Source organism: Ranitomeya imitator, chromosome 2 (genome assembly GCF_032444005.1).
Source record: "Ranitomeya imitator isolate aRanImi1 chromosome 2, aRanImi1.pri, whole genome shotgun sequence".
Taxonomy (NCBI): Eukaryota; Metazoa; Chordata; class Amphibia; order Anura; family Dendrobatidae; genus Ranitomeya; species Ranitomeya imitator.
The window spans coordinates 273,393,401-273,465,489 of NC_091283.1; positions in this window are offsets into that span (position 1 = coordinate 273,393,401).

Sequence of the window (72,089 nt, forward strand, 5' to 3'; positions counted from 1 at the left end):
TCATACTCTGTATTTTTGGTTTATGTAAGTAAGTGCCAAGACCCCAAGATTATCGCCAAAACCTTCTGCATATAACAATTCCACTAAAATCTGATTTTTCATCACATGCCTTTCGTCTCCATTTTTAAGAGTTTTTATCTATCCTATACAGTATAGATTTTGTATCTTCTTTATAAATTTTATATTATTATCTAGATATCTATTTTTATGTTATCTTTTTAATGACTTCCCTCTAAGTAGATTTTTTTCAGTCTCATATAGTTGCGTGGTTGTCATTGCGCTCATATGGGTATTTGTCAAGGGACGATGGAACTTTTGGCTTGTTAGGGTGAAAGGCTGCAGTCGTTTCTACTGTGACATCCTCAAGTCATGATTACCTTTCACAGCTTTGCAAACTGAGAAGTCACTTCATCAGAAGCGTCAAAATCAGCGGCCGCTGGAGAGAGGGTGGCGAGGAAAGAAGACGAACAATAAGCATAAGGCTGCTTCAGTTTTGTCGTATCCATTCCCTACAACTCGTTTCACACTCTACATCCATGTGTCATCTCTGCTTCACGTTAACCCTTAGGTATGGTCAGATTATGGTGGGCAAATACGGGAAATTATGCAAGAAACAGCCATACGGTTGGAAACAGCAGATCCACAAAACTGAAATACAGATGCAGGTAATCTACATATGATGGACATAAATCTTGGATGATGTCAACCATTCACGGTCATTGGCAAAGTCTATGAGCCCCTAATGGCATCACATGGGACATGCTGATTTTCCATGAATAGTTAACGTTGACAAGAGAGAAGGAGAATTTTCATGTTGAAGAAACAACTCATCTTTGAGTCTTCTAGTCTTTATTCACCAAATTATAGTATGTCCTCCCAAAGATATGGAGTCTACCTACCAATATTGCATCTACCTGATAGTAGCATCAATATAACTTTTGCTCAACTATATGACATCCTCACAACCAGCGATATGACCTCTACCTAACAATATGACGTTCACCTAATGACATACAAGACAAATATATGACGTCTACCCAATGACGACTAACACACAACTTAATGAGATTCACCAAAGGCACCTTATGATATTCGATTCAACTACATAGCTTCCATCCAAAACTATTACATCTACCTAACTGCATCCAATAATATGCCATCCACCCAACTTTATGACTTTCTCTCAATAATACAACATTTACACAGATATATCAACATGACAATAGACCGTGCAGTCAACTATATGATGCCGTCTAACAATATGACATTTACCAAGCAATATGCCACCGACTTGATAAACCAAAGAATATGCCATTCAGCCAACATGCACAAAATTCTATGGTATTTGCATCTAACAATCTAATAATGCTCCCAAATATGTGATGTCCACCGTATACTAGTACATTCTCTAAACAATACATACCAATACCTACCAATATGCCATCCAAACAACAAAATGGTTTCTACCCAAAATATTAATTTGGTCCAAGTACACTTAGCAATATACCAGTCACCTAAAAGTATGATGGTAACCTAGGCCATCCACCTGATGAACCTATTAATAAATAATTCAACTATATGAGGTCCTTACGATGATACAACAATTTACCTAATTATATGACTTCCACCCTACAATGCATCTATTTTACAAGTTGCCCTTAACTGAGTATATGACACCCATCCAACAATGTGATGACTACCTAACAGTATGCTGTCCATCGGGTGAACCTAACAACATACCATTTACTTGCCTATATGGCCTACACACAATTTTTACCCAACAAGATGATGGCCCAACAATATGATGACCACTTTAACATTTGATGTCCACTTAGTAATATACCACCCACCAACTATATTCTGTCCATCAAAACATGTAATGCCTACAAAACCTAACACTGTGTCATCTACTGATCTATATAGCATCCACCCAACAATGTGATGAATATCCAACAATATTTCAATAACCCAACTATACAACATCCACAATATGATGTCTACCTAACAAAATGCCATTCACTGACAATATGACATCCACCCAATAATATTACGACTACTTAACAGTATGGCATCCATGCGATGAACCTATCAGCATACTGTTTACCCAACTATATGAAGTAGACAGAATACTATATGATTAAACCAATGTTATGACTGCCTACCTAAGAATATGATGTTCACCTAAAAATGTGCCATTCACTCAACTACATGATGGTTACCCAACACAATGTCCTCCACCCAACAATATGTCATCCTGCCAACTACAGTATATGAGGTCCACCCAACAAGATGATGACTACCTAACAATATGGCATCCACCACACAAACCTAACAACATGAAAACATGCCATTCACTCAATTATATGATGACCACCCAACAATATGCCATCCCAACAATATATCATCCTCCAAACTATCTGAGGTCCACATAATAATATGATAATTACCTAACAATATGCCATCAACCCAACTTCATGAGGGCTACCCAACAAGATGATGACTACCTAACAATGTGATGGCCACTCAACAATACGATGATGACAAAACAATATGATATGAACCCTAGTTTATGAGGGCCTTATGCCAATAACAATATGCCAGTTACCATTTTATGAAGTACACACAATAATACAACATTCATTCAATAACATATTGGTCACCTGATGTTATGATGTTCCTGTTAAAATATATCATTCACCCAACCACATGATCACCACAAAACAGTAAGTCATCCACTCAAAAAGTTGTCATGCACCAAATAATATGAGGTCTACCTAACAAGATGTTGACTAACAAATAATAATAAAATCAACTACACAAACCTAACAATATGAACAACACAACATTCACTCAATTACATGATGACCACAATATAGGAGGACTACCTAACAATATACCATCAACCCAACTACATAACATCCACCCAACGATATGATGATCCAACAATATACCATCAACCCTAGTATATGAAGTCTACCCAACAAGATGTTGAATATCTAACAATAACCTAACAATATGAACAACATGCCATTTACTCAATTACATGATGACCACCCTATAGAATGACTACCTAACAACATGACATCCACCTAATGATGATGACCAAAAAACACTATTATTCTAGGTCCACCCAACAAGATGATGACTACCTAACAATATGAAATCCACCCAATGATATGATGACCCAACAAACACTAAAATTTGAGGTCCACCCAACAAGATGATGAATACCTAACAATATGACATCCACCAAATGATATGATGACCCAACAAACCCTAATATTTGAGGTGAACCCAAAAAGATGATGACTAACAATACTGTCATCCATCAGACAAACCCAACAATGTGCCACCAACCCAAGTATATGATGTCCATCCAACTTTATTGCAGTACACCTACCCAATGATGCCCGACATTGAGCCCTGCCAATACACGACGTGATATTAGTCGAACGATGTGCCAACATACTATTCACCCAACTATATAATATACACTCTACAATATGACGTCCTATCCATATGACATGAACTTCCATCACCCAGGTAAGAATATATACTGCGTAAATTGATTTTTAGGTTTCAGATTTCTATATCCGATTACAAACAGTAATTCCAGTCTTGTCAATTTTGCAGATCGATTCTGCGGAACGTCTTGTCTGATCCCTACATGGGGCAGCTCCCTATGTAGTTTTCATCCTCTAAACTGAAAAGATATTTCATATATTTATTATTTTTACAGTGACAGACTTGGATATAATATTTTAGATTTTAATATATTTTCCACATTTCGAGGTGATTGGTTTCCCTGGGATTTTATTAACGAGACTCGGCGGATGTAATTTAAATAAAAATGCGAAATTTCCGTGCATTTTCCCTATCTTGCTTCGTAATGTTCCTCTGCCGAGACGCTTCTTCACAAAGTCTTTACCGCGAATCCTCAAATCAAAATTGAGACAAGGAAAAATGACATGCTTGTCCGATGCAAAACACTATACCAGAAACTCTTCGTTTCTGTACAGAATATTTTCCGACTGAGAAATTTTCCCTCGCTCTTTCTAAACAAGAACATCTATCCTCAGAATTGTGTATATCAAACAATCAATCAGTAGGATACCGGAAACCGCAGAGAATATGTAATTACATTGTCAGCACTGATTGTTAGGAAATCTTACTCGTCAGGAAAACATTTGATAAACATACCACACAAGACTCGAAGAACACGAGAACACAACGTTTTATTTTATAGGGATCTAAATGGAACATCAATATATGTGATCCAGGATATAAAAAAGGGAAAACACTTGCTGTATTGAGGACTTTTACATTTCAACCAAAGAGGATTATGTGACAGCACCCAATTTTATAAGAAACCAGGACATCACAACAGACTCGGCACACCAGAACAGATTCAAGGACCAATAGTTCTTGTCAAACCTTTGGAAATGTATTTTGTAATGCCAACAATAAGTGAATAAATGGATAATATCTGCTAAACAAACACTTTGAATTCATGAGGACACAGCCTATAAATATACCAGGAACCAGAAACATCACTGAGACACTTCATATTCATGAGAATCCAGCCTATAACTACACCAAGAACCAGTGACATCACTGAGACACTTCATTTTCATGAGAATACAGCCTATAACTACACCAGAAACCAGTGACATCACTGAGACACTTCATATTCATGAGAACACAGCCTATAACTAAACCAGGAACCAGTGACATCACTGATACACTTCATATTCATGAGAATACAGCCTATAACTACACCAGGAACCAGTGACATCACCGAGACACTTCGTATTCATGAGAATACAGCCTATAACTACACCAAGAAGCAGTGACATCACCGAGACATTTCCCATTCATGAGAATACAGCCTATAACTACACCAGGAACCAGTGACATCACTGAGGCACTTCATATTCATGAGAATACAGCCTATAACTACACCAGGAACCAGTGACATCACTGAGACACTTCATATTCATGAGAACACAGCCTATAACTAAACCAGGAACCAGTGACATCACTGATACACTTCATATTCATGAGAATACAGCCTATAACTACACCAGGAACCAGTGACATCACTGAGACACTTTATATACATGAGAATACCGCCTACAAATACATCAGGAATTAGTGACATCACTGAGACACTTCATATGCATGAGAATACAGCCTATAACTATACCAGAAACCAGTGACATCACTGAGACACTTCATATTCATGAGAATACAGCCTATAACTACACCAGGAACCAGTGACATCACTGAGACACTTCATATGCATGAGAATACAGCCTATAACTATACCAGAAACCAGTGACATCACTGAGACACTTCATATGCATGAGAATACAGCCTATAACTACACCAGGAACCAGTGACATCACTGAGATATGACATATTCATGAGAATACAGCCTATAACTACACCAGGTAGTTGCTGCTTTTTAGTAGGAAAGTTCTTTTTCTGTTTCCTTTTTCTTTCCTTTATTTCTCCAGGATATAATGACATGAAACAAATAGGCAACAATTAAATCACATTGATTTACATTCTAAAATTAGCCTTCCATCTCAGCGAGAGCTCACGCGCGCTCCACAGTAGATCATCACCATCCTGTACAGTGTTTGGTGGCTTTTCATCGCAACAATAAAGAATCCCCCAGTAATCAGTATTTTTACCACTGTCTTCCGGAATTCCCAGTGAGTTCTGTTTCCATAGAAACCTATTAACCCCACTTAGGTGTAATTACATATGCAGCGCCCGCTTGCTCACCTCTGCTGTGTAGGAGTGCAAAAATAAAAATGACTGAAACAAGAAAAGCTCCACAATGGGTTTGATATCAATTGACCCTTGTTTAACGTAAAAAATGCAAAAATCTCATTATTTTCTTCAATTCCTCACTCAGATCCATTGTCTCACGTGTTCACGTTCTGAAATACTCTGTGCTGCTGGGACAAAGCAATTCATTTCCTTAGGAACTCAGTTTGTGGCTCCAACTAGAATCCTAACCGAGTCAGATATTTGCTGGTTCCTCATCGTCTCTCACGAAGAAAATGTTCTTGAAAAGCAACTTAAAGTCTTAAAAGTGCCGAGATTCCGAGATTTCAGGTTTATTTCTTTTGCATTAACTTGAAATTCATTTCATGGTCTAAACTCAAAGCCGTAAATGGATCTCAGCCGGGATCAAAAAGGATCAGAGACTCCACGATGATAAAAGTCACTGCACAAGTCTGGGAACGTAAGTCAGCGAAAAAGGAAGAGTAGTAAGACAAAGGAGCCTGCAGGGGGCAGTATTGTATGAGTTATATTCCTGTACATAGGGGGCAGTATTATAGTAGTTATATTCTTGCATATAGGAGCAGTATTATAGTAGTTATATTCTTGTACATAGGGGGCAGTATTATAGTAGTTATATTCTTGTACATAGGAGCAGTATTACAGTAGTTATATTCTTGTACATAGGAGCAGTATTGTATGAGTTATATTCTTGTACATAGGGGGCAGTATTATAGTAGTTATATTCTTGTACATAGGGTGCAGTATTATAGTAGTTATATTCTTATACATAGGAGCAGTATTATAGTAGTTATATTCCTGTACATAGGGGGCAGTATTATAGTAGTTATATTCTTGTACATAAGAGCAGTATTATAGTAGTTATATTCTTGTACATAGGGGGCAGTATTATAGTAGTTATATTCTTGTACATAGGAGCAGTATTATAGTAGTTATATTCTTGTACATAGGAGCAGTATTATAGTAGTTACAGTGGGGCAAAAAAGTATTTAGTCAGTCAGCAATAGTGCAAGTTCCACCACTTAAAAAGATGAGAGGCGTCTGTAATTTACATCATAGGTAGACCTCAACTATGGGAGACAAACTGAGAGAAAAAAATCCAGAAAATCACATTGTCTGTTTTTTTATCATTTTTTTTGCATATTATGGTGGAAAATAAGTATTTGGTCAGAAACAAACAATCAAGATTTCTGTCTCTCACAGACCTGTAACTTCTTCTTTAAGAGTCTCCTCTTTCCTCCACTCATTACCTGTAGTAATGGCACCTGTTTAAACTTGTTATCAGTATAAAAAGACACCTGTGCACACCCTCAAACAGTCTGACTCCAAACTCCACTATGGTGAAGACCAAAGAGCTGTCAAAGGACACCAGAAACAAAATTGTAGCCCTGCACCAGGCTGGGAAGACTGAATCTGCAATAGCCAACCAGCTTGGAGTGAAGAAATCAACAGTGGGAGCAATAATTAGAAAATGGAAGACATACAAGACCACTGATAATCTCCCTCGATCTGGGGCTCCACGCAAAATCCCACCCCGTGGGGTCAGAATGATCACAAGAACGGTGAACAAAAATCCCAGAACCACGCGGGGGGACCTAGTGAATGAACTGCAGAGAGCTGGGACCAATGTAACAAGGCCTACCATAAGTAACACACTACGCCACCATGGACTCAGATCCTGCAGTGCCAGACGTGTCCCACTGCTTAAGCCAGTACATGTCCGGGCCAGTCTGAAGTTTGCTAGAGAGCATTTGGATGATCCAGAGGAGTTTTGGGAGAATGTCCTATGGTCTGATGAAACCAAACTGGAACTGTTTGGTAGAAACACAACTTGTCGTGTTTGGAGGAAAAAGAATACTGAGTTGCATCCATCAAACACCATACCTACTGTAAAGCATGGTGGTGGAAACATCATGCTTTGGGGCTGTTTCTCTGCAAAGGGGCCAGGACGACTGATCCGGGTACATGAAAGAATGAATGGGGCCATGTATCGTGAGATTTTGAGTGCAAACCTCCTTCCATCAGCAAGGGCATTGAAGATGAAACGTGGCTATGTCTTTCAACATGACAATGATCCAAAGCACACCGCCAGGGCAACGAAGGAGTGGCTTCGTAAGAAGCATTTCAAGGTCCTGGAGTGGCCTAGCCAGTCTCCAGATCTCAACCCTATAGAAAACCTTTGGAGGGAGTTGAAAGTCCATGTTGCCAAGCGAAAAGCCAAAAACATCACTGCTCTAGAGGAGATCTGCATGGAGGAATGGGCCAACATACCAACAACAGTGTGTGGCAACCTTGTGAAGACTTACAGAAAACGTTTGACCTCTGTCATTGCCAACAAAGGATATATTACAAAGTATCGAGATGAAATTTTGTTTCTGACCAAATATTTATTTTCCACCATAATATGCAAATAAAATGTTAAAAAAACAGACAATGTGATTTTCTGGATTTTTTTTTCTCAGTTTGTCTCCCATAGTTGAGGTCTACCTATGATGTAAATTACAGACGCCTCTCATCTTTTTAAGTGGTGGAACTTGCACTATTGCTGACTGACTAAATACTTTTTTGCCCCACTGTATATTCTTGTACGTAGGAGCAGTATTATAGTAGTTATATTCCTGTACATAGGGGGCAGTATTATAGTAGTTATATTCTTGTACATAGGAGCAGTATTATAGTAGTTATATTCTTGTACATAGGGGCAGTATTGTATGAGTTATATTCCTGTACATAGGGGGCAGTATTATAGTAGTTATATTCTTGTACATAGGGGCAGTATTATAGTAGTTATATTCTTGTACATAGGGGCAGTATTGTATGAGTTATATTCCTGTACATAGGGGGCAGTATTATAGTAGTTATATTCTTGTACATAGGAGCAGTATTATAGTAGTTATATTCTTGTACATAGGGGCAGTATTGTATGAGTTATATTCCTGTACATAGGGGGCAGTATTATAGTAGTTATATTCTTGTACATAGGGGCAGTATTATAGTAGTTATATTCTTGTACATAGGGGCAGTATTGTATGAGTTATAAGTTATATTCCTGTACATAGGGGGCAGTATTATAGTAGTTATATTCTTGTACATAGGGGCAGTATTATAGTAGTTATATTCTTGTACATAGGGGCAGTATTATAGTAGTTATATTCTTGTACATAGGGGGCAGTATTATAGTAGTTATATTCTTGTACATAGGGGCAGTATTTTAGTAGTTATATTCTGTACATAGGGGGCAGTATTATAGTAGTTATAATCTTGTACATAAAAACAGTATTATAGTAGTTATATTCTTGTACATAGGAGCAGTATTATAGTAGTTATATTCCTGTACATAGGGGGCAGTATTATAGTAGTTATATTCTTGTACATAGGGGGCAGTATTATAGTAGTTATATTCTTGTACATAGGAGCAGTATTATAGTAGTTATAATCTTGTACATAAAAACAGTATTATAGTAGTTATATTCTTGTACATAGGAGCAGTATTATAGTAGTTATATTCTTGTACATAGGAGCAGTATTATAGTAGTTATATTCCTGTACATAGGGGGCAGTATTATAGTAGTTATATTCTTGTACATAGGAGCAGTATTATAGTAGTTATATTCTTGTACATAGGGGCAGTATTGTATGAGTTATATTCCTGTACATAGGGGGCAGTATTATAGTAGTTATATTCTTGTACATAGGGGCAGTATTATAGTAGTTATATTCTTGTACATAGGGGCAGTATTGTATGAGTTATAATCCTGTACATAGGGGGCAGTATTATAGTAGTTATATTCTTGTACATAGGAGCAGTATTATAGTAGTTATATTCTTGTACATAGGGGCAGTATTGTATGAGTTATATTCCTGTACATAGGGGGCAGTATTATAGTAGTTATATTCTTGTACATAGGGGCAGTATTATAGTAGTTATATTCTTGTACATAGGGGCAGTATTGTTTGAGTTATATTCCTGTACATAGGGGGCAGTATTATAGTAGTTATATTCTTGTACATAGGGGCAGTATTATAGTAGTTATATTCTTGTACATAGGGGCAGTATTATAGTAGTTATATTCTTGTACATAGGGGGCAGTATTATAGTAGTTATATTCTTGTACATAGGGGCAGTATTTTAGTAGTTATATTCTGTACATAGGGGGCAGTATTATAGTAGTTATAATCTTGTACATAAAAACAGTATTATAGTAGTTATATTCTTGTACATAGGAGCAGTATTATAGTAGTTATATTCCTGTACATAGGGGGCAGTATTATAGTAGTTATATTCTTGTACATAGGGGGCAGTATTATAGTAGTTATATTCTTGTACATAGGAGCAGTATTATAGTAGTTATAATCTTGTACATAAAAACAGTATTATAGTAGTTATATTCTTGTACATAGGAGCAGTATTATAGTAGTTATATTCTTGTACATAGGAGCAGTATTATAGTAGTTATATTCCTGTACATAGGGGGCAGTATTATAGTAGTTATATTCTTGTACATAGGAGCAGTATTATAGTAGTTATATTCTTGTACATAGGGGCACTATTGTATGAGTTATATTCCTGTACATAGGGGGCAGTATTATAGTAATTATATTCTTGTACATAGTGGCAGTATTATAGTAGTTATATTCTTGTACATAGGGGCAGTATTATAGTAGTTATATTCTTGTACATAGGGGGCAGTATTATAGTAGTTATATTCTTGTACATAGGGGCAGTATTTTAGTAGTTATATTCTGTACATAGGGGGCAGTATTATAGTAGTTATATTCTTGTACATAGGGGCAGTATTATAGTAGTTATATTCTTGTACATAGGGGCAGTATTGTAGCAGTTATATTCTTGTACATAGGAGGCAGTATTATAGTAGTTATATTCTTGTACATAGGAGCAGTATTATAGTAGTTATATTCTTGTACATAGGGGCAGTATTATAGTAGTTATATTCTTGTACATAGGGGCAGTATTATAGTAGTTATATTCTTGTACATAGGAGCAGTATTATAGTAGTTATATTCTTGTAGATTGGGCAGTATTATAGTAGTTATATTCTTGTACATAGGGGCAGTATTATAGTAGTTATATTCTTGTACATAGGAGCAGTATTATAGTAGTTATATTCTTGTACATAGGGGCAGTATTATAGGAGTTATATTCCTGTACATGGGAGCAGTATTATAGTAGTTATATTCTTGTACATAGGGGCAGTATTATAGTAGTTATATTCTTGTACATAGGGGCAGTATTATAGTAGTTATATTCTTGTACATAGGAGCAGTATTATAGTAGTTATATTCTTGCATATATGGGGCAGTATTATAGTAGTTTTATTCTTCTGGATAGGGGCAGTATTTTGCTACTTATATTATTGTATGTCAGAGGCACAATGACAGTATTTTCCTTTCTTATCTTATTTCTGCTCCTTCCGCTTGTGGTAATGGAATATATTATGGAGATTATCCTATCCATCTGCATCCCATAAAGCAGGTATCATTAGCAGCAGCGTCATGCGGTATTCTGTTTCTGGGGATATTAAGCATTGTCCTGGCAGATTCTCTCTCAAATTGGTTGAAATCCCCCGTTGCTTCATATAAATATCTTCTTTTTGCTGTGAATGTAATGGTGGCGTCGCCCTCCAAGCAATGTGTAAATTAAACCCAGTGTGCACCAGATATTTACAGAAAGATATTATTCCATAAATCAGAGATTGTTCCCCTGCCCCCTAAATGAAGATTAAGAGCGGTCGCTGTCAGTCCCCAGCGCGCTTTGATGCCCGGTATTACTTTCAGATCACAATGAATCGTCTACAGAGAGTTTGACAGTGGAGAGAAGATCAGACGTTGATGTTACATTTCCTCTAGGACTTCGCGGGCACAAAGTTCTAACAAGACAGATTTACCTTACAATAAAACTACTGATATGAGCAGAGGAGCCGGTGCCGTCTTCACACGGGCAGGAGATGGGCAGCAGATCATGGCAGCCAATTTTCCCAGGAGAAGTATAGCTGATGGTGAAAGCCTTCCTAGTCTCCTTCAAACCACATATCCAAGCCCTTTCCACTTCCTGCCGACTTCAACTCAAAAATATTTCACGAATCTGTTCATTCCTCAACCAAGAATCTGCAAAAACCCTAGTCCATGCCCTCATCATCTCCCGCCTCGACTACTGAAACCTCCTGCTCTGTGGCCTCCCCTCTAACACTCTCGCATCCCTCCAAACTGCCATCCCGCTCAGGTCACCCCCACTTTCCACACCTATAGAAACATACAGGCCATTAACACCCAGAAACTTATGATGAACTTGCAGTCCTCATTGGCCCCTATTTCCTCCATCTCATGTCCTGATTCTGCATTGAAGCATTACAATGAAACCCTGCAAAGTGCTCTGGATGAAGCTGCTCCTCCTATACATAAAACAACTCGGCACAGACGGCAACAACCGTGGCACACGCTGCAAACACGTTTCCTGCAGCGGTGCTCCAGGTGCGCAGAACGTCTGTGGAGAAAATCTAATCTACCCGAAGATTTCATCCATTATAAGTTCATGCTAAAGACATACAATTCTGCCCTTCACCTCTCCAAACAAACCTACTTCAACACCCTCATCACCTCCCTGTCCAATAACCCTAAACGTCTCTTTGACACGTTCCAGTCCCTACTCAACCCAAGAGAGCAGGCCCCAACCACGGATCTCCGTGCTGACGATCTGGCCAATTACTTCAAAGAAAAAATTGACCACATTCGACAGGAAATCATCTCCCAATCTCTTCATACCATGCACTGTCCTCCCTCCCCCACTGCATCTAGTTCACTCTCTGACTTTGAAGCAGTTACAGAAGAAGAAGTAAGCAGGCTCCTTGCATCTTCGCGCCCGACCACTTGCACCAGTGACCCCATTCCGTCACATCTCCTCCAGTCCCTTTCCCCGGCTATCACCTCTCACCTAACAAAAATATTCAACCTTTCCCTCACTTCCGGTATTTTTCCCTCCTCATTTAAGCATGCCATCATACATCCATTACTTAAAAAACCATCCCTCGATCAAAACTGTGCCGCTAATTATAGACCTGTCTCTAATCTTCCCTTCATCTCTAAACTCCTCGAACGCCTGGTCCACTCCCGTCTTACCCGCTATCTCTCAGATAACTCTCTTCTCGACCCTCTTCAATCTGGCTTCCGCTCTTTACACTCTACTGAAACTGCCCTCATTAAAGTCTCTAATGACCTACTAACAGCTAAATCTAATGGTCACTACTCCATGCTAATTCTCTTGGATCTCTCTGCAGCATTTGACACTGTGGATCATCAGCTCCTCCTCACTATGCTCCGCTCCATCGGCCTCAAGGACACCGTTCTCTCCTGGTTCTCCTCCTATCTCTCTGACCGATCCTTCACTGTATGTTTTGCTGGTTCCTCCTCCTCTCACCTTCCCCTTACTGTTGGGGTTCCTCAAGGATCAGTCCTAGGCCCCCTACTCTTCTCGTTGTATACTGCCCCTATTGGACAAACAATCAGTAGATTTGGTTTCCAGTACCATCTCTATGCTGACGACACCCAATTATACACTTCTGCTCCCGATATCACACCGACCTTTTTAGAAAACACCAGTGATTGTCTTACCGCTGTCTCTAACATCATGTCCTCCCTCTATCTGAAACTAAACCTGTCAAAAACTGAACTCCTCGTGTTCTCTCCCTCTACTAACCTACCTTTGCCTGACATTGCCATCTCCGTGTGCGGTTCCACCATTACTCCAAAGCAACATGCACGCTGCCTTGGGGTCATCCTTGATTCTGACCTTTCATTCACCCCCTACATCCGATCACTGGCTCGCTCTTCTTACCTGCATCTCAAAAACATTTCTAGAATTCGCCCTTTTCTTAATTTCGACTCTGCAAAAACTCTGACTGTTTCACTTATTCATTCTCGTCTGGACTATTGTAACTCTCTACTAATCGGTCTCCCTCTTGCAAAACTCTCCCCGCTCCAATCTGTCCTGAATTCTGCAGCCAGGATCATATTCCTCACCAACCGTTACACCGATGCCTCTACCCTGTGCCAGTCATTACACTGGCTACCCATCCACTCCAGAATCCAGTACAAAACTACTACCCTCATCCACAAAGCACTCCATGGCTCAGCACCACCTTACATCTCCTCCCTGGTATCAGTCTACCACCCTACCCGTGCCCTCCGCTCCACTAATGACCTCAGGTTAGCATCCTCAATAATCAGAACCTCCCACTCCCGTCTCCAAGACTTTACACGTGCTGCGCCGATTCTGTGGAATGCACTACCTAGGTTAATACGATTAATCCCCAATCCCCACAGTTTTAAGCGTGCCCTAAAAACTCATTTGTTCAGACTGGCCTACCGCCTCAATGCATTAACCTAACGATCCCTGTGTGGCCTATTTATAATAAAAAAAAAAAAAAAAAAAAAAAAGTTCCTCGCATCATGTTCTCATACACTTTATGCAGTATTAGCCCTCTGTGTCTGTACTGCTACATACTTAGGCAGGTAACTGGTTCATGCAGCTTTACATGAACACCTGAGCCTTACACTATGGCCGGTCCGAATAACTAAAGCAATTGTTACCATCCACCTTTCGTGTCTCCCCTTTTCCTCATAGTTTGTAAGCTTGCGAGCAGGGCCCTCACTCCTCCTGGTATCTGTTTTGAACTGTATTTCTGTTATGCTGTAATGTTTATTGTCTGTACAAGTCCCCTCTATAATTTGTAAAGCGCTGCGGAATATGTTGGCGCTATATAAATAAAATTATTATTATTATTATTATTAATCTATTCTAAACTCTGCTGCCCGACTAATCCACCTGTCCTCCCGCTATTCCCCGGCCTCTCCCCTCTGTCAATCCCTTCACTGGCTCCCCATTGCCCAGAGACTCCAGTACAAACCCTAACCATGTCGTACAAATCCATCCACAACCTGTCTCCTCCATACATCTGTGACCTCGTCTCCCGGTACTTACCTACCAGCAACCTCCGATCCTCACAAGATCTCCTTCTCTACTCCCCTCTTATCTCCTCTTCTCACAATCGCATACAAGATTTCTTTTGCGCATCACCCCTACTCTGGAACCCTCTACCACAACACATCAGACTCTCACCTAGCATCGAAACCTTCAAAAAGAACCTGAAGACCCACCTCTTCTGACAAGCCTACAACCTGCAGTAACCACCGATCGACCAAACCGCTGCATGACCAGCTCTACCCTCACCTACTGTATCCTCACCCATCCCTTGTAGATTGTGAGCCTTCGCGGGCAGAGTCCTCACTCCTCCTGTACCAGTTATGACTTGTATTGTTTAAGATTATTGTACTTATTGTTTAAGTAATAGTATGTGATCTTTGAATCTAGCCAACTGATTAAAATAAGATGAACCCAACTCACCATAACAGACATCCTTAGGTGTTCGGAGCGCAGGAAACGCTGTGTCAAGGCGAGGAGGAATCACAAAACAGAAGAATAACCAGCTCAACGAACCCGTGAGCAAACTTCTTTCTTTATTCATTGAAAGTGCTCAGTAGAGGAAAAAACAGCATCAGTGGTGTAAGCTACGCGGATTGCGACATCGACGCATTCAGGTGACTATGCACCGTTAAAGGAAGAAGTTTGTTCACAAGTTTGTTGAGCTGGATTTTCTTCCAATTGATTAACTCGGCTATGCTATCTCTGGTGCCTGAATGCTGTCTCCATTCTGCTGTTCCAAGGTGCCGTCTGCTCTGCTACATCCAAATACTCGATTGCCAACCCAGTTCTGCTATGGCTGGTGCCTGTCTGTCATCTCAGCTCTAGTATGTCAAGGGGCCATATGCACACTCAGCTCTACTGCATCAGGGTGCTTGTCTGTCTACAATCTTTACTTTTCTAAAAGTGCTGTCTGCACACTCAGCTCCACTGTGTCAAAGTGCTGTTGGCAAACTCAGCTCCACTGTGCCAAAGTGCTGTTGGCACACTCAGCTCCACTGTGCCAAAGTGCTGTCCACACACTCAGCTCCACTATTCCAAAGTGCTGTCTGCACACTCAGCTCCACTGTGCAAAAGTGCTGTCCACACACTCAGCTTCACTGTGCAAAAGTGCTGTCTGCACACTGAGCTCCACTGTGCCAAAGTGCTGTCCGCACACTCAGCACCACTGTGCCAAAGTGCTGTCTGCACACTGAGCTCCACTGTGCCAAAGTGCTGTCCGCACACTCAGCTGTGCTGTCCGCACACTCAGCTCCACTGTGCCAAAGTGCTTTTGGCACACTCAGCTCCGCTATGCCAAAGTGCTGTCCACACACTCAGCTCCACTGTGCCAAAGCGCTGTCCACACACTTAGCTCCACTGTGCCAAGTGCTGTCTACACACTGAGCCCCACTGTGCCAAGTGCTGTCCACACACTGAGCTCCACTGTGCCAAGTGCTGTCCACACACTGAGCTCCACTGTGCCAAAGTACTGTCCACACACTCAGCTCCACTGTGCAAAGTGCTGTCCACACACTGAGCCCCACTGTGCCAAAGTGCTGTCCACACACTCAGCTCCACTGTGCCAAGTGCTGTCTACACACTGAGCCTCACTGTGCCAAGTGCTGTCCACACACTGAGCTCCACTGTGCCAAAGTGCTGTCCACACACTCTGCTCCACTGTGCCAAAGTGCTGTCCACACACTCAGCTCCACTGTGCTAAAGTGCTGTCCACACACTTAGTTCTGTTATGCCAGAGTTTCTTGCATCTGTACTGCTCCACTGTTCCATGTGCCACCCAGCATATCCAGTTCTGCTCACTTTTATGTCTATTCAACTGCTGCATCAACGTCTCTATTCTGTGCTGTTCACCCTCTTTCTGGCTTAGTGAATCCTTCTCACTAAGTGTGCCTGAACATTACTACTTCACACACTTACGTGAAAGAAGTTAGCTGAACAACTTGATGCCTTGACCCCTCCAATATTTTATTTATTGTGATACCATCCTCACATGTGACATATGGAAATTTTGGACCCAACAGACAGTAAATATGACCTTGGCCCCACCTCTAATTATGCCATTGTTGGGAGTTACACTTTGATCTTACACCTCAGATCAATAAAATATCATGACGTGGTTGGATTAATGAGAACTCCCATCATTCAGAAGCTCAGAGGGTCCAAATGCAAGAAGATGTCTTACCACATATCTGTGTTGGTGATATCAGAGGTAATAGGGCTGGATGTTATACACTGGGGCAGTGATGGGGCTGGATTTTATACACCGAGGTAATTTGGACTGGATGTTATTCACTGGAGGCGGTGATGGGGCTGGGTTTTATACACTGAGGGGAAGGGGACTGGATGTTATACACTGGGGGTGGTGATGGGGCTGGATTTTATACACTGAGGGGAAGGGGACTGGATATTATACACTGGAGGCGGTGATGGGGTGAATGATATACTCCAAGGGGAATAGGGCTGTATGTTATACACTGGGGGTGGTGATGGGGCTGGATGTTATACACTGGGGGCTGTGATGGGGCTGCATGTTATACACTGGAGGCAGTGATGGGGTGGATGTTATACACCGAGGGGAATGTGTCTGGATGTTATCCACCGGAGGTGGTGATGGGGCTGGATGTTATCCACCGGAGGTGGTGATGTGGCTGGATGTTATAAACTGGAGGTTATGATGGGGCGGATGTTATACATTGAGGGGAGCAGGGCTAGATGTTATACACTGGGGGCGATGATGTGGCTGGATGTTATACACTGGGGGCGGTGGTGGGGCAGATGTTATACACCAAGAGGAATGGAGCTGGATGTTACACACCGGGGACGGTGATGGGCCGGGTTGTTATACACTGGAGGTGGTGATGGGGCTGGATGTTATACACCGAGGGAAATAGGGCTGGATGTTATCCACCGGAGGTGGCGGTGGGGCGGATGTTATACACTGAGGGGAATGGGGCTGGATATTATAAACTAGGGGCGATGATGTGGCTGGATGTTATATACCGGGGGCTGTGATGGGTGTATGTTATACACTGGGGGCGGTGGAGGAGCAGATGTTACACACCGGGGACGGTGATGGGTCGGGATGTTATACACTGGAGGTGGTGATGGGGCTGGATGTTATACACCTAGGGAAATGGGGCTTGATGTTATACACTGGGGGGCAGTGCTGGGGCTTGATGTTATACACTGCTGGTGGTGTTGGGGCAGATGTTTTACCCCGGGACTTTTTATTAAAGCCAGTTTCTTTTTCAAAATGTGAGACCATGCTGACCTTATATCTGAGGAGAAGACTCCTAAGTCCCGAAGACTCTCCTCAGCCATCTTCTACATTTCGCATTCATCCTCTCGTAAAATATTTAATATGGAATCTGAATTTCCAGAAAGTTATTTCTTCAAAGACTCGTGAAGGTCACAACAAAGCATCAGGTGCTGTGCAAATGTTCTACTGAATATTTTATGTGCTGTAAAGTCAAAGAGCATCCAGCGATTGTAGCGTTTCCAGGTATCATGTGGCGGCTCGAACATGGCGGCTCGTACACGCACCATTTGTTTTGTTATTGAAGAGATTGTAATGGCTGGGTAAATCTGACGTGCATGGAAAACACCACTTCTTTCTAAGAGATGGATCCACTTGGTAGTAGCATTTTTAGGTTTTTACAATCATATTTACGACATCATTGAAAGGTTCTTACGGGAAGATAAATTCATGAAGGTCACGGAGCCCATTCTTTTAGATGCCTGTTTACACGAGAGCATGATCTGATGAAAAATTATTATTTTTAGGTCACATAAAAGATCGGAGTTCGCTGCCTCGATGTTTAAGAAAATTATCGCCGTTTGTAAATGGCCATTAAGAGAATCTGCAACCACTGGGGAAAAAGGAAGGGTCCACAATGATCCTGTTGTCCTTTTGGGAATATTTTAATTACAGTAAATAATGGAATTCGGAACCAGTCCCTCGCCCCCCCCAGTGTATATCGTCCTGCCTTTTGCCACCAGTGTGTGACATCCAGCACCATGGTATATAACATCCCGCACCTCACCTCTGAAGTATAACATCTGGCACCTCGCCCCATTGTATAACATCCGACACCTTGCCTCAATGTACAACATCCCGCACCTCGCCCCAGTGTACAACATCCAGCATCTTTCCTCAATGTACAACATCCCGCACCTCGCCCCATTGTACAACATCTGATACCTTGCCTCAATGTACAACATCCAGCACCTTGTCTCTGATGTATAACATCCAGCACTTCACCCCCAGTCTATAACATCCAGCCCCGTTACCCCCGGCGTATTACGTCCGTCCCCTGTATATAACATCCCGCACCTTGCCCAAGTGTACAACATCCAGCACCTCGCCTCAATGTACAACATCTGTCATCTTGCCTCTGATGTATAACATCTGGCCCCATTATCCCCGATCTATAACATCTGTCCCCGGTATATAACATCCAGCACCTCGCCCCCAGTGTATAACATCTGGCACTTCACCCCCAGTGTATTCCATTTGGCATCTCGCCCCCAGTGTATAACATGCGACCCTTCACCCCTGATGTATAACATCCAGCCCCTCGCCCTCAGTGTATAACATTCAGCCCCTCACCCCCAGTGTATAACATCTGGCCCCTCATCCCCAGTGTATAACATCCGGACCATCATCCCCGGTGTATAACATTCGGCCCCTCATCCCCAGTGTACAACATCCGGCCCTTCACCCCAAGTGTATAACATCCGGCATCTCGCCCCCAATGTACAACATCCAGCACCTCACCTCTGATGTATAACATCTGGCCCCGCTACTCCCGGTGTATAACATCCGGCCCCGTTACCCCCAGTATATAACATCTGGCACTTCGCCCCCCAGTGTATAACATTCGGCACCTCGCCCCCAGTTTATAACATCTGGCCCCTCGCCCCTAGGGTATATCATCCAGCACCTCATCCCCAGTGTATAACATCCAGCACCTCACCCCCAGTGTATAACAACTGGCACATCGCCCCCAGTGTATAACATCTGGCATCTCGTCCCCAGTGTATAACATTCGACACCTCGCCCCAGTTTATAACATCCGGCCCCTCGCCCCTAGTGTATAACATTCAGCCCCACTACTCCCTGGTGTATAACATCCAGCCCCACTACTCCCTGGTGTATAGCATCTGGACCCGTTATCCCAGGTGTATAACATCCGGCCTTGGTATATAACACTCAGCACCTCGCCTCTGATATATAACATCCAGCCCCGTTACCCCCCAGTATATAACATCCAGCCCCATTACCCCTGATGTATAATATCCGGACCCATTACCCCTGGTATATAACATCTGGTCTCATTACCCCTGATGTATAATATCCAGCCCCATTACCCCCAGTATATAACATCCAGCCCCATTACCCCTGATTGTATAATATCCGTCCCCATTAACCCCTGGTATATAACATCTGGCCTCGTTACCCCTGATGTATAATATCCGGTCCCATTACCCCCTGTATATAACATCCAGCCCCATTGCCCCGGTATATAACATCCAGTCCCGTTACCCCAGGTATATAGCATCCAGCACCTCCCCCATGGTATATATCCTTACATAATGAAGGGCGATCATTGGTGATTCTTTCTATATTCGCAGCGAGCACCGCGCTCACTCTCCCTGCCGAGGGTTCGGCATTTCCAGGAGCCGTATGTACATGTTTAGACACGGAGAAACTGATTTAATTAAACCTTTCATTAAGAGCTAAAACAACATCGCAAAAGGGAAGAGACCCAAAGGAAAGTTTAGTAATGATTCATTACAGAAACAGCTGTCGGCCTCTGAAGCCGGTCGTTTCCTCGCCGCGGCCGATCCCTTGGCTTTGTCTGATGGTGTGTTAAATTTTTATAGCTTTTGATCGTCTTTTGATCCAGTGCTGCGGGGCAAACCTTGTATTGTTGTTCTCCATCTTTGATGTCCTTTTTTATGAATAGTCTCAGATACAAGTGGCAACAATTCCTATTGATTGGTGACAGTTTTTTCACCAATTTTTAGATATTCGGCATTTAAGAAAGAGACTTGGACATTGAAAATCATCCTACAATGTGGAATAACCAGAGGTAGTGATACATAGGTCAGGGTTCAACAATTAAAACGATGTCTATATCATCCCGATCTGTAGCTTTATTGCATAGAAATCTCTACTTTTATCCATTTGACTGCAAGTGCACTGGGTATTGCAAGTGTACTTGAGGTCTGCGGCTCTTCTTCAGACCTTCCTGCTCCTGAGGACTTGATTGGCTTCAGAAACAGAGGATCTTATCTGTAACATTGTCTAGAGACAATGGCCACTTTCAAACAAGCCCCCAAGGGCAGTGCCGGAGAGGAAGAATTGAAGAGGAGCCTTGAACTGCAAGTGCAACACCAAGTGCACTTGCAGTCTAACATACATAGACATAAAAATACAGATTTCTCTGCAATGACGCTACAGATCAGCACATTATAGGTATACCTTTAATTGTTAAATAATGAACTATAAATCATGCCCCTTTTAGACTAAATAAGTTCTTCATACTTGCCAATTCTCATCTGGTGTAATAATTCTCGTGAGAACACGTGTCTTTACTTATCACACAGCTATGTATCATTCTACTTTCCATTATGTACGACATTTCTACATGGAACATCTCGATTCATCAAGACTACAAATTAATCGAACACTCCAGAATTCTTTGGAGATTATTGGCCATCACAAGCCTGTGTATTTCTATTCTAAGCCGTACTATTATGTAGGAAACGCCTACATTTCTACATGGAACATCTCGATTCATGAAGCCTATAAATTAATCGAACACTCCAGAATTCTTTGGAGATTATTGGCAATCTCAAGCTTGTGTATTTTTATTCTCCCCAGTCGTATCTGAATCCCGGAAGTTGGAGTTAGAGCTGCTTTTACACCCACCTAAGACTCTGAAGACAAGTTCTCCTTAACGAAAGGGAGATGCTGAGAAATCCAGAATGGCCCTAGCAAGCAAAAAAAAGGCGAAAAAAACAGTCTATAGTATTGACTAAATGGTCATATGGGCCACAAGAGGTGAGATAAAAGACACGTTGGGGCACCATTGATGGTGTGGTGCAAATTTGTGTTTTCCCACATTTATGTAACACCACATTGAGCCAGCCTCTGAACACTGGGTGTCTTGTAGTTTCTCACCTCACTATGGTGTGGTGCCTTCGAATCTGTAGGAATGGAGAAAGGTCTTCCTCTGCCACCAATAGTCACCTTGGAAAACCCCCAACCAAGTTCAGTACATACACAAGAGAAAAGAAAAAATTTACTTTTCTCCAGCCATCACATTTTCGACTCCTTGTTTCGATCTTGAGGTCACCCTCAGCCTTAACGGTGGCGAGAAGACTTCACAACAAACGTTCTACCTGCTCTTGGACTCTTAGAGAAGGAAAATTCCAGTTGGCTCATCGGTAACTTGGTGATAATATTTTTTTTCTTGGACATTATCACAGATTGGAGGTATTCGGGAGGCATCAAAAATTGTTCAGGGGGCATTATTATATTTTGGGAGCACTCAGGGGACATTACAAATCGGTAAACTACCTCTCGGAGGCATTATCATATTTTAGGAGTACTCGGGGGCATTATTATATTTTAAAGGGCACAAAGGGGCATTAATAATTATTGAGGAATCACTCAGGGGGCATTACACATTGGTAAAGGGGGATATTATTATATTTTGTGAGCACTCAGGGAGCATTATTACTTTTTAAGGAAAAGTCGGGACAATGTTACTTGATAAGTGTAAACGGAACCTTATTGTTAAGATGGCACTTAAGGGGCATTATTACTTTATTATGGGGGCTGTGAAGCGGCATACATTTTTACTATAAAAAGAGGCACTTATGACATTACTAGTGAATGGTTTGTGGTATAGGTTGGAAATAGATGGGAACAGCGCTGGAGATATGAGAAGTGAAATCTGTATTATTGTTGCTTACTTTGTAGACAAGTTGTGGCTGGTAGAAGTTGTCACAATGGTCTGGGCCAAAAGGAGAACATGAGAAAAGCAAATGGGGGGTTGTAAAGATTGGTAATAGAATTGAACAGCGCTGAAGATGTGAGAAGTGAAATGTGTCTCTGTTGCCTACTTTGTAGACAAACTGTAGCTGGTAGAAGTCACACTGATGGTCTGGGACAAAAGGAGAACATGAGAAAAGTGAGTGAGGGGTTGTATAGATAGGGAATAGACAAGTTGTGGCTGGTAGAAGTCATCACAATGGACTGGGATAGAAGGAGAACATGAGAAAAGTGAATGGGGATAGTTAAGACTGGGAATAGATGGAAACGGCGCTGGAGACGTGAAAAGAGAAATATGTCTTTGTTGCCTACTTTGTAGACAAGTTGTGGCTGGTAGAAGTCATCACGATGGTCTGAGCCAAAAGGAAAACATGGGAAGAATGAATTGGGGGTTGTATACAGTGACAAACCAAAAGTTTGGACACACCTTCTCATTTACAGATTTTTCTGTATTTTCATGACTATGAAAATTGTAAATTCACACTGAAGGCATCAAAACTATGAATTAACACATGTGGAATTATGTACTTAAAAAAAAAGTGTGAAACAGCTGAAAATATGTCTTATATTCTAGGTTCTTCAAAGTAGCCACCTTTTGCTTTGATGACTGCTTTGCACACTCTTAGGCTAGGTTCACATTGCGTTAGGGCAATCCGTTAAGCGCATAGCGCTAGCGGATTGCGCTAACGCAATGTTTCTAGAGGGTTGGCGTTCACCGTCCCCGCTAGCGCAGATCCCTGATCTGCGCTAGCGAGGAACGGGCCTCGGATGCACCTCGGACGCTGCTTGTCCGTCACAAAAGAATGGCACATCGCTAGTGCGTGCCGAAAATGGCATGCGCTAGCGATGCGCTTCAGCTAAAATCACATTGCTGTCAATGGGTGCACTAACGGACCCGTTGCACGGCGTTAATTGCGACATTTTTGCCATGCAACGCAGTCCGTTAGCGTTAACCCATTAACGCAATGTGAACCTAGCCTTTATGATACATAAGAAGAGACTGAAAGCGCACTCACCGGTTTTTGAACAATCAGAGCGGTTTATTCACATGAGATCATGCGGTGCAGGGAGGGTTTGTGAATACAAAGAGGATTACAGCTGTTTCGTGCTAGGTGAGCACTTCAACAGATCCAAACAATTAATTGGATCTGTTGAAGTGCTCACCTAGCACGAAACAGCTGTCATCCTCTTTGTATTCACAAACCCTCCCTGCACCGCATGATCTCATGTGAATAAACCGCTCTGATTGTTCAAAAACCGGTGAGTGCGCTTTCAGTCTCTTCTTATGTATCATATTGGATCTGTTTCTCTTAAGCAGCACCAAGGTAAAATCTTTTCAGCGGTTTTTTTGTTTAGTTTGTTTTCTGACAAAAGGCTTAAACAGTGCATTTTTTTGCCCCTGGAGCAGTAAGGGTCTAGCGTATAGCGGCTGTGCGATTGCATTTTTTTCTTTTTTCTTTTTACTCTGGACTTTGAACCTAGCCTTAGCATTCTCTTGATGAGCTTCAAGAGGTAGTCACCGGGAATGGTCTTCCAACAATCTTGAATGAGTTCCCAGAGATGCTTAGCTCTTTTGCCTTCACTCTGCGGTCCAGCTCGCCCCAAACCATCTCGATTGGGTTCAGGTCTGGTGACTGTGAAGGCCAGGTCATCTGGTGTAGCACCCCATCACTCTCCTTCTTGGTCAAATAGCCCTTACACAGCCTGGAGGTGTGTTTGGGGTCATTGTGGATCGCCCCCCAGACACAGGGCCACACATTACTCGGTACCGGTCCTTTCTGTCTCGGTTCTGGGGTTGTCACGGTGGCTGGACCCGGTCCGTGACCCTGCTAAGGGGTGTCCAATAACAGGTGATAGGAGTCTGTCAAGGTTTCGTGACGCCACCTGTGGTGTTCGGTCAGGATGACCGACGCGGCTTGGGGTCCGCTGGGGTGATGGAATGGCAGCTAGATGGTATACCTTCCCACAGGTGAAGTATGTCCCCAGGGCTTCCCAGTGATGTAGATGGCGATGGTGCAAGGTGCAGACAATAATGAGGACACAAGGTTGCAGTCTCTTTACCTCTTTACTGAAGACTTCAGGATCCGCAATCCAGAGCACAGTTAACAGGGCTGTCTGAGACCGGCCGGGCCGATGGCACATCCAGAGTTCCCTTTACAGGTGGAAATCGTTGCCTACCAATAGCGCCTGTGTGTTGTAGTGCTACCCTGCTGAGCATTCGGTATAGTCCTCACAACTGCTGTTCTAGTTCGTTCGTTCTTTATAGTTCTCTTTCTTTCTATTTCGTTCCAGATGTTACTAGTTTCTCGTCCCCTATGTCTGCGTAGGAAATTTAAGGTAGACAGCCAACCTATAATTAACTGTCCTGCGGAGTTTGAAGTAAGGCATAAAGTCAGTTACTTCCTCTGTGTTCCGGCCACCGGCTACGTGCCTCAGTAGGATGTTGCCGTTCTCGGGGCACGACTCCTACTGGCTCTCCTTTGTGCTTGATCTCATTTCTCACTGTTCCACAATATCCTTCGCTTCGTGTCTCTTTCTTAGGATACCGCCGCAAGGTAGTGCAGGCGCGGTTCCGTAACGTTCTGTTCTGTTCGCTAGGTACCTGCCAGGTTCCCATGCCTGACAGGCACCCCCCTGAATCTTCTCCCTGCAACACCCCCTGCCACGGGATGTTGCCTTAATCCAACCCAGTCAGCTTCTGACTAACTTCCTATCCAACCCCTAGTTTTACCAGTGTGAGCAGTGGCCCAATAAATAAAGCCTTTTTCTCCCCCTAGTGGCCGGAGTGGGAAGTGTAATGTGTGCTGGTGATACCTGGTCAGTAGAATTCCTTCAGTGCCAGCAGACGTACCATCACTCCCCTTAGCGGCAGAGTGTCATACTGCAACGACCAGATCTCTGGGGCGCTGCAATTGTCCTGTGGAAAAAATAAATGATGGTCCAGCTAAACGCAAACCGGATGGAATAGCATGCCGCTGCAAGATGCTGTGGTAGCCATGCTGGTTCAGTATGCCTTCAATTTTGAATAAATCCCCAACAGTGTCACCAGCAAAGCACCCCCACACCATCACACCTCCTCCTCCATGCTTCACGGTGGGAACCAGGCATGTAGAGTCCATCCGTTCACCTTTTCTGCATCGCACAAAGACACGGTGGTTGGAACCAAAGATCTCAAATTTGGACTCATCAGACCAAAGCACAGATTTCCACTGGTCTAATGTCCATTCCTTTTGTTCTTTAGCCCAAACAAGTCTCTTCTACTTGTTGCCTGTCTTTAGCAGTGGTTTCCTAGCAGCTATTTTACCATGAAGGCCTGCTGCACAAAGTCTCCTCTTAACAGTTGTTGTAGAGATGTTTCTGCTGCTAGAACTCTGTGTGGCATTGACCTGGTCTCTAATCTGAGCTGCTGTTAACCTGCGATTTCTGAGGCTGGTGACTCAGATAAACTTATCCTCAGAAGCAGAGGTGACTCTTGGTCTTCCTTTCCTGGAGCGGTCCTCATGTGAGCCAGTTTCTTTGTAGCACTTGATGGTTTTTGCCACTGCACTTGGGGACACATTCAAAGTTTTCCCAATTTTTCGGACTGACTGACCTTCATTTCTTAAAGTAATGATGGCCACTCGTTTTTCTTTACTTAGCTGCTTTTTTCTTGCCATAATACAAATTCTAACAGTCTATTCAGTAGGACTATCAGCTGTGTATCCACCAGACTTCTGCATAACACAACTGATTGTCCCAACCCCATTTATAAGGCAAGAAATCCCACTTATTAAACATGACAGGGCACACCTGTGAAGTGAAAACCATTCCCGTTGTTAGGTGTCGAGTTCCCGCCTCTGCACAGGGGGAATCTCGAGCCATCTCAGCTGCGGTCTCCCATTCTTCTCCAGCCGCAGTGGAGTCTGCTCAGCGGAGACGTCGTTCCCAGCGTCTTGCTCAGTCTCACTCTGTGCACAGGATTACTGCTGCTTTGCCTGCTTCTGCCATTGAAGCCAGTGCTGGGCAGCGGCAAGCAGACGCTTTTGGAATCTAAGTCCTGCTTTTTCCCTTCTTAGCATGCCCAGGGTGAGATCTCCCATTGGAGATCGAGGGTCACATGCTCAGATGCTGCAGCGGTTCCCATTGGTCCTTTATTGGAAGGTCCTGAACGTGCTGCAGCTATATAAGCTGCGCATGACCGCACGACCATGCGCTAGTGTACATTTGTAAATGTGTGTGTTGTGAGTGAAAGTCGTTCATTAAAATCCCCTCTCTATTGGATGACTGTTCACGGAAGGTGGGTGATTGCTATCTCGCCTCCGACTTAGCTACCAGCACGTTACACACCATACAGCATCTAATTGCTGTGACCGCCAGTGCGGCGCCGTGCACTTTCACAGCGCTTTCCTGACCCAAGCCTGGGTGGTTAGTGGCGTCCGCCAGTGCGGCACCGCATGCACTCTCGTGCATCTTTTATTAATACTTTGGTTACGCTGACACCCCATTAGCAGTGTCGAGCGCAAGTAGTCTAGTTGGACTCGGATCCCAAGTCTTGGGACTGAGCTTGGTGACTCCTTGCTTGCGCTCTTGTGTGCGGTACCACGGCCCTGTGACTTAACAGGGTTCGCTTCCTTCACACAGGGTGAAGTTAACCCGTGTGTGTTTTCACATTGTACCGCCATATAGTCCGTCATTACTTGGCAGCAGGTTCCATCTCTGCACGGTGGACCCCGGGCTGCGAACGCACCTTAATCTATCTTATTATTTGGTGCGTTCCGCTAGTCCTAACACCCGGTGACTACCTCTTGAAGCTCATCAAGAGAATGCCAAGAGTGTGCAAAGCAGTCATCAAAGCAAAAGGTGGCTACTTTGAAGAACCTAGAATATAAGACATATTTTCAGTTGTTTCACACTTTTTTGTTAAGTATATAATTCCACATGTGTTAATTCATAGTTTTTATGCCTTCAGTGTGAATTTATAATTTTCATAGTCATGAAAATACAGAAAAATCTTTAAATGAGAAGGTGTGTCCAAACTTTTGGACTGTACTGTAGATTGGGAATAGATTTGATCGGCGCTGGAGACGCGAGAAATGAAATGTTTTTGTTGCTTACTTTGTTAACAAGTTGAGGCTTGTAGAAGTCATCACGATGGTCTGGGCCAGATGGAGAACATGAGAAAAGTGAAAGGACATCACCGGTGAATCCCTATATACATATATCAGTACTGTAATCACTCATACGATCGAAAAAACTGATATCTACTTCTGTATGGCTTTATGGTCATTGTATGGCAGTATTAGTATTACAATCATGATTGTATCTGCAAATTCACCCAGTGCTTCCTCTACAGCAACCCAAACAGACTCCAGCAGAAAGCACACCCCACCCGCTGCCTCACTAATGTTTTACAAAATGCAGAAATCCAGTGTTTTATAGGAAATATTGATTTTTATATTTTGCAGTATAAAAGCCTCAGTGATGTTGACCCGAGAGCATGAGAAGCGGCCGATGATCGCCCCATGCATCATAGTTTACAAACCGCTCGGAAAAGTGCTGCATACTGCGGCCTCCCTCATTAGGGCTGATCCAGGCAGCTAATGTCTGTTTGCTAAGCCAAGCTGGTCTGCAGAAGATCTTGGCCCCGCCGCTGCCGCTAGCCTAGCTCCGCTTGAAGTGATATTGATTTCTAGACATAAAGGCCCAGAATGGAGATTCATCATTAATTCCTTGTGTATCATTAAGGCAGAAAGTGGAGTAACGTTACTGAGCGTCCCACTGAGGCCAGAAAGTGTCTGAGCAGTCCAGGGCCAAGGGGCGAGAACGACTGAGCAGCCAATGGTAACGACACTATCTACGAAGATTATTTATAGGGACAGAGGCAGAATGGACTGTGGGAACTAGAGGTAACAGCACTATCTACAAGGAGACAGAGGCTGAATGGACTGTGGGAACTGGAGGTAAGGGCACTATCTACAAGGGGACAGATGCGGAATGGACTGTGGGAAGTGGAGGTAACAGCACTATCTACAAGGTGACAGAGGCAGAATGGACTGTGGGAACTGGAGGTAATGGCACTATCTACAAGGAGACAGAGGCTGAATGGACTGTGGGAACTGGAGGTAACGGCACTATCTACAAGGGGACAGATGCGGAATGGACTGTGGGAACTGGAGGTAATGGCACTATCTATGAGGGGACAGAGGCGGAATGGATAGTGCGAACTGGAGGTAACGGCACTATCTACAAGGGGACAGATGCGGAATGGACTGTGGGAACTGAAGGTAATGGCACTATCTATGAGGGGACAGAGGCGGAATGGACAGTGCGAACTGGAGGTAACGGCACTATCTACAAGGGGACAGATGCGGAATGGACTGTGGGAACTGGAGGTAACGCCACTATCTACAAGGGGACAGAGGCTGAATGGACTGTGGGAACTGGAGGTAACGGCACTATCTACAAAGGGACAGAGGCTGAATGGACTGTGGGAACTGGAGGTAACGGCACTATCTACAAGGGGACAGAGGCTGAATGGACTGTGGGAACTGGAGGTAACGCCACTATCCACAAGGGGACAGATGCGGAACAGACTGTGGGAACTGGAGGTAACGGCACTATCTACAAGGGGACAGATGCGGAACGGACTGTGGGAACTGGAGGTAATGGCACTATCTACAAGGGGACAGAGGCTGAATGGACTGTGGGAACTGGAGGTAACGCCACTATCCACAAGGGGACAGATGCGGAACGGACTGTGGTAACTGGAGGTAACGGCACTATCTACAAGGAGGCAGAGGCTGAATGGACTGTGGGAACTGGAGATAACAGCACTATCTACAAGGATACAGAGGCTGAATGGACTGTGGGAACTGGAGGGACAGAGGCGGAATGGACTGTGGGAACTGAAGGTAATGGCACTATCTACGAGGGGACAGAGGCTGAATGGACTGTGGGAACTGGAGATAATAGCACTATCTACAAAGAGACAGAGGCTGAATGGACTGTGGGAACTGGAGATAACAGCACTATCTACAAGGGGAAAGAGGCTGAATGGACTGTGGGAACTGGAGGTAACGGCACTATCTACAAAGAGACAGCGGCTGAATGGACTGTGGGAACTGGAGATAACAGCACTATCTACAAGGGGAAAGAGGCAGAATGGACTATGGGAACTGGAGGTAACGGCACTATCTACGAGGGGACAGAGGCTAAATGGACTGTGGGAACTGGAGGGACAGAGGCGGAATGGACTGTGGGAACTGGAGGTAATGGCACTATCTACGAGGGGACAGAGGTGGAATGGACTGTGGGAACTGGAGGTAATGGCACTATCTACGAGGGGACAGAGGTGGAATGGACTGTTGGAAATGGAGGTAACAGCACTATCTACGAGGGGACAGGCTGAATGGACTGTGGGAACTGGAGGTAACGCCACTATCCACAAGGGGACAGATGCGGAACAGACTGTGGGAACTGGAGGTAACGGCACTATCTACAAGGGGACAGATGCGGAACGGACTGTGGGAACTGGAGGTAACGGCACTATCTACAAGGGGACAGAGGCTGAATGGACTGTGGGAACTGGAGGTAACGCCACTATCCACAAGGGGACAGATGCGGAACGGACTGTGGGAACTGGAGGTAACGGCACTATCTACAAGGAGACAGAGGCTGAATGGACTGTGGGAACTGGAGATAACAGCACTACCTACAAGGATACAGAGGCTGAATGGACTGTGGGAACTGGAGGGACAGAGGCGGAATGGACTGTGGGAACTGAAGGTAATGGCACTATCTACGAGGGGACAGAGGCTGAATGGACTGTGGGAACTGGAGATAACAGCACTATCTACAAAGAGACAGAGGCTGAATGGACTGTGGGAACTGGAGATAACAGCACTATCTACAAGGGGAAAGAGGCTGAATGGACTGTGGGAACTGGAGGTAACGGCACTATCTACAAAGAGACAGAGGCTGAATGGACTGAGGGAACTGGAGATAACAGCACTATCTACAAGGGGAAAGAGGCAGAATGGACTGTGGGAACTGGAGGTAACGGCACTATCTACAAGGGGACAGAGGCATAATGGACTGTGGGAACTGGAGGTAACGGCACTATCTACGAGGGGACAGAGGCGAAATGGACTGTGGGAACTGGAGGGACAGAGGCGGAATGGACTGTGGGAACTGGAGGTAATGGCACTATCTACGAGGGGACAGAGGTGGAATGGACTGTGGGAACTGGAGGTAATGGCACTATCTATGAGGGGACAGAGGTGGAATGGACTGTGTGAACTGGAGGTAACGGCACTATCTACGAGGGGACAGAGGTGGAATGGACTGTTGGAAATGGAGGTAACAGCACTATCTACGAGGGGACAGGTGGAATGAACTGTGGGAACTGGAGGTAACGCTACTATCTACAAGGGGACAGAGGAGAAATGACTGTGGGAACTGGAGGTAAAGGCAATATCTATGAGGGGACAGAGGCGGAATGGACTGTAGGAACTGGAGGTAATGGCAATATCTACAAGGGGACAGAGGCGGAATGGACTTTTGGAACTGGAGGTAACAGCACTATCTACAAGGGGACAGAGGCGGAATGGACTGTGAGAACTGGAGGTAACGGCACTATCTACAAGGGGACAGAGGCGGAATGGACTGTGAGAACTGGAGGTAACACCACTATCTATAAGAGGACAGAGGTGGAATGAACTGTGGGAACTGGAGGTAACGCCACTATCCACAAGGGGACATAAGCGGAATGAATGTGGGAACTGGAAGTAAAGGCACTATCTACAAGGGGACAGAGGTGGAATGACTGTGGGAATGGAAGGTAAAAGCACTATCTATGAGGGGACAGAGTTGGAATGGACTGTGTGAACTGGAGGTAACGGCACTATCTACGAGGGGACAGAGGTGGAATGGACTGTTGGAAATGGAGGTAACAGCACTATCTACGAGGGGACAGGCTGAATGGACTGTGGGAACTGGAGGTAACGCCACTATCCACAAGGGGACAGATGCGGAACAGACTGTGGGAACTGGAGGTAACGGCACTATCTACAAGGGGACAGATGCGGAACGGACTGTGGGAACTGGAGGTAACGGCACTATCTATGAGGGGACAGAGGTGGAATGGACTGTGGGAACTGGAGGTAACGGCACTATCTACGAGGGGACAGAGGTGGAATGGACTGTTGGAAATGGAGGTAACAGCACTATCTACGAGGGGACAGGCTGAATGGACTGTGGGAACTGGAGGTAACGCCACTATCCACAAGGGGACAGATGCAGAACAGACTGTGGGAACTGGAGGTAACGGCACTATCTACAAGGGGACAGATGCGGAACGGACTGTGGGAACTGGAGGTAACGGCACTATCTACAAGGGGACAGAGGCTGAATGGACTGTGGGAACTGGAGGTAACGCCACTATCCACAAGGGGACAGATGCGGAACGGACTGTGGGAACTGGAGGTAACGGCACTATCTACAAGGAGACAGAGGCTGAATGGACTGTGGGAACTGGAGATAACAGCACTACCTACAAGGATACAGAGGCTGAATGGACTGTGGGAACTGGAGGGACAGAGGCGGAATGGACTGTGGGAACTGAAGGTAATGGCACTATCTACGAGGGGACAGAGGCTGAATGGACTGTGGGAACTGGAGATAACAGCACTATCTACAAAGAGACAGAGGCTGAATGGACTGTGGGAACTGGAGATAACAGCACTATCTACAAGGGGAAAGAGGCTGAATGGACTGTGGGAACTGGAGGTAACGGCACTATCTACAAAGAGACAGAGGCTGAATGGACTGAGGGAACTGGAGATAACAGCACTATCTACAAGGGGAAAGAGGCAGAATGGACTGTGGGAACTGGAGGTAATGGCACTATCTACAAGGGGACAGAGGCAGAATGGACTGTGGGAACTGGAGGTAACGGCACTATCTACGAGGGGACAGAGGCGAAATGGACTGTGGGAACTGGAGGGACAGAGGCGGAATGGACTGTGGGAACTGGAGGTAATGGCACTATCTACGAGGGGACAGAGGTGGAATGGACTGTGGGAACTGGAGGTAATGGCACTATCTACGAGGGGACAGAGGTGGAATGGACTGTGTGAACTGGAGGTAACGGCACTATCTACGAGGGGACAGAGGTGGAATGGACTGTTGGAAATGGAGGTAACGGCACTATCTACAAAGAGACAGAGGCTGAATGGACTGAGGGAACTGGAGATAACAGCACTATCTACAAGGGGAAAGAGGCAGAATGGACTCTGGGAACTGGAGGTAACGGCACTATCTACAAGGGGACAGAGGCAGAATGGACTGTGGGAACTGGAGGTAACGGCACTATCTACAAGGGGACAGAGGCGAAATGGACTGTGGGAACTGGAGGGACAGAGGCGGAATGGACTGTGGGAACTGGAGGTAATGGCACTATCTACGAGGGGACAGAGGTGGAATGGACTGTGGGAACTGGAGGTAATGGCACTATCTATGAGGGGACAGAGGTGGAATGGACTGTGTGAACTGGAGGTAACGGCACTATCTACGAGGGGACAGAGGTGGAATGGACTGTTGGAAATGGAGGTAACAGCACTATCTACGAGGGGACAGGTGGAATGAACTGTGGGAACTGGAGGTAACGCTACTATCTACAAGGGGACAGAGGAGAAATGACTGTGGGAACTGGAGGTAAAGGCAATATCTATGAGGGGACAGAGGCGGAATGGACTGTAGGAACTGGAGGTAATGGCAATATCTACAAGGGGACAGAGGCGGAATGGACTTTTGGAACTGGAGGTAACAGCACTATCTACAAGGGGACAGGGGCGGAATGGACTGTGAGAACTGGAGGTAACGGCACTATCTACAAGGGGACAGAGGCGGAATGGACTGTGAGAACTGGAGGTAACACCACTATCTATAAGAGGACAGAGGTGGAATGAACTGTGGGAACTGGAGGTAACGCCACTATCCACAAGGGGACATAAGCGGAATGAATGTGGGAACTGGAAGTAAAGGCACTATCTACAAGGGGACAGAGGTGGAATGACTGTGGGAATGGAAGGTAAAAGCACTATCTATGAGGGGACAGAGTTGGAATGGACTGTGTGAACTGGAGACAAAATAGAGAAATACAGCAGATAACAGAGACAAATAGTCAGCAGCTAACACTGCCATTTATGTGTACAGCCCATATAATGCTGTCATATAGCACCCATATGACTGCCATAAAGAGCCCATTTAATACTGCCATATAAAGCCCATGTAACACTGCCATATAGAGCCCATATTACTGCCATATAGAGTCTATATAATACTGCAATATAGAACCCATCTAACTGTCATATAGAGACTATATAACTGCAATATATCGCCCATTAACTCTTCCATATAGAGCCCACATAATACTGCCATATAGAGCCCATATAACTGTGGGAAACCCTGAGACAGCAATGGCAAAGTGGGGCTGAACAGGCAACATGTAGCCCAGACCTGGGAGCATAAGCAAAGAAATACTGGGGACTCGGGTACTATTGAATGTCAGCTGTGGTCAGTGAAGGACAAGTGGAAAGAATGGAGTCAAGACCACCTATGTTGTATGTGATCCCAATTTGCCCGTGCCTCTGTGTATACCAGCAGACATGCACAGCACCGTTACTCCAGTGCTACCTGAGGAGCTCAGTTTATTTTTATAAAATGGACTGAATCCTTGTTCTTGCTTGACGTTAAGGAACCCTGTGTCATCAGAAGGTCTTATCTTGCATGGTACTGTCTGAGCCATGTATCTAATCCTACCATGTGTGATATTGTCTGCTGACCCATGTATCTAATCCTCTGCTGTGTGAAATTGTCTGCTGAGCTGTGCTTCCATCTCTTGGATCAAACCTGATAGCCGGTGATCGATTCTCCTCTGAATACCTAACATATAATGCGGCAGTGACAATTTCTCCATCGTCCCCTGTAATCTCCGTGATTGTTTTGACTCTCACGCCGTTAATAAAGAACTCCCGAGCAGACACATCTGCAGAGAGCGCCGGCCGGACGTGTCTCTGCTTGAAAAATGTTGGTTTTCGAGGGTTATTTGTTGATGAGATGAAATCTCGGCTTTCTTCTCTCTATTTGGAGTGAAGAATATCATCTCAGAGAGGTCAAGGACAGAGCATCGGGAGCTTGTACGGAAGAAATAATCTCCACCAAGAAACTCTCCTTCAGCTTCTGGACATCCGAATACTGTGAAATAATAATGTATGACAGTCAGGGTCAATGTTAAGTAGACAAAGAGAATAGATGAGTGATGCAGGGATCTGAAGATGTTTAGAAAGAAAGGAACCACCAAAAATATCAACCAAGAGAAGCCTCAAGACAAGGTCCAAAAGCTAAGACCCCAACTGAACCCTCATTTCCAGCATCAAACTCTTTGACATTGGATGGCAATTCCAGAATTTACAGAAAACACAATTTCCGCTCCTTTCATGACCAAATGATGATATACCGGACACCCTAGAACTGGAACATTTACATATCTTAAAGGCCAAGTGGATCATCTAAGACACAATCGGTTTGGTGATGGATAGACTAAGAAGGTGTAGACCTCCATCGCTGGATAATCTGGTTGTGGTCCTCAGAATAGTCTTTGATTGTTGGCAAGAAAAAACTTTAGGGAATTCAAAAAATGGACGAGGATCAGAATGAGGAGAAGGTGGTGGAATCATAGTTAAAAGAAGGTCAGAAGTCAATATGAGGACTAGAACTAGAAGAGAATACCAAAAGTGATGAGGAATTGCGTAAAAATGCAAAGGGTAGGGTCAAGTTAAAAGCAACAGGAAAAATGGCCAAAAAAAAGGATAGTTACTAATTTACAATTGAGGTGTAAAGACTAAGTCCCCAAGAAAGAGGTCACCAAGACTATCAAATGAAGTAGAGGACATGAGAGGTTGGAACTGGGGCACAGGATACCATGGGAAGTGTGAACCACTTTCAGATGGCTTGAATACCAGCTCTCATACGTAAAGTTCCTGAACACGCTTAGTTGGAGGTCTCTATTACAGTAGAGCAAAACTGAGTTGAGCAAAACTTCAAAATGCTGACATCCCCAACATCTCTTGCTATTAGTAGGCCTTGTGTGATGTCATCTTTACGGTGTGACACCCACATGATGTGACGTAGCCCCAGGCCTCCTAATCTAAAGTGGTGTAAGACATTACGACAGGTAGGAGAAGTGTGACACCCCAGTGTATCACAGTGACATTGCTTTCCTCATGGGGAGAGTGATGTTACGCTTGGAGGCAAGGAAGGATAACTTTCACCAGGTAAACACAAACATGCAACATGTTCACACTCCAAGTATGAGGAACGACCCTGCCCCGGTGACCGACCCCGCTCCAGCGACTGCTCCTGCCTCAGCTACTAACCCCGCTCAGTGACTTACCTTACCGCGGCCACCGACTGTGCCACGCTGCAGGCCGATGAGTCACTGGTAGGCCCACTCTCAGCACCATCAGACCCCTGACCTGGTTAGGGCCATTACCACATTCCCTGGGTCCAGGACTGCGATATGGAGGGGCACAGGAGAACCCCGCTAAAACCCATAGGCACACCACTGGAGATGAGCGCAGTGGAGGACATGATCATGCTTTAAGGGGAAATCCCCATGATAACCTGGCAGGAGCACTGTAGATGTCGGGAGGAGCAGGGAACGCAACCATCCCTGGCCAGGCAAGCATAAGAGAAAGTAAAGAGTTAAATAACTGTTGCTGAAAGTTTAAAATTACTGTTTTCATTATTGAAGTTTGAAAGTTCACTTAACCTGACCAGATTTCCATTTAAAGGGATCATTTGATTAAAGACATTGCGGCCATGGACAGTGAGTCATCCAAAAACTTTACATTGTACATAGTTGGCACCTATTTAGGTGCTTCCTACTGGTTTTACAAAGAAGCTTTATATAAACTGTTTCTAATATTGCTGTGAAAGTTGCTTTTGTTTTACAGAGACCTGAAGAAAAACCCGTTTGGCGCGGCAGAATCCCGGGTCTGGATAGCCCGCCCAAAGCCTACGTTGGAGGTTCATGACAGGTCCCTTGCATCGTTGCTGCTAAATAAAGTTATTATTGGACTTAAATATTACTTTGAATATTAATTGCACTTTTAAATATGCTACTTCAGTATAGAAAGTTAAATATGTTGCACATCAGGGTAGCGGTAATGTTTACTCTAGTTAGAGAATGTGGGAAAAATACTAATGACTTGAAAAACATTTGCACCCTTAAAGGGAATGTTGATTTGCTGCACTTTATTAAAGTGATGTTTGATAGTGTCCGAGAAGTTAGTTAGAACTGTATTTTATATGCCAGATAGTGTTAGTCATTGTTTTGCACTTTGAAGCCTTAAAGATAGTATACCCATAGAGGGTAATTGCATTTCATAGCCAGTTGTAGTAAGTATGTGTGACGCCCAGGAGACTGGGGTACCCAGCACCGGACCAATGGAGTCTGTCTCTTGAGGGGGATGTCACGGGTGGCTTGACCCGGTGCTGTGGCCTCAGGCAATGCACAGTGTAAGGGGTATCGTGAGGGAACAGGCACTTACTTGATCAGCAGCAGGTTCTCCCAGCGGTGATGATCCCGATCCTGGATATTGGCTATTGTCCAAATGAAAGACTGAGGCACTGAAACGTTTAACCAGTTTAGGCTACGTTCACACTAGCGTTGCGCCGCCCTGCGTCGGCGACGCAACGCGCGACGCACGGAAAAACGCGCGCGTTTTGCGACGCGTGCGTCGTTTTTTGACGAAATCGGACGCAAGAAAAATGCAACTTGTAGCGTTTTCTTGCGTCCGACGCTAGCGTCTAAAACGACGCACGTGTCGGAAAACGCGTGCAAAAAGACGCACGCGTCCCCTATGTTAAACATAGGGGCGCGTCGCCGCTGCGTCGCCGCTGCGTCGCCGACGCAACAGCGACGCGACGCTAATGTGAACGTAGCCTTACTTCAATATAAAAGGATTTACAACCTGTCCTGTCACCGGAGTCTGTATGGGAACTCTGAGTTACTTTGACCCTGCCGGGGTCTTCGCCTCTTATTGTACGCAATTTCTGTGTGGCCCTGCTGCTGTATGTGAACTGGCTGCCGGCCCAATCTGTCCCCTCCGGGTCCTGGTTCGACGGGCAACCTGAGTCCTTTTATCGGCTTACCCCCTCCAGGAGTACCGCTGAACTCTGTGTCTGTTGCTGCGTCCAGCCCTAGTGAAGCTGATATCACCTCACGTTTTTCCGGTTGCTGTATTATATATAATGAATACAGCCACGGATCCGGTATCCGTCTTTGCGCCTGTTCTGGGTAGTGATTAATGCTACCCGGTTCTCACAATGTCCTTTTTCTCTATCCCTCTTCTCCTCAGGCCGGTGATTTAGGCCTGGAAACTGTCACAGGGCTGTTAGAAATTCAGCTGTATGACCTCTCACTTTCAGCTCCTTAGCCCAACTGCCATTTCTTCTCTCAGACCAGAATGGATCAAGGGGAGTCTCTGGAGCTCCCCCTTCTGGCCGGAGGTGGTAGTGCAGTCTTGCTATTTTAGTATTTGTATTTACTGTCAGTAACTATTTTTGTGGCAAATACCCCTAGGGGTGCCACATATGCATACTATGTAAATATGTTCTTGTAACATTCAAGCATCAACTCCTCCCATAAAGGGAAACTCCAGTTTACATTAATAACTTGTTTTACATATTTACAGCATTTAAACATGTGTATGTCTTTTTGCTAATTTGCATTGTTGTTCTGCTTTTCCCAGTCAAGGAGTACTGGATTTAACGGGGGGGAATGTGACACCAAAGGGTCCTGGTCGTCACAGTGACATTGCTTTCCTCATGGGGAGAGTGATGTTACGCTTGGAGGCAAGGAAGGATAACTTTCACCAGGTAAACACAAACATGCAGCATGTTCACCCTCCAGGGAGATTTTGATCCTATTCCTAGGTGACTCCCCTATATATATTGTGGTTTGGAGGAAAAGTTAGTCAGATAGTGCCAGAGAGCAGACTGGAGCAGTCTGAGGCAGGAAGACCGGATGAGGAGCCGTGCAGCCACGAGAAAGTGCTGCAGCTCCTGGACAGAGATAATACTGAAAGCAGAACAGATTGCAGCGAGTGTGTAGGAGAGCGAAGCACAGGAGAGTGACATCAGGGGAGGACAGCTGTGAATGAGCGATCCCCCTCTGAAGTGCAGATAACCAGTAGCCGGAACACCGAGGTTGTAAGGGACTAAACTGCAAGTTACCTGTCCGCCCCAATACCCAGGAGGCACAGTGACACATAGAGCCCGGGTTGTGATAGAGACCCTGTAAAAAGGCTCAAGTCACCTGTCATACAGGTTTGTGTCCTATCCTATATGGGGGACAGAGAGAAGAACTGTGAGGACCTTATCAGAAGCCATAGGCAGTAAGGGACTACAAAATCACCGCGCTAGAGGAAGGCTTTTAACTCCACCTGGATAAGGGGACTCCCAACTTGCCTCCAAGCCGGCCAGACTCTGCCTATCCTGTGATCTGGTGCCCTGGACTGTGGCTGCCTGGAGTCTTCAGTAAACTAGGTAAAGTGACTGCAAACCTGTGTCCTCGTTCTTTACTGCGCCATTCACCATCTTCCATCTACACACCGGGAGCCCTGGGGATATTCTTCACCTGTCGGAAGTTATACCATCTAGCTGCCATAACATCACCCCAGATAACCCCTTAAAGCAGCGTCGGTCCCCACTGACCGAATACCACAGGTGGCGTCATGAACATAAACTTTATTCAATTCCCCTTTTACATGGGCGCCCTGGGTCACGGACCGGGTCGCCACCATGACATCCCCCTGTGAACACCGGACCCGGTGCCGGGTGCCCCATAGCCCTGGCGGGCGACTCAGAAGATTGCAGAGCTATCATCTTGTGGCCATGGACTACCGACATGGTCCCTTGACCACAGTCCTGTGTATCTTTATCTTCAGCTCTAATGTCTAAAACTACAGTTATCCTTCAAGTGTCCCAGCACATTGGCCAACAGTCTGAAAGATGATTAAGGTGGAATTTCCCTCTGGAACCCAAAACGGGCCAAGAGTCAAACATTTTGCATGGTCCTTCATAAAATGAAGATCTTCAGATCAACAAGAGAACTCAAATATTGATCCAAGATTCCCAAGAAAGACCCTAAAAATGTGCCTTATCTCATGTATTATACTGTTGAGCCAATGAACAATTAAGGAGGAACCACTGAGCCAATTAAGCTTTTTAAAGGGAAGACTTAAAGGGATCCTATCACATTACTCGTGCCACCCATTCTGCAGGCAGCGTGTTGTAGGGCCGGACGAGCAGAGCAATTTTATATATAGATTTATGGGAAAAGATTCAATAGAACTTGTATTTTTTTCACTTTAATTCCTGCCTTTGTAATGCTAACAAATCCAGTGGGCGGTCCAAGTCGGTCACTAAGTAGGACCGCCCACTGGACTCTTAAACATAAGATGGGACATAAATGAATATAATACAAGTTCCAAACAGTCTTTTCTCATAAAACTATATATCAATGCGCTCATCTCATTCTGCTCTATAACATGCTGCCTACAGATTGGACCATAAGCGTAAAGTGGAACATTCCCTTTAAGGGGTGTAGTGCAGTGGTAGCACACTTGTGCAGTGATTGGGGAGTGACCCACAAAATTCAAAGCAAAAGTCTCTTTAATGTGTTTACTTCACACAATAAATGTCCAAACTTCACACACAAGTGCATAGCATTAGTGTCCATTTCATAGCACTACATACTACAAGGCATTAGCTTGCAGTCCCTAAACACGCTGGACTTTCCTGTGTCATGCTTCCGTGGGCGACTGCACGCCGTGACAAAGTCTCTTTCACTCACAGCTTTTACTCACAACTTCTCCATTAGTTTGCAGCCACTAAACACTCTGGACTTCCTTTTGTCCAGTTCCCGTGGGTGGCGGCAGTGCTGTGTTAGCTGTGGATGCCAGAAATCTCTCAGTTCCCCGGGCTGCTTGGCTCCACTCTGTCCTGTGTCACCGCACACCGACAAAGCTCTGCCCTCCTCCAAACACCAGCCGGACACTGACTCTGACACTGACACACCTGACTGTACTACAGGGCTTTTAACATAGAAACCTGTGGCCTCAAGCCACATGGAAAACCCAGACCGGAAATTAAATGGACCGCACCACTAACATACTGCAGTCAGTTTCCAAACACACATTCCAAAGAAGATTTTCCCTACATCTGTGTTGGACAGTAGAAGACATATGGAAAAAACCTGGAGCTTTACATTCCCAAAAATATCTGGTAAAAATAGAAATATAACAACGAATGCCTAGAGGAGTGCTATAGAAAATATATAACGCTCTTTATTAGTAATATAATATAGACAAGGCAAAGAATACTGGGAAAAGTTCCCATGGTAACCACTATGCCAAGTTCTTCATATAGACGCCGGAGGAGACGCGGGCCGGGGCATGCTCCCGCGCGCATGCGCAACCCGCGGCCAATGTTAACCACTCCCCCTCTTTGGGGATTGGCGTTTGGAGTCACAGTGGGATATTTAAGCCGGTTTAAATGACACATCTATACACTGCCCCCCAAAGAAGCGAAACGCGCGTTGGGGTACCTGAGCTGTGGCTGTTGGCATCCGATGGGTAGGACATGCTTGTCTGTGTAAATATGCACTGTTTGCTCTTTACCTTTAGCCTTTGAGCCATATGGCTTAATCTATTGTTAACAGGCATTTTACGGTATCCAGCCCATCTTTATAGGTTTACTCATGAGGTCACTCCTCCTTTTTATACACATACATGTCAGGTTATTATGAGTGTCCTCTTTTCGTGGATTGCCTGCCACGACAGTTTTGCATTATCTGCTATTAGACCTGTCCAGTATTTTTTGTGTATTTTTTGCTATTTTGTGCACTTGTTTGCCTTGTCTATATTATATTACTAATAAAGAGAGTGATATATTTTCTATAGCACTCCTCTAGGCATTCGTTATTATATTTCTGTTTTTACCAGATATTATTGGGAATGTGAAGCTCCAGGTTTTTTCCATATGTCTTCTATGGTTGTATAGGAGTATTCCGTTTGAATATGGTCTTTTTACAATATCAGTTCTGGTATGTTATCATAATCTGCCTTGGACAATAGCATGTCCGAGACTACACTTCTTTGTGTCATCAGTCTGCATTGCAGTCACAGCTACGCCCGTCACTGCCATGCACTCCTATGGACTCTATACAACTCCATGCACTTCCTGGGGAGCAAAGAAGCGCCCCCTTCCTGTGACATGGGTCACTGCCTCACAGGGGGTGTGACTATAGGTGGTTGAGACGTAGCAGTGGCATCAGGTACTGGTAATGGAGGGAGATTCAGTGCTGTTCACTCCCATCACATGAGCGAAGGTCAGCACAATCCACTCCTGTAATACTCTGTGCTGCTGGAAGGATCCTGCACTTCCCACAAACAGCTCTAATCTCAGTCATATCATCCGACGTGTGAACAGAGACGAAGAAAGAGAAGGCAAAGAACAAAAACAGAAAATGGTCTCATCGGTCCTGTTCTCTGTGGTCGCTGTGGCTCCAGCAGATACTAACGAGATGGAACAGAGAACAGCCCCATTGTGCTCAGCCCACGCGGGCAGCGCCGCCACGGGCACAGCATTACCAGCCGCACTCACTTTCTCATTGTGGACTGTGAGTTTATTTTTCGGCTGACTTCACAGCGGCCTCGTCCTCCTCATTTACAGTAGCTACAGGGAGGATTTTCATTGGATTTACAAAAACCACCTCCCGACGCCACTTTGTGCGAGGAGCGGACGGGAAACTGCAGATTCATTGTCTCAGCATCACATCCATAAAAACGCTCTGGGTGAGAAAAAGTAATCAGCCAGAGCGTCCTATGATAATATGTCCTCCGGGGGGCGCTGCTCTGTGCCAGGAAACTCTGAGAAACATACTATTTTCTGAACAGGAAAAGGAAGTGCAGCTCTGGAGTATAATACAGAAGGTAACTCAGAATCGGTAATGTAATGTATGTACACAGTGACTGCACCAGCAGAATAGTGAGTGCAGCTCTGGAGTATAACACAGGATGTAACTCAGGATCAGTAATGTAATGTATGTACACAGTGACTGCACCAGCAGAATAGTGAGTGCAGCTCTGGGGTATAATGCAGGATGTAACTCAGGATCAGTAATGTAATGTATGTACACAGTGACTGCACCAGCACAATAGTGAGTGCAGCTCTGGGGTATAATACAGGAAGTAACTCAGGATCAGTAATGTAATGTATGTACACAGTGACTGCTCCAGCAGAATAGTGAGTGCAGCTCTGGGGTATAATACAGGATGTACAAGGTAATTATAAAATAAAGGGATTAAATAAGAAAAGGTAAAATTCACATGTTTTCAGATCATGTCAGGCAAAACCATGCTGATAGGCAGTGCTCCCAAATATCCCAATGCATAGTACAGCTCCTCAGACTCTCTCTGAAGGCTGGGTAAAGTGGAGTCACTTAAATAACCACAGCCTCTTGACATCAATAACAGGGCTGGTTTCCTCAGACCCTCCTATCTCTTCAGTTTTACTGGTCACCAGTCTATAAAGATAACTTTCTTTAAAAACAATTTTAAAAGCACATATAATACCTGATGAAGGCCATTATGGGCTGAAACGCGTTGTTTTGTTCTTATTAAAGTGTCCTAATAAATTTGGTACTGAGCAAATTATCTCAACCTTCAAACTATCCTTGTCTTCCGGAAGCGCCAAGAATGGATTTTTTTTTTTCTCTAACCATCAGGATCAGTAATGTAATGTATGTACACAGTGACTGCACCAGCAGAATAGTGAGTGCAGCTCTGGGGGATCTCCCTATATACAGAGATACATGATAAGATCCTGTCTGCAGCCACCACTAGGGGGAGCTCCCTGTATACACAGATACATGATGAGATCCTGTCTGCAGCCACCACTAGGGGAAGCTCCCTGTATACAGAGATACATGATAAGATCCTGTCTGCAGCCACCACTAGGGGGAGCTCCCTGTATACAAAGATACATGATAAGATCCTGTCTGCAGTCACCACTAGGGGAAGCTCCCTGTATAAAAAGATACATGATAAGATCCTGTCTGCAGCCACCACTAGGAGGAGCTCCCTGTATACAAAGAAACATGATAAGATCCTGTCTGCAGCCACCACTGGGAGGAGCTCCCTGTATACAAAGATACATGATAAGATCCTGTCTGCAGTCACCACTAGCGGAAGCTCCCTGTATACAAAGATACATGATAAGATCCTGTCTGCAGCCACCACTAGGAGGAGCTCCCTGTATACAAAGATACATGATAAGATCCTGTCTGCAGTCACCACTAGGGGAAGCTCCCTGTATGCAGAGATACATGATAAGATCATGATAAGATGCAGCCACCACTAGGGGAAGCTCCCTGTATACAGAGATACATGATAAGATCCTGTCTGCAGCCACCACTAGGGGGAGCTCCCTGTATACAAAGATACATGATAAGATCCTGTCTGCAGTCACCACTAGGGGAAGCTCCCTGTATACAAAGATACATGATAAGATCCTGTCTGCAGCCACCACTAGGGGAAGCTCCCTGTATACAGAGATACATGATAAGATCCTGTCTGCAGCCACCACTGGGAGGAGCTCCCTGTATACAAAGATACATGATAAGATCCTGTCTGCAGTCACCACTAGCGGAAGCTCCCTGTATACAAAGATACATGATAAGATCCTGTCTGCAGCCACCACTAGGAGGAGCTCCCTGTATACAAAGATACATGATAAGATCCTGTCTGCAGTCACCACTAGGGGAAGCTCCCTGTATGCAGAGATACATGATAAGATCCTGTCTGCAGCCACCACTAGGGGGAGCTCCCTGTATACAGAGATACATGATAAGATCCTGTCTGCAGTCACCACTAGGGGGAGCGCCCTGTATACAGAGATACATGATAAGATCCTGTCTGCAGCCACCACTAGGGGGAGCTCCCTGTATACAGAGATACATGATAAGATCCTGTCTGCAGCCACCACTAGGGGGAGCTCCCTGTATACAGAGATACATGATAAGATCCTGTCTGCAGCCACCACTAGGGGGAGCTCCCTGTATACAGAGATGCATGATAAGATCCTGTCTGCAGCCACCACTAGGGGGAGCTCCCTGTATACAGAGATACATGATAAGATCCTGTCTGCAGCCACCACTAGGGGGAGCTCCCTGTATACAGAGATACATGATGAGATCCTGTCTGCAGCCACCACTAGGGGAAGCTCCCTGTATACAGAGATACATGATAAGATCATGTCTGCAGTCACCACTAGGGGAAGCTCCCTGTATACACAGATACATGATAAGATCCTGTCTGCAGCCACCACTAGGGGGAGCTCCCTGTATACAGAGATACATGATAAGATCCTGTCTGCAGCCACCACTAGGGGGAGCTCCCTGTATACACAGATACATGATGAGATCCTGTCTGCAGTCACCACTAGGGGAAGCTCCCTGTATACAGAGATACATGATAAGATCCTGTCTGCAGCCACCACTAGGGGGAGCTCCCTGTATACAGAGATACATGATAAGATCCTGTCTGCAGTCACCACTAGGGGGAGCGCCCTGTATACAGAGATACATGATAAGATCCTGTCTGCAGCCACCACTAGGGGGAGCTCCCTGTATACAGAGATACATGATAAGATCCTGTCTGCAGCCACCACTAGGGGGAACTCCCTGTATACAGAGATACATGATAAGATCCTGTCTGCAGCCACCACTAGGGGGAGCTCCCTGTATACAGAGATGCATGATAAGATCCTGTCTGCAGCCACCACTAGGGGGAGCTCCCTGTATACAGAGATACATGTTAAGATCCTGTCTGCAGCCACCACTAGGGGGAGCTCCCTGTATACAGAGATACATGATAAGATCCTGTCTGCAGCCACCACTAGGGGAAGCTCCCTGTATACAGAGATACATGATAAGATCCTGTCTGCAGCCACCACTAGGGAGAGCTCCCTGTATACAGAGATACATGATGAGATCCTGTCTGCAGCCACCACTAGGGGGAGCTCCCTGTATACAGAGATACATGATGAGATCCTGTCTGCAGCCACCACTAGGGGAAGCTCCCTGTATACAGAGATACATGATAAGATCCTGTCTGCAGTCACCACTAGGGGAAGCTCCCTGTATACAGAGATACATGATAAGATCCTGTCTGCAGCCACCACTAGGGGGAGCTCCCTGTATACAGAGATACATGATAAGATCCTGTCTGCAGCCACCACTAGGGGGAGCTCCCTGTATACACAGATACATGATGAGATCCTGTCTGCAGTCACCACTAGGGGAAGCTCTCTGTATACAGAGATACATGATAAGATCCTGTCTGCAGCCACCACTAGGGGGAGCTCCCTGTATACAGAGATACATGATAAGATCCTGTCTGCAGCCACCACTAGGGGAACTCCCTGTATACAGAGATACATGATGAGATCCTGTCTGCAGCCACCACTAGGGGAAGCTCCCTGTATACAGAGATACATGATAAGATCCTGTCTGCAGCCACCACTAGGGGAAGCTCCCTGTATACAGAGATACATGATAAGATCCTGTCTGCAGCCACCACTAGGGGAAGCTCCCTGTATACAGAGATACATGATAAGATCCTGTCTGCAGCCACCACTAGGGGAGCTCCCTGTATACAGAGATACATGATAAGATCCTGTCTGCAGTCACCACTAGGGGGAGCTCCCTGTATACAGAGATACATGATAAGATCCTGTCTGCAGTCACCACTAGGGGGAGCTCACTGTATACAGAGATACATGATAAGATCCTGTCTGTAGTCACCACTAGGGGGAGCTCCCTGTATACAGAGATACATGATAAGATCCTGTCTGCAGCCACCACTAGGGGGAGCTCCCTGTACACAGTGATACATGATAAGATCCTATCTGCAGTCACCACTAGGGGAAACTCCCTGTATACAGAGATACATTATAAGGTCCTGTCTGCAGCCACCACTAGGGGAAGCTACCTGTATACAGAGATACATGATAAGATCCTGTCTGTAGCCTCCACTAGAGGGAGCTCCCTGTGCACAGAGATACATGATAAGATCCTGTCTGCAGCCACCACTAGGGGGAGCTCCCTGTATACAGAGATGCATGATAAGATCCTGTCTGCAGCCACCACTAGGGGGAGCTCCCTGTATACACAGATACATGATGAGATCCTGTCTGCAGTCACCACTAGGGGAAGCTCCCTGTATACAGAGATACATTATAAGGTCCTGTCCGCAGCCACCACTAGGGGAAGCTCCCTGTATACAGAGATACATGATAAGATCCTGTCTGCAGCCACCACTAGGGGGAGCTCCCTGTATACAGAGATGCATGATAAGATCCTGTCTGCAGCCACCACTAAGGGAAGCTCCCTGTATACAGAGATGCATGATAAGATCCTGTCTGCAGTCACCACTAGGGGGAGCTCCCTGTATACAGAGATGCATGATAAGATCCTGTCTGCAGTCACCTCTAGGGGGAGCTCCCTGTATACAGAGTTACATGATAAGATTCTGTCTGCAGTCACCACTAGGAGGAGCTCCCTGTATACACAGATACATGATGAGATCCTATCTGCAGTCACCACTAGGGGAAGCTCCCTGTATACAGAGATACATGATAAGATCCTGTCTGCAGTCACCACTAGGGGGAGCTCCCTGTATACAGAGATACATGATAAGATCCTGTCTGCAGCCACCACTAGGGGAGCTCCCTGTATACAGAGATACATGATAAGATCCTGTCTGCAGTCACCACTAGGGGGAGCTCCCTGTATACAGAGATACATGATAAGATCCTGTCTGCAGTCACCACTAGGGGGAGCTCACTGTATACAGAGATACATGATAAGATCCTGTCTGTAGTCACCACTAGGGGGAGCTCCCTGTATACAGAGATACATGATAAGATCCTGTCTGCAGCCACCACTAGGGGGAGCTCCCTGTACACAGTGATACATGATAAGATCCTATCTGCAGTCACCACTAGGGGAAACTCCCTGTATACAGAGATACATTATAAGGTCCTGTCTGCAGCCACCACTAGGGGAAGCTACCTGTATACAGAGATACATGATAAGATCCTGTCTGTAGCCTCCACTAGAGGGAGCTCCCTGTGCACAGAGATACATGATAAGATCCTGTCTGCAGCCACCACTAGGGGGAGCTCCCTGTATACAGAGATGCATGATAAGATCCTGTCTGCAGCCACCACTAGGGGGAGCTCCCTGTATACACAGATACATGATGAGATCCTGTCTGCAGTCACCACTAGGGGAAGCTCCCTGTATACAGAGATACATTATAAGGTCCTGTCCGCAGCCACCACTAGGGGAAGCTCCCTGTATACAGAGATACATGATAAGATCCTGTCTGCAGCCACCACTAGGGGGAGCTCCCTGTATACAGAGATGCATGATAAGATCCTGTCTGCAGCCACCACTAAGGGAAGCTCCCTGTATACAGAGATGCATGATAAGATCCTGTCTGCAGTCACCACTAGGGGGAGCTCCCTGTATACAGAGATGCATGATAAGATCCTGTCTGCAGTCACCTCTAGGGGGAGCTCCCTGTATACAGAGTTACATGATAAGATTCTGTCTGCAGTCACCACTAGGAGGAGCTCCCTGTATACACAGATACATGATGAGATCCTATCTGCAGTCACCACTAGGGGAAGCTCCCTGTATACAGAGATACATGATAAGATCCTGTCTGCAGTCACCACTAGGGGGAGCTCCCTGTATACAGAGATACATGATAAGATCCTGTCTGCAGCCAGCACTAGGGGGAGCTCCCTGTATATTATGTTAATATTGTGTTTAATATTCAAACAGTATTCCGGTAGCTCCCCCTTGTGGTGGTTTTATGCAGACACAGAAGTATAGTTTGACTATGTCTGCATTGATAACTCGTGCTCTGTATCAGAAAAGTTGAGTTTTGATCTTATAAATTATATTATAAAATTAATGAACCCTGAAGTTTGCACATAGAAGTAACGTGCTTAAAACTAGATGGAGATTCCCTTTAAGTCCTTCCATGGTTATGTTGTTACTTTATAGGTTAAACATGAGTTACATTAAGCGAAATAAACATCCAAATGGCAGTGAAAGTACAAAACATCTAAAAAATAAAAATCTCATTAAGTATAAAGGTTAGCAGAGCTGGGGCTAATTGAGAGGACGCTCCGAGGCTGCGAGCTCAGGTTCAGACCAAGAACGCTTCGTAAGCTCATTAAAATTAAGTGCATCAAGAATCATTTGCAGAAGAATAACTCCGAACAGGGAGCTAACGACCGAAACCTGACTCATACAAACGAGGAGCCGACACCATTATCACCGGATTGTGGAGACCACACTTACAGGAGAACTCCTCTTCAGAAGACCCTTTCTGGACTTCTGCTCCATCATCATTATTCTTTTTCTGCCTTTTATTTGAGATGGTATTTTTATTTTTGTGTTTTTTCATTCCTTGTTACTTTTTAGGTTTGCTCAGCAAATGGATTAGTCATGACCTGGAGACAACGTGGACATGTTGAAAACTGTGGCAGAGCAAAAAGCCATTGGCTCCCTACTCCACCACTTACTGTGGTCTACAAGACACCTGAAGCACAGGGAGAACCTAAAGTGCCATGACTACATCACTTCATCATCCCTAATCATCATTCATCAAGTAAAGCCTCTATATTCCCTTATTTCTCCAAACTTCTACCCTTCGCGTCAGCAGATGTATATCAGCTTCTGGACCAGATCCTGACTGATGGTCGCCCATTCTCATCTCATCAGAGCTCATATGTTATCACTATGTTATCTTGGTTTTGTCATTGTTGGAGGATTGACCACAGGTTCTCAATGAGATTGAGATTTGTGAAGTTTCTTGTCCACAAACCCAAAAAATCAATATTTTGTTGACCCCCTCCATGGATGAAAAGCCCCTAAACATTGTGAGTGATCCATCCATGGATGAGTAGCCACCACACATTGTAGGTGAGCCCCTCCATGGATGATAAGCCCCCACACACTGTGAGTGATCCATCCATGGATGAGAAGCCCCCACACATTGTAGGTAACCTCCTCCATGGATGAGAAGGCCCCACACATTGAGTGAGCCCCTCCATGGATGAGAAGCCCCAACACATTGTGATCGACGATTTCCATGTATGAGAAGCCCCCACACATTGTGAATGACCCCCTCTATGGATGAGAAACGCCCACACATTGTAAGTGACCCCCTCCAAGGATGAGAAGCCCCCTCAAATTGTGAGTGACACTTCCATGGTTGAGAAGCCCCCACACATTGTGAGTTTGCCCCTCCATGGATGAGAAGCCCCCGCACATTGTGAGGGACCCTTCCATGGATGAGAAGCCTCCACACATTGTGAGTGACCCCTCCATAGATGAGAAGCCCCCACACATTGTGAGTGACCCCTCCATGGATGAGAAGCCCCCACACATTGTGAGTGACCCCTCCATGGATGAGAAGCTCCCACACATTGTGAGTGATCCATCCATGGATGAGAAGCCCCCACACATTGTAGGTGACCCCCTCCATGGATGAGAAGCCCCAACACATTGAGTGAGCCCCTCCATGGATGAGAAGCCCCAACACATTGTGATTGACCATTTCCATGTATGAGAAGCCCCCGCACGTTGTGAGTGACCCCCTCCAAGGATGAGAAGCCCCCTCACATTGTGAGTGATCCCCTCCATGGATGAGAAGCCCCACACATTGTGAGTGACCCCCTCTATGGATGAGAAGCCCCAACACATTGTGAGTGACCCCCTCCATGGATGAGAAGCTCCCGCACATTGTGAGTGATCCCCTCCATGGATGAGAAGCTCCCGCACATTGTGAGTGATCCCCTCCATGGATGAGAAGCCCCCGCACATTGTGAGTGAGCCCCTCCATGGATGAGAAGCCCCCGCACATTGTGAGTGACCCTTCCATGGATGAGAAGCCCCAACACATTGTGAGTGATCCCCTCCATGGATGAGAAGCTCTCACACATTGTGAGTGAGCCCCTCCATGGATGAGAAGCCCCCGCACATTGTGAGTGACCTCCTCCATGGATGAGAAGCCCCAACACATTGTGAGTGATCCCCTCCATGGATGAGAAGCCCCCACACATTGTGAGTGACCCCCTCCATGGATGAGAAGCTCCCACACATTGAGTGATCCCTTCCATGGATGAGAAGCCCCTGCACATTGTGAGTGACCCCCTCCATGGATGAGAAGCCCCAACACATTGTGAGTGAACCCCTCCATGGATGAAAAGCTCCCGCACATTGTGAGTGATCCCCTCCATGGATGAAAAGCCCCCACACATTGTGAGTGACCCCCTCCATGTATGAGAAGCCCCAAAACATTGCGAGTGATCCCCTCCATGGATGAGAAGCTCCCACACATTGTGAGTGATCCCCTCCATGGATGAGAAGCCCCCGCACATTGTGAGTGACCCCCTCCATGGATGAGGAGCCCCAACACATTGTGAGTGACCCTTCCATGGATGAGAAGCCCCAACACATTGTGAGTGATCCCCTCCATGAATGAGAAGCTCCCACACATTGTGAGTGATCCCCTCCATGGATGAGAAGCACCCACACATTGTGAGTGAGCCCCTCCATGGATGAGAAGCCCCCACAAATTGTGAGTGACCCCTCCATAAATGACTTTACCTCCATCCTCTGTTGTCCAATCCCTTTACTTCCTTAGGAATATCAGTTTGTCCTGGGCATTTTTCTTGTAATCTTGTAGAGAAGTGGCTTCTTTGCTAACCTGATATTATATCAGCATAAGGCAGCTCTGCCCAACTGTCCTTTAATCGTGCCTCCTTCACCTGCTCCAAGGGACTAAAGGTACCGTTACACTAAACGATTTACCAACGATCACGACCAGCGATACGACCTGGCCGAGATCATTGGTAAGTCGTTCTGTGGGAGCTGTCACACAGACAGCTCTCTCCAGCGACCAACGATCCCGGGATCAACTTCAGCATCGTTGAAACTGTCTTCAACGATGCCAAAGTCCCCGCATAACCAGGGTAAACATCGGGTTACTAAGCGCAGGGCCGCGCATAGTAACCCGATATTTACCCTGGTTACCATTGTAAAAGTAAAAAAAACAAAACACATACTCACATTCTGATGTCTGTCATGTCCCCGCCGTCAGCTTCCCTGCACTGTGTAAGCGCCGGCCGTAAAGCAGAGCGGTGACGTCACCGCTGTGCTCTGCTTTACGGCCGGCCGGTGCTGACAGTCAGTGCAGGGAAGCTGACGCCGGGGGACGTGACAGACATGGGAATGTGAGTATGTACTGTTTTTTTTTTTAACTTTTACAATGGTAACCAGGGTAAATATCTGGTTACTAAGTGCGGCCCTGCGCTTAGTAACCCGATATTTACCCTGGTTACCAGTGAACACATCGCTGGATCGGCGTCACACACGCCGATTCAGCGATGACAGCGGGTGATCAGCGACCAAAAAAAGGTCCTGATCACTCCCAGCGACCAACGATCTCCCAGCAGGGGCCTGATCTTTGGTCGCTGTCACGCATAACGATTTCGTTAACGATATCGTTGCTACATCACAAAAAGCAACGATATCGTTAACGAAATCGTTATGTGTGAAGGTACCTTAACAGGTCTCTTCCATGTGTCTACATAATGAGACAGCTTTTAATCAACTGGAACAATGTAGAGAGAAGTCAGCAAGGGGTCAGCATCAGACTAGTCACGTCTCTGTTTTGTTCCTCAGATTACATTTTCTTTGAAATGCCAGAGTGTTTCAGGGAAAAATAGACCTGAGTACAACAATGCAGCCAGGCTCAGAGTCAGGCTGCCCGTAGTTTGGGCAGCATGAATCAAGTGATGGATTCCCTTTAACCCCTTCATGACCCAGCCTATTTTGACCTTAAAGACCTTGCCGTTTTTTGCAATTCTGACCAGTGTCCCTTTATGAGGTAATAACTCAGGAACGCTTCAACGGATCCTAGCGGTTCTGAGATTGTTTTTTCGTGACATATTGGGCTTCATGTTAGTGGTAAATTTAGGTCAATAAATTATGCGTTTATTTGTGATAAAAACGGAAATTTGGTGAAAATTTTGAAAATTTCGCAATTTTCACATTTTGAATTTTTATTCTGTTAAACCAGAGAGATATGTGACACAAAATAGTTAATAAATAACATTTCCCACATGTTTACTTTACATCAGCACAATTTTGGAAACAAAATTTTTTTTTGTTAGGAAGTTATAAGGGTTAAAATTTGACCAGCGATTTGTCATTTTTACAACGAAATTTACAAAACCATTTTTTTTAGGGACCACCTCACATTTGAAGTCAGTTTGAGGGGTCTATGTGGCTGAACATACCCAAAAGTGACACCATTCTAAAAACTGCACCCCTCAAGGTACTCAAAACCACATTCAAGAAGTTTATTAACCCTTCAGGTGCTTCACAGCAGCAGAAGCAACATGGAAGGAAAAAATGAACATTTAACTTTTTAGTCACAAAAATTATCTTTTAGCAACAATTTTTTTATTTTCCCAATGGTAAAAGGAGAAACTGAACCACGAAAGTTGTTGCCCAATTTGTCCTGAGTACGCTGATACCTCATATGTGGGGGTAAACCACTGTTTGGGCGCACGGCAGGGCTTGGAAGGGAAGGAGCGCCATTTGACTTTTTGAATCAAAAATTGGCTCCACTCTTTAGCGGACACCATGTCACGTTTGGAGAGCACCCGTGTGCCTAAAAATTGGAGCTCCCCCACAAGTGACCCCATTTTGGAAACTAGACACCCCAAGGAACTTATCTAGATGCATAGTGAGCACTTTGAACCCCCAGGTGCTTCACAAATTGATCCGTAAAAATGAAAAAGTACTTTTTTTCACAAAAAAATTCTTTTAGCCTCAATTTTTTCATTTTCACATGGGCAACAGGATAAAATGGATCCTAAAATGTGTTGGGCAATTTCTCCTGAGTACACCAATACCTCACGTGGGGGTAAACCACTGTTTGGGCACATGGTAAGGCTCGGAAGGGAAGGAGCGCCATTTGACTTTTTGAATGAAAAATTATTTCCATCGTTAGCGGACACCATGTCGCGTTTGGATAGCTCCTGTGTGCCTAAACATTGGAGCTCCCCCACAAGTGACCCCATTTTGGAAACTAGACCCCCCAAGGAACTTATTTAGATGCCTAGTGAGCACTTTAAACCCTCAGGTGCTTCACAAATTGATCTGTAAAAATGAAAAAGTACTTTTTTTTCACAAAAAAATTCTTTTCGCCTCAATTTTTTCATTTTCACATGGGCAGTAGGATAAAATGGATCATAAAATTTGTTGGGCAATTTCTCCCGAGTACGCCGATACCTCATATGTGGGGGTAAACCACTGTTTGGGCACTCGGCAGGGCTCGGAAGGGAAGGTGCGCCATTTGACTTTTTGAATGGAAAATTAGCTCCAATTGTTAGCGGACACCATGTCGCGTTTGGAGAGCCCCTGTGTGCCTAAACATTGGAGCTCCCCCATAAGTGACCCCATTTTGGAAACTAGACCCCCCAAGGAACTTATCTAGATGCATATTGAGCACTTTAAACCCCCAGGTGCTTCACAGAAGTTTATAACGCAGAGCCATGAAAATAAAAAATAATTTTTCTTTCCTCAAAAATGATTTTTTAGCCTGGAATTTCCTATTTTGCCAAGGATAATAGGAGAAATTGGACCCCAAATATTGTTGTCCAGTTTGTCCTGAGTACACTGATACCCCATATGTGGGGGTAAACCACTGTTTGGGCACACGGCAGGGCTCGGAAGGGATGGCACGCCATTTGGCTTTTTAAATGGAAAATTAGCTCCAATCATTAGCGGACGCCATGTCACGGTTGGAGAGCCCCTGCGTGCCTAAACATTAGAGATCCCCCAGAAATGACCCCATTTTGGAAACTAGACCCCCCAAAGGAACTAATCTAGATGTGTGGTGAGCACTTTGAACCCCCAAGTGCTTCACAGAAGTTTATAACGCAGAGCCATGAAAATAAAAAAAAAAAATTATTTTCTCAAAAATGATCTTTTAGCCTGCAATTTTTTATTTTCCCAAGGGTAACAGGAGAAATTTGACCCCAAAAGTTGTTGTCCAGTTTCTCCTGAGTACGCTGATACCCCATATGTGGGGGTAAATCACTGTTTGGGCACATGCCGGGGCTCGGAAGTGAAGTAGTGACGTTTTGAAATGCAGACTTTGATGGAATGCTCTGTGGGCGTCACGTTGCGTTTGCAGAGCCCCTGATGTGGCTTAACAGTAGAAACCCCCCACAAGTGACCCCATTTTGGAAACTAGACCCCCAAAGGAACTTATCTAGATGTGTGGTGAGCACTTTGAACCCCCAAGTGCTTCATAGAAGTTTATAATGCAGAGCCGTGAAAATAATAAATACGTTTTCTTTCCTCAAAAATAATTATTTAGCCCAGAATTTTTTATTTTCCCAAGGGTTACAGGAGAAATTGGACCCATAAGTTGTTGTCCTGTTTCTCCTGAGTACGCTGATACCCCATGTGTGGGGGTAAACCACTGTTTGGGCACATGCCGAGGCTCGGAAGTGAAGTAGTGACGTTTTGAAATGCAGACTTTGATGGAATGCTCTGTGGGCGTCACGTTGCGTTTGCAGAGCCCCTGATGTGGCTTAACAGTAGAAACCCCCCACAAGTGACCCCATTTTGGAAACTAGACCCCCAAAGGAACTTATCTAGATGTGTGGTGAGCACTTTGAACCCCCAAGTGCTTCATAGAAGTTTATAATGCAGAGCCGTGAAAATAATAAATACGTTTTCTTTCCTCAAAAATAATTATTTAGCCCAGAATTTTTTAATTTTCCCAAGGGTAACAGGAGAAATTTGACCCCAATATTTGTTGTCCAGTTTCTCCTGAGTACGGTGATACCCCATATGTGGGGGTAAACCACTGTTTGGGCACACGTTGGGGCTCGGAAGTGAAGTAGTGACGTTTTGAAATGCAGACTTTGATGGAATGCTCTGCGGGCGTCACGTTGCGTTTGCAGAGCCCCTGACGTGCCTAAACAGTAGAAACCCTCCACAAGTGACCCCATTTTGGAAACTAGACCCCGAAAGGAACTTATCTAGATGTGTGGTGAGCACTTTAAACCCCCAAGTGCTTCATAGAAGTTTATAATGCAGAGCCGTGAAAATAATAAATACGTTTTCTTTCCTCAAAAATAATTATTTAGCCCAGAATTTTTTATTTTCCCAAGGGTTACAGGAGAAATTGGACCACAAGTGTTGTTGTCCAGTTTCTCCTGAGTACGCTGATACCCCATGTGTGGGGGTAAACCACTGTTTGGGCACACGTCGGGGCTCAGAAAGGAAGTAGTGACTTTTGAAATGCAGACTTTGATGGAATGGTCTGCGGGCATCACGTTGCGTTTGCAGAGCCCCTGGTGTGCCTAAACAGTAGAAACCCCCCACAAGTGACCCCATTTTAGAAACTAGACCCCCCAAGGAACTTATCTAGATATGTGGTGAGCACTTTGAACCCCCAAGTGCTTCACAGACGTTTACAACGCAGAGCCGTGAAAATAAAAAATCATTTTTCTTTCCTCAAAAATGATGTTTTAGCAAGCATTTTTTTAGATTCACAAGGGTAACAGGAGAAATTGGACCCCAGTAATTGTTGTGCAGTTTATCCTGAGTACACTGATACCCCATATGTGGGGGTAAACCACTGTTTGGGCACACGTCAGGGCTCGGAAGTGAGGGAGCACCATTTGACTTTTTGAATACAAGATTGGCTGGAATCAATGGTGGCGCCATGTTGCGTTTGGAGACCCCTGATGTGCCTAAACAGTGGTAACCCCTCAATTCTACCTCCAACACTAACCCCCCCCACACCCCTAACCCTAATCCCAACTGTAGCCATAACCCTAATCACAACCCTAACCACAACCCTAATTCCAACCCTAACCCTAAGGCTATGTGCCCACATTGCGGATTCGTGTGAGATATTTCTGCACCATTTTTGAAAAATCCGCGCGTAAAAGGCACTGCGTTTTACCTGCGGATTTTCCGCGGATTTCCAGTGTTTTTTGTGCGGATTTCACCTGCGGATTCCTATTGAGGAACAGGTGTTAAACGCTGCGGAATCCGCACAAAGAATTGACATGCTGCGGAAAATACAACGCAGCGTTTCCGCGCGGTATTTTCTGCACCATGGGCACAGCGGATTTGGTTTTTCATATGTTTACATGGTACTGTAAACCTGATGGAATATTGCTGCGAATCCGCAGCGGCCAATCCGCAGCCAAATCCGCACCGTGTGCACATAGCCTAATTCTAAAGGTATGTGCACACTGCGGAAAACGCTGCAGATCCGCAGCAGTTTCCCATGAGTTTACAGTTCAATGTAAACCTATGGGAAACAAAAATCGCTGTACACATGCTGCGGAAAAACTGCACGGAAACGCAGCGGTTTACATTCCGCAGCATGTCACTTTGTGCGGATTCCGCAGCGGTTTTACAACTGCTCAAATAGAAAATCGCAATTGTAAAACCGCAGTGAAATGCGCAGAAAAAAACGCGGTAAATCCGCCATAAATCCGCAGCGGTTTAGCACTGCGGATTTATCAAATCCGCAGCGGAAAAATCCGCAGAGGACCAGAATACGTGTGCACATACCGAAACCCTAACCCTAGCCCTAACCCTACCCCTAACCCTAACCCTAGCCCTAACCCTAGCCCTACCCCTAACCCTAACCCTAGCCCTAACCCTAACCCTACCCCTAACCCTAACCCTACCCCTAACCCTATTCTAACATTAGTGGAAAAAAAAAAATTTCTTTATTTTTTTATTGTCCCTACCTATGGGGGTGACAAAGGGGGGGGGGGGTCATTTATTATTTTTTTTATTTTGATCACTGAGATATAATCTATCTCAGTGATCAAAATGCACTTTGGAACGAATCTGCCGGCCGGCAGATTCGGCGGGCGCACTGCGCATGCGCCCGCCATTTTGGAAGATGGCGGCGCCCAGGGAGAAGACGGACGGAACCCCGGCAGGATCGGTAAGTATGATGGGGTGGGGGGGACCACGGGGGGGGGATCGGAGCACGGGGGGGGAATCAGAGCGCGGCAGGCGTGGAACGGAGCACGGGGGGGCTGGAACGGAGCACGGGGGGGTGGAACGGAGCACGGGGGGGTGGATCGGAATGCAGGGGGGGTGATTGGAGCACGGGGGGTGATTGGAGCACGGGGGGAGCGGACAAGAGCACGGGGGGAGCGGAGCACAGGACGGAGGGGAGCCGGAGCAGTGTACCGGACAGATCGAAGGGCTGGGGGGGCGATCGGTGGGGTGGGGGCACATTAGTATTTCCAGCCATGGCCGATGATATTTCAGCATCGGCCATGGCTGGATTGTAATATTTCACCAGTTATAATAGGTGAAATATTACAAATCGCTCTGATTGGCAGTTTCACTTTCAACAGCCAATCAGAGCGATCGTAGCCACGAGGGGGTGAAGCCACCCCCCCTGGGCTAAACTACCACTCCCCCTGTCCCTGCAGATCGGGTGAAATGGGAGTTAACCCTTTCACCGGATCTGCAGGGACGCGATCTTTCACACATAGGCGTCATGGGTCGGATTGGCACCGACTTTCATGACGCCTACATGGCGTCATGGGTCGGGAAGGGGTTAAAATGATCCATGTGAAAAATGATTTAGAACCTTGAAAAAAACTGACCTTCGCAACTTGATGAAACACTGACTCCAACATTACTGATTCCCAAACCTTGCTGCCAGTACATAAAACCTCCACTTGTTCCTGAAGATTTGGCCACTTTCCACGCATGCGTTTCTCTAGCAGCTCAATGATATTTTAAGCCACCTGGTCCTCAAGAGGGAGAGACCTAAAGCAAGTCTTGTGTATGACAACACTTGTGGTAATCTCTTTTGGGCATCCTTCTGTGCACAATTGGTAATCACCCAGACAAGAAAGGAATGTGCGAGTACGATTTCAGAAATAATATTCATGGAGAATTTGACTTCTAAAGAGACAATCACAAGATTGAAAAATAACGTACCACATACAGTACGCCCGTTTCCTACATGTTCCATTCTCGCCTAATAACACAACAGAGATGAGATACGACCCAAAGTAGACTGGAAAAGTCATCATTGTGATTAGAAGTTAGGGGTGAGACGCACTAAAACGAGACATTTATTGTGTACAATCTCCCAGAAGTCTTCTTTTCAGAATCCTCAATGTGGAAAGACTCCTTTAACCCAAGAGAAAACACTTTTTGATCAGATTTCGAGAAAAAAAACATAATGTGATTTATATAGTGATCATAGAAAGGAAAATGTCCAACCTTGACTTTGGGCTAAATACAAATTTCAGACAATGATGGTATGTGACTTTTATGCAAAGTTTTACGTCATAATCAAGTAGTTTTCATTGGCACCATTCTTCAAGAAGAGGAGAGAAGCCAAGGCAGCAGACTTAGTTTTTTTCAATGTATTTACAGCTTTATTACACAATGGTGCAATAGAACATCAGGCTATTTTTAAGTCTTTTTTCCAAAGGAACGAAAGAATGCATCTGACCAACTCACTATGATGTTGATGCTTAAGTTTCTGTAAACGGGCAACTAAGTGAATATCTTCATCACAGATGAATTGACTGTTGAGCAAGAGTTGTATTGTTGGAAGTCAAAGATTTTAACAGAGGTCAATGTGAGTCAACAAAAGTCAATAGATGTCAACAAAGGTCAAAATGAAGTCAACAAAGCCAACAACAGTCAATGGTAAGAGATCAAGGGAAGTCTAAACAGGTCACAATAAGCCAACAGAGGTCAACAGAGAACAGTAGAAGTTGATAAAGCCAACAAAAAACAATAGTGATCAAAAGAGGACAAAAGAACTCAACAGAGGTCAAATACAAGTCAACAAAGGTCTATGGAAGTCAAGATAAGCCAATTTAGGTCAAAATTACTCACCAGTGGTATAAAAAAGTCAACAGAGGTCAGTGGAAGTCCAATATAAGTCAATGGTGATCAAAATAGCTCAACAAAAGTCAAAGGTAATCAGAAGTCAACAGAGATCAAAGTAAGTCAACAGAGGTCAATGGAAGTCCACAGAGACTACGGAAGTCAATAGTGATCAAATGATGTCAGAAAGTCAACAGAGGTCAAAAGAAGGAAAAAGAGTAAAGTAAAAGCGAACAATGACAACAAAAGAGAATAGTAATTAAAAGAAGTCAATAGAAAGTCAACAGAGGTCAATACAAGTCAACAAAGGTCAATGGAAGTCAACAAAGTCAAATAAACTCAAAAGAAGTCTTAGGAGGTCAAAAGAAGCCAACAAGGGTCAGCAGAAGACAACAGAGATCAGCAAAAGTCGATAAAGCCAGAAAAAGTTAATGGTGATCAAAAGAGACTAAAAGAAATCAACACAGGTCAATGCAAGTCAACAAATGTCAATTGACGTCAATTAAGGTCAAAGATAGTCAACAGATGTCAATAGAAATCAACAGAGAGGAATGGAAGACAACGGGGTCAATTAAAGTGAGCAGAGGCCAATTGAAACTGCACCCATGATATAACAGTGGTGCAAGTCAAAAGCACATTATTGACTTTAAGTTTTACATTCTGCACTATTGTTGTAAGATATTGGCCGACAATCATACTGCATCTATGCTGGTTGTGTAGGTTTCGTTGAGCATCTTGGAACAAAAAATGCTTAAGTTGACTATGCGCATTACATGAGCATCGACCACCCTGCCCTTCTCATGAGGACAAGTCAAACCTGTATGAGGGGTGTTTTCACTTGCCCAAAAGATGTCAAAGGATATTCCTGAAGCTTTTTTTCCGAAGACATTTAGGCCCTGGTCAAAGGAGTCAGTTGCTTATTCCCCTTTTTGAGAGCCCAGAGTGCAAATTTATGGGTGGTCAGGAGGAGGAGATGTTGGACAAAGATGCACCACCACCTTTATCAATGGTCATGCCTTGGTATTACAGGTTGAGTTTTTTCATGGTGTATACTCATGGGTAGGTCAATTCTACGATTTTCTTCAATGACCTTGAAGTGGTAACAAGTCAGTTCTATGCTTTTGGAAATAGAGTCCCAACTAAATTTGCACTCCAGGTGCTCATTTTGCAAAAATGTTGTTTCGACAAGTCATCTGTCAGAACACTTTACGTCCTTCAAGTCTGACAGGTGACAGGCCTCCTGATGTGCATCAGCACCTCCCGCAAAGTCAACTAAATGAGTTAATTAAATTAATTGGAGTGTGGCTTTCTCAGGTTCAACCTCTTCTTATGTTTTCTGCATTATTTTTTGCATATAATGGCATTTTATGAAAGATATTTATGACAGTCAAACACCTGGCAGAGTTTGCCAATTACAATATTAAAATTTCCAAGAATTTATGTATCCATGTTCAATTGTTTAGCATTTAAATTACGGTTCCATCTTTCAGGACTTGGCAACGGATCAAAGGATGCAAAATCCAGCTGCTTTGTTCCCAGCATGCACCTTGTAGATAGTGAACCCAACGAGCGTCTGCTGCGAACACAAAGCATGTCTCATAATTTACCTCTCTTATGGTTTTTGAAAGATTTTGATCAGTGTGCGAAAATGCTAATTTTCATCCTGTCCATGGACCGGAACGAGCAGCTGCCGTTTTGCACATCATTTCACAGTTCGATGGAAGGTGGAAAAACTTTCCAGATACTTTGCTGATTTATTGTCCCAATGCTCGCCTAAGGGTACTGTCACACAGTGGCATTTTGATCGCTACGACGGCACGATTTGTGACGTTCCAGCGATATATCCGTGACGTTCCAGCGATCTCGCAGTGTCTGACACGCTCCTGCGATCAGGGACCCCGCTGAGAATCGTGCGTCGTAGCAGATCGTTTGAAACTTTCTTTCGTCGTCTAGTGTCCCGCTGTGGCGGCATGATCGCATGGTGTAACAAAGGTGTGCACGATATTGTATACGATGTGCGCATAGTAACCAACGGCTTCTACATCGCACATATGTCATGAAATTATCGCTCCAGCGTCGTACATTGCAAAGTGTGACAGCAGTCTACGACGCTGGAGCGATATTGTTACGATGCTGGAGCGTCACGGATCGTGCCGTCGTAGCGATCAAAATGCCACTGTGTGACGGTACCCTAAAGTGGATCTTCTAGTTTAACAAGATCTTTTCCCAATAGATAAGGTGTGAGGCCATAAAAAAGATAGATAGAAGTCAGGGGACAGTCAAGGATCTGCGAGGAAGTCCAAGGACCAGTGGAGACCCAAGACATTGCCAGAAGACAGAACCGAGGTCAATATCCTCTAGCGTACACCAAAGGCTTAAATTGAAAGGAGCAATGCAGCAGTGAAGGTCAAGATGTAGGAAAAGCCTAGAGGGCGTGAGAGGTCAGCAGTAAAAATGTATCCTAGATCAACATTATCTCAGACAGACGACTCAAAAAAGTGGGCGATTATAGGATCATGGTACCCAGAAACAGTTGTGAGCAGTCCAACCTGAAGCTATGTTATCATTTCAGGAGGCTATCACATTGATAATCATACATAAAATGATATATTAGGAGAACTAGTAGGAAATCTTCTCCGTGGAAATGACCAGCATTCTTACTAGCCTTTATTGATACTGGACTGTAATGTTCTGGTAATCTGTCTTTCAATATGGTGTCCCAGCCGCTGCACTGTTTTTACTAGACTTCAATATGAACTTATCAGTCACAAAGCTCTCCATAGTGCTCCATCTACTCTTCCTCTCTCTCTACCGTGCTGCACCACCTCACATCTCCTCCTCATCTCAGTCTGCCATCTTATCCATCCTCTCCACAGTCCCGCACCACTCTACATTTCCTCCTCATCTTTGTCTACCACCCTACCCATACTCTCCCCAGTGCTGCACCACCCTACATCTCCTCCTCATCTCAATCTGCCACCTTACCCATCCGCTCCACAGTAGTACTGTACCACCCTACATCTCCTGCTTTCTGTCTGTCACCTTACCTGTCCTCTTCACAGTGTGCACAGCCCTACATCTCCTCATCATCTCAGTCTGCCGCCCTACCCTCCTCTCCACAGTACTGCACCGCCCTACAGCTCCTCCTCTCTGTCGGTCACCCTTCCTGTCCTCTCCACAGTGCTTCCCCACTCTACATCTCCTCCTCCTCTGTGTCTAGCACCCTACCCATCTTCTCCACAGTGCTGCACCACCCTACATCTACTCCTCTTCTATGTCTGTCAACCTACCACTACTCTTGCATCTGCTGCACTGCCCTACATCTCACATCTCCTCCTCCTCTCTGTCTATCACCTACCTGTCCTCTTGACAGTGCTGCACCTCACTATATCTCCTCCTCCTTTCTGTCTATCACCATACCCACCTTCTCCAGAATGCTACCCCACTATATATCTCCTCCTCATCTGTCTCTGGCACCCTACTTATCCTCTTCGCAGTGCTGCACCTACATCTCCTCCTCATCTACGTCTGTCAACCTACCACTACTCTTCAAACTGCTGCACTGCCCTACATCTCCTCCTCCTCTTTGTCTACCACCTACCCATCCTCTGCACAGTGCTGCTCTACCCTACATTTCCTCCTTATCTCTGCTACCACCCTACCCTTCTTCTCCACAGTGCTGCACCTCCTTACATCTCCTCCTCTCTGTCTACCACCCTACCTGCCCTCTCCACAGTGCTGCCCCACTCTACATCTCCCCCTCTCTGTCTACCATGCTACCAATCCTCTCCCCAGTGCTGCACTGCCCTACATCTCCTCCTCATATCTCTTTACCACCCATTAAGTGCTCACCATTCTGATGATGAGTTACAACTAACATCTTACACAATCCGAACCTCCCAGTCCTGCATCCCTCACTTCCTTTTTGCTGCACCAGTTCTTTAAAATGAACTACCAGACAATCAGTGAATTCACAATTTCCACAATTTTTAGAGTGTCCTAATAACACATCCTTTTGGGCTGCCCCAATCTGACCTTACTGTTCACCCCACTCTACATTATTCACCAGAACTTGATCCATGTTACTCTTTGCCCCAGATGTACTTCAGCTAATGATTGGTGACTGACTAATGCAACTAGGTCAGGCAAACCCGGGCAAGTCCCAAAGCCAACTATCCCCAGTAAAATCCAATATTGATGGATGACTCAAGCATCTAAGGCACATACTTGTGTCGGACCAATGTGATTCATCCATTAACCACTCACATTCATACATTCCATATAACAAATCGGTGCCTCCTATCCTTCAAGTACCAAGCCCAAAAATCATCATCCTTCCTTATAGAAATAGGATATAGAAGATATCATGCTTCTTGTTTTCAGCCTTCAGATAGACCTATACCTACAGAGGAGTCACCATTGATCTCCTCCACGTCATCAGACCTCGAGCTTGAAGCCTATTTCAGGGTTATCTGGATTAAATATCTCTCCACATCTCTCCACAGAGGATCGATTTGCCTGTTTGACTCTTCTCAATGACTGTCCTCATCTGTATAGACAGAGAAGATAAATGGATGGATTCATTTGGACATATGGATAAAGCTGTTATCATTAATCTTCCCAGCTGCAAAGAGTAATTGAGCTGGTGGTGAGAAAATGAACCAGTACTTAATATGGGGGATAACGTGACTGTGGGAGGTAGGGAAGGAATGAACACCTCAGGAAGCCAGTTGTTACAGTGGTGTTGCCTTCCTTTCGGGGAGGGAAAAGCTATGCCTGAAAGCAAGGAGGATCCATTTAACAGGTGGTACATACATGCAACATGAACCCGATTTCAGGGGAGCTTCACTAGATATATATTCTGGCTTGGAGGAGGAGTTAGGCAGTCTGAGGAGGGAGTCGGAGCAGACAGTTGAAAGAGAGAGGAGCAGGAGAGCTGGGGTCGTGCAGCCACATGGTGCTACAGCTCCAGGCCGGAGTGGAGACGCAGACAGCATTGTGTCTGTGGAACATGCCAGAGGGAAGAAGCACAGGAGAATTAAGGAGCTGGAAAAGAGCTGGGATTGAGCTCCTTCCATACTGAAGCACAGAAACCTGGCACCGGGAGCCCGAGGCTGTGTGGAACTGTATGTTCCATAGCAGAACCTGAGGGCATAAGACTTCAGGTCGTCTGTCTGCACCCACACCCGAAAGTACAGCAACATACAGAGCCCAGAGTCACGATAGAGACACCTGTAAAAAGGCTTGTGTTGCTTACCATGTGGGTACTGTCTTAGGACAGGGAAAGAGAGGCCCTTGTGTGGAGCCATAGGCAGCAAAGGATTCACCTTACAGCGCAAGAAGGAATACTTACAACCTCACCTGAAAAGGGGATCCATAATCGCTTCCAGGCCGACTGGACCTTACCAACACCTGTTACAGGTACCCTGGACTGTGGCCATAAACCACCAGTAAACAGGTAACGAGACTGCAACCTTGTGTCCTCTGATTCTTTCTGGCACCACACCATCTTTGCCTATTACATCGGGAGCCCTGGGGATTCAGCTTCACCTGTTGGAAGCCATACCATCCCTGCTTTACTACCATCATTCCCAGGGGACCCCTTTTAAGCAGCATCAGTCATCCCTGACCGAATACCACAGGTGGCATCACGAACATTTCTTATTCTAACAATCCCTTTAAAGACCTTCCCAATTACTTGGATGCCCAGGGCCATGGACCGGGTCACTGTCACCATGACCACCCCCTTTAATGACGACCACCGGACCCAGCCCGAGTATCCTCTAGGCCTCTCAAATAAAATTTTTTTGCTTAACCTTTTAATGACCGCCGATACGCCTTTTAATGGCGGTAGTTAAGGGTACTTAACTAGCGGTGCTGTGGCAAAAGTGTATAGCACCCCCCAGAGTCAGATTTTCTCTGGGGTCTTGGTTGCCGGGGGTAGCTGAGACCCCAGAGAACATGATTCGGATTGGTTTTTCCGGCCCCCGGGTTGCGATTGCGGTAATTAATCGTTTACCGGCGGCCGCAAAAAAAACAACGTGATTTGCCATGTAATTTCTCTGTCCTCTGATGTGATCGTACATCAGAGGACAGAGAAATGGGGTCCCTGATTGCCCCCGGATACTCACCCGTCTCCCCGGTGCTCCTCGTGGACCCCATGGGCGCCGCCATCTTCTTCCAGCAAAAAAATGGTGGGCGCACCTGACAGATCTTTGGGGGTAGCCGAGACCCCAAAGAACATGATCGGGGTCGGTTTTTACCGACCCCTGTTTTGCAATCGCCGGTAAATAACCATTTACCGGCGACCGCAAAAAATATGCTGTGAGTCATTCCATTTTCCAATTAGAGTTAGGCTTGGGGCTAGGTTTAGGGTTAGGGTTGGGGCCAGGGTTAGGGTTGGGGCTAGGATTAGGGTTGGGGCTACGGTTAGGGCTAGGGTTAGGGTTGGGGCTAAAGTTAGGGTTAGGTTTGGGGCTAAATTTAGGGTTAGGGTTGGGGCTAAAGTTAGGGTTAGGGTTGGGGCTAAAGTTAGGTTTAGGGTTTGGGCTAAAGTTAGGGTTAGGGCTAGGGTTGGGGCAAAAATTAAGGTTAGAGTTGGGATTAGGGTTAGGGTTGGGATTAGGGTTTGGATTAGGTTTAGGGTTGGCATTAGGGTTAGGGTTGGCATTAGGGTTACATTTGGGACTAGGGTTAGGTTTGGGATTTGGGTTAAGGTTAGGGTTGGGATTAGGGTTAGGAATGTATTGGGATTAGGGTTGTGATTAGGGTTAGGTTCGAGATTAGGGTTGAGATTAGGATTAGGGGTGTGTTGGGCTTAGGGTTTTGATTAGGGTTCTGATTAGGGTTGGGATTAGAGTTAGGGGTGCTTTGGGGCTAGGGTTGTGATTAGGGTTATGGTTAGGGTTGTGATTAGGATTATGGATCGAGTTGGGATTAGGGTTAGGGATGTGTAAGGGTTAGGGTTGGAGTTAGAATTGGGGGGTTTCCACTGTTTAGGTACATCAGGGGGTCTCCAAATGCGACAGCCAATTTTGCGCTCAAAAAGTCAAATGGTGCTCCCTCCCTTCTGAGCTCTGCCATGCGCCCAAACAGTGGTTTACCCCCACATATGGGGCATCAGCGTACTAAGTACTAATTGGACAACAACTTTGGGGTCCAGTTTCTCCTGTTATCCTTGCAAAAATAAAAAAATTGGGGGCTAAAAAATCATTTTTGTTGAAAAAAAAATGATTTTTTATTTTCACGCCTCTGCGTCAAACTTCTGTGAAGCACTTGGACGTTCACAGTGCTCACCGCACATCTAGATAAGTTCCTTGGGGGGTCTAGTTTCCAAAATGGGGTCATTTGTGGGGGTTTTCTACTGTTAGGTACATTAGGGGCTCTGCAAACACAACATGATGCCCGCAGACCATTCTATCAAAGTCTGCATTCCAAAACGGCGCTCCTTCCCTTCCGAGCTCTGCCATGTGCCCAAACAGTGGTCCCCCCACATATGGGGTATCAATGTACTCAGCATAAATTGCACAATACATTTTGGGGTCCAATTTCTCCTGTTCCCTTGTGAAAATAAAAATTTGGGGGTGAAAAGATGATTTTTGTGAAAAAAAATATGATTTTTTATTTTCATGGCTCTACATTATAAACTTCTGTGAAGCAGTGTGGGGTTCATTGTGCTCACCACACATCTAGATAAGCTCTTTGGGGGGGGGGGGGGTCTAGTTTCAAAAATGGGGTCACTTGTGGGAGTTTTCTACTGTTTAGGTACATCAGAAGCTCTGCAAATGCAACATGACGCCCGCAGACCATTCCATCAAAGTCTGCATTTTAAAAAGTCACTACTTCCCTTCCGAGCCCCGATGTGTGCCCAAACAGTGGTCCCCCCACATATGGGGTATCAGCGTACTCAGAACAAACTGGACAACAAATTTCGGGGTCCAATTTCTCCTGTTACCCTTGAGAAAATTAAAAATTTGCAAGCTAAAAGATCAATTTTGAGGGGAAAAAAAGGATTTTTTATTTTCAAGTCTCGCATTATAAACTTCTGTGAAGCACTTGGACGTTCAAAGTGCTCACCACACATCTAGATAAGTTCCTTGGGGGGTCTAGTTTCCAAAATGGGGTCACTTTCTACTGTTTAGGTACATCAGGAGCTCTGCAAATGCAACATGATACCCGCAGACCATTCCATCAAAGTCTGCATTTTAAAACGTCACTACTTCCCTTCCGAGCCCCGATGTGTGCCCAAACAGTGGTCCCTTCCCCACATATGGGGTATCAGCATACTCAGGACAAACTGGACAACAAATTTTGGGGTCCAATTTCTCCTGTTACCCATTTTTTTATTTTCACAGCTCTACGTTATGAATTTCTTTGAAGCACTTGGGGGTTCAAAGTGCTCACCACACATCTAGATAAGTTCCTTAATGGGTCTAGTTTCCAAACTGGTGTCACTTGTGGGGGTTTCCACTGTTTAGGCACATCAGGGGCTCTCCAAACGCGACATGGCGTCCGATCTCAATTCCAGCCAATTCGGCATTGAAAAAGTCAAATGGAACTCCTTCTCTTCCAAGCTCTGCCATGCGCCCAAACAGTGGTTTACCCCCACATATGAGGTATCGGCGTATTCAGGACAAATTGTTCAACAACTTTCGTGGTCTAATTTCTCCTGTTACCCTTGTGAAAATAAGAATTTGTGGGTAAAAAGACCATTTTTGTTTAAAAAATGCGATTTTTTGTTTTCACGGCTTTACGCTATAAACTTCTGTGAAGCACTTGGGGGTTTAAAGTGCTCACCACATATCTAGATAAGTTCCTTAAGGGGTCTAGTTTCCAAAATGCGGTCACTTGTGGGGGGTTTCCACTGATTAGGCACATCAGTGGCTCTCCAAACGCAACATGGCGTCCGATCTCAATTCCAGCCAATTCTGCATTGAAAGAGTCAAACGGTGCTCCTTCCCTTCCAAGCCCTGCCGTGCGCCCAAACAGGGGTTTACCCCCACATATCGGGTATCGGCGTATTCAGGAGAAATTGCACAACAAATTTTATTGCTCATTTTCTCTTTTTACACTTGTGAAAATAAAAAAAAATTGGTTCAGAAATAAAATGTTTGGAAAACAAAGTTAAATATTCATTTTTTCCATCCACATTCTTTCAGTTCCTGTGAAGCACGTAAAGGGTTAATAAACTTCTTGAATGTGGTTTTGAGCAGCTTGAGGGGTGTAGTTTTTAGAATGGTGTAAAGTTTGGGTATTTTCTGTCATGTACACCCCTCAAAGTGACTTTAAATGTGAGATGGTCCCTAAAAAAAATGGTTTTGTAAATTTTGTTGGAAAAATGAGAAGTTGCTGGTCAATTTTTAACCCTTATAACTTCCTAACAAAAAAAAATTGTTTCCAAAATTGTGCTTATGTAAATTAGACATGTGGGAAATGTTACTTATTAACTATTTTGCGTGACATATCTCTCTGAATAAAAATTTAAAGTTTGAAAATTGCAAAATTTTATACATTTTTACCATATTTCCGTTTTTTTCATAAATAATCGCAAGTAATATCGAAGAAATTTTACCACTAACATGAAGTACAATCTGTCACGAAAAAACAATCTCAGAATCAGCGGGATCCGTTGAAGCGTTCCAGAGTTATAACCTCATAAAGTGACAGTGGTCAGAATTGTAAAAATTGGCTCGGTCATTAAGTACCAAATTGGCTCTGTCACTAAGGGGTTAAAGGGGGACTAATCACCAGGTCAAAAGTTTAACATTTTTACACTTTTATTATTCTTTTGGCTCCCCTGAGTTTTCTAGGTTTTTTTTGTTTTTTTTTAAATCCGCCATATGGTTCCAGAGATATGGGACTTTTTCTGGTCATTTAAATGTTCTTTACCTTTAATTATGCAAAGCAGCCAAAAGACACGCCCCAGAGGATCCTGTGAGCCATGCCTCCTTGTATAGATGAAAAAAATAAAAAGGCCCATATCTCTGGAACCGTATGACGGATTTTAATAAAATAAAAAATTGAATACTCAGGGAAACAGAATGAGTAAAATAAAGGTACAAATTGGTCACTTCTGAATGGGTGACTTGTAATTTTTTTTAATAAATGTATTTGGGGCTAAAAAAATCATTTTTTTCAATTGGGTTTCAATTTTTACACCTTTTGCTACCTATAGCATCTATGTTGCACCATTCAATGCTGGCTACAGAATGAGTTAACTGAGAATCTGTCAGTCAGTTCTGCTCTGAAATGTCATTCCTTAGATATGGTCTGTATCTGTGAGTGCAGTGTCTGTTTGTACACTGGGAGAAATCTCTGGCTGGTACTGGTAATGTGAGCAGCGTTAATGGAATTATTCTCCATCTATGCTGTTAATAGGGGAAATTGATTGGTACTGTTAAACCCTGCTGTTGTCTTCGGTCTGGGGAGACCGATTTTTAACTTTGGTATTTTTTGGGGTGTTCAAGATGCGGTTCTGAAACTTGTGGTTGATTGACTTAAATGAGGATGGGTCGGTCAGCCACGAGTTTCAGAGCCGCAACTTGAATATTTTAAAGAATATTGAAGTTCAAGGTCGGTCGTTTTTGACCGAAGACAACAGCAGGGTATGGAAACACTGGCTGGCTGGCATTGTTCGTGAGGGTCAGTTATATTAATGGGGGACAACCCTGGTTGTTAAAGTGGGCATTGTGATTGGTACTGTATTGGAGACACTCTCTGGTTCGCACTGTTAATGGGGCCACATTTGGTTGGTATGTTAAAGTGGGCACTTTGGTTAGTAGTATTGTTGAGGGGTCTCACTGGATCAGTATTGTTTAATAGGGGCACTGTGATTGACATTGTTAATAGAGATACTCTCTAAATGGCACTGAAAATGAGGGCACTCTTTGGTTTACACTGGTAATGTGGGAACTTGTTAATCACTAGTGTTAATGATGTTGTTCCCTGGTCAGTCTTGTAATTGGGGGCATTGTGTTTGCTATGGTTAATGGGGCCACTCTTTAGAGAGTCCATGGTCTGTACTATTAATGGGGGCATTAGTACTGTTACTGGAGAAAGTCTTGCCCCGGAACTGTTAGAATTGACACTCTTTGAATAATATTGTTAAAATGGCTACTCTCGGGTCGGTAGAGTTCATGGTGATATTCCATACTAGGTAATATTAATGGGGGCACTTAAGGCACAGTGTCAGGTACTGTTAATGGGGGCACTCTGGTCACTACTGTACTCAATGCTCAGAAGATTACGTGGAAATACTCTGGTACTGATACTGATAATAGGGGCACTCTCTCACTGGCACAAATAATGGGGGCACTCTGGCTAGTACTGGTAATAGAGGCATTGTGACTGATAATCGGGGCACTCTCTCACTGGCACTATTAATGGGGCACTCTGACTAGTTTTGGTAATAGAGGCATTGTGACTGATAATCAGAGCACTCTCTCACTGGCATTATTAATGAGGGCACCCTGGCTAGTACTGGAAATAGAGGCATTGTGACTGATAATCGGGGCATTCTCTCACTGGCACTATTAATGGGGCACTCTGACTAGTATTGGTAATAGAGGCATTGTGACTGATAATCAGAGCACTCTCTCACTGGCATTATTAATGAGGGCACCCTGGCTAGTGCTGGTAATAGAGGCGTTGTGACTGATAATCGGGGCACTCTCTCACTGGCATTATTAATGGGGCACTCTGACTAGTACTGGTAATAGAGGCATTGTGACTGATAATCGGGGCACTCTCTCACTGGCGCTATTAATGGGACACTCTGACTAGTACTGGTAATAGAGGCATTGTGACTGATAATCGGAGCACTCTCTCACTGGCATTATTAATGGGGCACTCTGACTACTACTGGTAATAGAGGCATTGTGATTGATAATCGGGGCACTCTCTCACTGGCATTATTAATGAGGGCACCCTGGCTAGTACTGGTAATAGAGGCATTGTGACTGATAATCGGGGCACACTCTCACTGGCATTATTAATGAGGGCACCCTGGCTAGTACTGGTAATAGAGGCATTGTGACTGATAATCGGGGCACTCTCTCACTGGCCCTATTAATGGGGCACTCTGACTAGTACTGGTAATG